The sequence below is a fragment of the Primulina huaijiensis genome, chromosome 3, assembly GCF_012295235.1.
Source record: "Primulina huaijiensis isolate GDHJ02 chromosome 3, ASM1229523v2, whole genome shotgun sequence".
Classification (NCBI taxonomy): domain Eukaryota; kingdom Viridiplantae; phylum Streptophyta; class Magnoliopsida; order Lamiales; family Gesneriaceae; genus Primulina; species Primulina huaijiensis.
Window position 1 is genome coordinate 20216398 of NC_133308.1, and position 60327 is coordinate 20276724.

The window sequence follows — 60327 nt, forward strand, 5'->3', positions numbered from 1 at the left end:
CCAACCACGATGATAATAATACCCAAAAAATTGCGGAATAAAATAACCAACAAGAACACAAAGATTTACGTGGTTCACCCAATATTGGCTACGTCCACGGAGCACTGCAACTTTTATAACTGGAAGAAATATTACAACAAGTGTATACACCAATACACTCAATATTTCTCACACTCCCAACCCGAGTATACCGAGAAAATAATTTCTCTAACTCACACAAGAGAATTCCCGCACTCAAGAAAAAAATACACTCTTTTTTCTATACACTCTCTATTTATCAAAGCTAAAAAACTTTTGATTTTGGGATACAATAACTGAAGGAATTGAGCTCTATTTATAACTAATTCCCTACAGCAATTTTGTAAATAAACCGATGTGGGATACCAATTTCTGAATATTTTATTTTGACGTGGGGCCCACTTTTACCTAACATATTCATCAATCTCGTTTTTAAGAAGTCGCACTTAAGCGTATTTAATGACGCTTACTATCACCAACTTGTGTTTGACAGCTTTTGGACAAATCAAAGCGTTTTAGGGAAGATTCAAGCTTAAGCGAGATTAGGCGAAGTTTATCAAGCTTTTTAGGACATTTTTTATTACTAGAAGAGATAATGGGCATTCATCAATGTCCTATGATGTTTTTATTTTGTACCTTTCACCTTAAATTTGGTACTATTGTTACAGTAAATTCCGGAATAAATCAACCTCAATCGGGAACTAAAATATGCTAATCAAGCAATAAAAAAAAAGTTCAATCAAAATAACAACACAAGACACAAACAGCCGGAACTTGATGAACATAGGTCGAAAATATCAAAACAACCGATACTTGAATCTTAAAATATTTGTCACAAAATCATAGACCGACAACGACTTTGATTCTATACATACACAAGAATTCTTGCAAGGAATTTTATAGATTTGCCAACTTCGACATAAACATCTTCATGAACTCAAATCAACTGCAAAAGTTTTATTCTCATCTACCACCTCAAACATCAATCCACATGACCTATGGACCTTTAAGCTATAGGATTGAGAATAAGAAACTGAAACATCCTTCTCTTTTATGGGGGTTAATTATTGCTCCATCACCAATGATGTTTCTCGTCTTTGGTGCATGCAGAATTGTCATAATTTGGATGCTTATATTGTCTACCTGAGTAATAATAGGTAAGTAAAGAGTATGTTTAACTCAACTATTTTAACTTTCAGCAATATTATTGTTAATTATACCCCATCGATTACCCACAAACGGAGTATTTTCCCAATTCTGTGGAGAAGAATCCACCAAAAACTGTTATGCAAGTGGCATCAAGTCAATTATACATTTATATGTTTAGAAAACGCATGGTTTGATGAGGCATACGGCGCTTTCTTGAAAACAGACGACCAGTGCTTCTTATTATGGATCGAGTGGGTATTTCTGCAATACCTTGAAGAGAAATGAGAAATATGAAAATCATAATCAACCAATAGGTGAGACATAAAGGTCTACAAATATATATCACTTAAACAAACTAACCTTCTGTACGAAATTATCTACTAGATGTCTTAGGCAATAAGCGTGAAGAATACTAAGAAATTATGATTGAATAGTCTTTATCAAATCAGGATTCATGTTAGAGAAAAAAGTATAGCTATGGAAGAACGTTATGTTTTTTGAAGATAGAACGTCTTTCAATCAGTAACAAAATCAATCCCAGTTAGAATCATTTTTTGCATCCACAACCGCATATGCAAATATAAAAAGATAATCATTAGCATCCTTCGAAACAACAAATAGAATACATCCTTTGTACTTATTCATAATATGAGTTCCATCCAAAAATATTAATGGTCGACAAACACTAACAAAACTAGCAGGGCACACATGAAAACATATGAAAAGACGTTTAATAGGATCAATCTCACATTCAACGTCATAGCTTACAGGATCAGTTTTTTTAACTACATGACAATACCATCGCAATTTATCGTATGACCTCTTCTCAATCCCGTAAATAAAATGCATTGCCATTTCTTTGCCCATCCAATCTTTCATGCATACATATATGAAGATTTATCTTATTTCTTATGTCGTCATTGTCGATTAAAATGACTTTCATTTTCTTATGAGGGGCAACATCGTCTTCATTTCAAGGTTAATGATCAGACATTTTTGTCATATATTCTACAACAACTCCATCAAAGTAGCACCATCGAAATCGAAATCAGATAAAGGTCGTTAAGGTACTGACAACTACCAACAAATGAAAAATTAGCAATTTCTCCTAAAACGGACCAAGATCCACTGGAGATTCACGACACGACTCGAATCCGGGACTAACAGCTCCCTTAAAAGCCTAGCTCTACATGAACCTCTATCAGCACCCTAGCTACCAGTCTCAGCATCGTTGGTAATGGCTGAACAATTCAGACATCCCAGAGAAAAAGATTGGAAAAAAGGGGGGAAATGAATAAATTTGGTTGTCTTGGCTCATTCATGCACCCATTTTCCGCGGAGAAGTGTTTGTTTTAGAGAGAGAGTCGTTGAGACGAGTGTTCGCTTTCTTTCTTAACACATTTCGTTTTCTATTTCTGGACTATTCAATATTTAGTGTTGTGCCAGCACCCCATTTTTCTTTTACTCTGCCACCTAAGAATAATATTTTCTTGACTTTTTTCCTGAACCCATCTCCATCAACAGTAGTGGAGTGAAAAAAAATTTAGGGGAGCGAGTGAATTGTAAGAGAGTTTTTTTTTCAAGTAGTTATCATTTATCAAGTGAAAATGTCTGCGGTTATGGTTGTACATCACTGGTCATTTGACCCGTGACAACATGAAAGCTCTACGTACTGGCACTATACTTTGTCTCTTTTACCGACTATATTGAAGGTTATCAGGTGGTGAAGTTGAGTGTAGTTTCGAAATACGTAGGAACCAATCCATTGTAGTCGAGGATTCACTGTTTGGCTACGAGTGAAGATATTCTATGTGATTTGATGAGTTAATAGTGCACGGAATCTCTGGTCAAAGTCAGATGCATGCTTCAGGGAAGGTGGTTCTCTATTTGTACATCCGATGTCATTATTATTACTAAAAAATATAGCACATCGTTATCGAATTCATTTGCAACTCTCGATATACCAATAGTTGCAGAATCGATCAGAATATATGAGTTGAATGGATCATATTGTACGTCAACCATAACTTAAGTTTCTTGTAGGCACTATCAGTGATACATAGTGAATCATGGGCGATGCTACTAGACGCTCTTACCATGATTCGATGGGTTCAATCAGACTTGAGTTTTTTATTCTTGATGAAGGGGTTGATGAAAAGAATGAGGCTAATTAGAGTAAGTCTGGATAAGAATATATGTTATTTTGAATCACAATGAAGTTGTGAACTCACGGCTAGTTGTATCCCTGGACCATTGAGGATCACACAAGTATCAGATTCTTTGTTCCCGTCGAGATAGTCAAATGGTGATTGTAGTATGATGAAGATAAAACATATAGCTTATAAAAGAGTTTATAAGTGGATTCTATTATTGGAAGTTGTGGAAGTTAGCTAGATTGGTAATTTTGTGAAGATAGTATAACTATTTTTTGGCGAAGGAGTTCACAAAATTGGCAGCTGCCAAAATGTAGCAGTGAAAATTTTGATATTTGAAATTACATAGACGTTGTCTGATCATCGATCAGAGTTACAATGAAGAGTTATAATGAGTTCACAAGTATTTATTTAGTAAATTTAGAATATACTAATTATATAATATTTTTAGTAGTGATGACTACTATATATTCATGGTTTTCATGGAATAATCTAGAGGGGCCTAGAATTAATTAATTAATTAACAATTAATTAATAAATCAAATAATGATTATTTAATTTTACATATATGTCTATACACATAAAAATGTATGTATAGATGTATTAATACACACACACAAACACATATACGGAGATATATATTATCATACATTATTAAGAGTTGACTTTGCATGATATATGTTGTCACGCCCCGAGACGGGGTTTGGTTGACACCGGCGTTGCTCTCAAATTTATATTCGAAAACAACAAGCCTCAGAAGTACAGAATTCAGAAACCAGTCTTTTATTCATAATACTGAATATTCAATGTCTGATACAACTCCATTAATAACGTTTTACAACGGAAATGTAAAACCAGAAATACAATGTCTGAACAGATGCAGCGGAATATAAAATATAAATCAGAACTTAGTACAACGATCTTCATCACCAGCCCCAAAATTGAATCTGCTCTTCTTCTTCTAACTTTTCTTCCTCGTTCTTATCTGAGATGGGTTTGATGGGTGAGTGATATGGTTGTCACTCAGTAAACAGGGGCGGGAATAACTCCCAGTTTTCGAAATCCCATTTTACAGAAACAGTAACACAATAACATATAGAAAACTCTTATTTCGAAACAGAAGTCAGAATTCCGAAATCACAGGTTTCAGAACAGAAATCAGAAATAGTAAGCACTGAGCACGTTAGTGAATTTCATGGCTAAACTGATATCAGTCCCATATATGTTCTCTCCTCTAAGGGGTGAGGCCAGAATCAGAATCAGAATTCAGAAATGTTCAGAATATATATTCCTACCATTAGTTCACTAGGGAGTTTCAGTGCTTCAAAATCATATATCAGAAATTAAACATATAGAAACTGTGCGTTAAAACAGAATTATCAAACTGATTTCAAGATACTTATATATAAGCCCACTTACTGTAATTTGCTAGAGTTTCGGTTGAAGTCTACTGAAAATCTGGTTGTTCTCGCTACTGGATTTTACAGCTCAAACAAGGCACTCTCTTAGCTCAAAAATTTAAGTAATACTCTCAAGATTTGTGTAACACCAAATCAGAGACTTGAGGGTGTTATTTATAGGCCAAAATCTGACTGTTAGCCTCCCTATTAATGACAATAATCTGCCATTAACAGCCTTTATTCCGTGTTAATGCTTCAGTTACAAGTCTAAGCTGAATCGGTAACTGTCTGCTGGAATTCGCTCTTCTGCTGCTGGATTCTGTCTGCTGGATTCTAATCTGCTGGAAAAATACCAGCTTCTGAAATAATAGCTTCTGCTGGAAAATATCATCTTCTGAATTATTGACTTATTCTGGAATTGTTAGCTTCTGCTGAAATTTTCCATTGCTATTGAATATTGCTAGTTGCTGCGAGAATGCTAGCTGCTGGAAATTCGGGTTCTCACATATGTTCTATGAGAATTTTAATTAATGAAAATAAAAGAATCCTAATGAGATTAAGATTTGATTCCTAGTAGAATTAAGTTAGTATATTTTATCAATATGTTATCAAAGGTTGATAACAATGAAACATAATCATATAAGAAAAATACATACAAATTCCTTTCCTCCCTCACAATGTAATTTTCAGCCGCCCCTTTAATTTCACAATAAAATTTCTGACATCCTTCCACCACTTTCGCGCCGCCCCCAATGTCGCCGCATCATCGACGAATTCGTAAAATTTTGGCGATCCAATTTCAACATTAAATCATTTAGACCTCTAGTGCGATCTAAACGAGGAACTCAATCTCCAATTGTGAACTTGATTAAGCAATCAAAAGATGGAGATCCGTTCACAGAGATTTACAAGAATACTATATCCGCTTAAAAACCAGAATAGTTGGAGCTAGGGGTGTTTAAACTTCGGATAAAACCGAAAAATCGAAAATCTAAACTGAAAAAACGGAACACTGAATCGAACCGAAAACCTAATTTTATAATTTGGATATAAATGTTAAAACCGAAATTTATTTGATTCGATTTCTGATTATATATGTAAAACCGAACTGACCAAAAAAATCGAAATTTCATTAAATTAATAATTTTATTTTTATTATATATTTTTTGAGATGATATCAATGAATAATGAATTGCTTTGAATAATATTTAGTTGATTGTTGTTTATGTAATTCAGTTAGACCTTATATTTAAATGTTTTACTAAGAAATCATGTAAAAAGATAACATATTATATTTTACAATATATTTATCTTATTAATTTAAATAATTGTACCAAAACCAAAATAACCGACCGAAATAACCGAACCAATTCGGTAGAAACTCGAATCGAACCGAAGAAAAATGGTTCGAATATCGGATTATATATTTATAAAATCGAAAACCGAAAAAACCGAAATAAAAAACCGAAAATCGAACCGAAACGACCGATGAACACCCCTAGTTGGAGCCAGTATTATATACGTAAAAGTAAATTAAATTAAATACTCTATGAGTGTTTATTTAAATCATACGGTGCCTAAAAATGTTTTGAACGTAAAAAAAAATTTTAACTTCCAAAGTGCGAGAAAACAATACTTCAATTGTGATATCATATCCAAGGTTTCTCAATCGTATATTTTGTATTGTTCAAATCATTTTGAACAAATTGTATGGGGATGGTCTCTTGTAGTCTAGACCCATGGGTTCGAAAAGCTTGGGCTCAGCTGTGATTTTATGATTTTTAAAATTATGAGTCAAAATTGATACTCTATGAAAATTAGATAATTTTGTCCTTGAAAATAATTTTAACAAAATCATAAGATTTTATTATAAAATAATTAAATTAGAAATATGATTTTATTATTTAGTTAAAAGGAGTTTTACGAAAAATTAATTATTAATAAATTAAATAATTAAATAAAGGTTTTATTTAATTTTAAATTATGGTGGTTAGTGACATATTTGTAAGATATGCGATTTGATAATCTTTGATATTATAGTTTTAATATAATGTTTGATATTATATGGAAAATTATGATAATGATTCGTGACCAATTTGCTATGTGTGTTATCATATTTTACATGTTGTGTTTTAAATTATTTGATAATTATTTAAAAATGGGCCTGTTTTATTGCTAGTTCTCACTCCTTAAATTTGTATCCCAACTTGGTATGAAAATTTAATATAAATATTAGATTTTTTTGGAGATCAAGATATAAAGATGGTGAGCTCAGATCCTCAAGAGTTTTGAATATTGAAGACATGTAAAATAATGGAAGCTTATGTAATAATACATTTGCATCCTGTATTTACCTAGATTCTGGACATGGGTTCATATATGACTCATATGGATCAATTAGCTCTCGGTTATCGATCATCTTTTATTATTTATGATGTATGTGATATATTATAAATAATCAGTATTTGTGTTATTGTTGATATAATAACAAGAGTTGCATGCATCCGAAAAACATGCAAATAAACACGACACGAGATTTTATAACTAATGATGAGAGAAATTTTCAAATTTAAAAATCTCTCATTTTGAATAAGATTCAAAATTTAAATCAAGCATATTAAAAAGAAAATTAAAAGAAAGTTTAACATTTCATTGTCTTTCATCAAGAGTAGTTGCATGATGAACGCTACCCGTGATCAGACTTTGGTCTAGATAATTGGGGAGATCTGGACGCCGGAAAGCTGTGACTTCCATTAACATTCTTGATGTGAATCACGTGAAACTCCCATGACTTTGACCTAGATAATTGGAGATCTCATGACGACCGTCCACTAAGATTCAACATTAAGGGTCGGGCTCGACACGTAAAGATAAACGACACCATATTAGTGGACCTTTATAAAAAGTGAGGCAATACTACGTAAGAGTTGCAAAGTGTGGCAATTGAGCTCTACTTTTGGGAAATAGTGATTTGCCCAAATAATTGGGATAATAATTTAGCTATTAGGCCTTGCATATTCACTAAGGAAATTAGATTTCTAGTTTCCATCAGAAGGTGGAGAAAATGTCAAAATATTGGGAGGTAATTCACAAAAATAAAAGTTCATATTTTATGTCTTATAAAATATTTAAAATAGTTAGTGATGTTTATTTTGTTTTCATTTTAGTACATTTACGATGTCGTCGCAAAATCTTCTATCTATTATACTTTATCAAAACAAGATAACCGGACCAAATTACCTAGAATGGCTGAGGAATTTAAAAATTGATTTAAATTCTGAGAAAATATCATATATTCTCAACAAGGCGCTTCCGAAAATGGCTGCTTCCAATACCTCTGCTGAGGAATTGGCTATGTTTGAGAAATGATGAGACCATGATTTGCAAGTTAAGACCTATATGTTGTCTTCTATGTCAAACGAGTTGCAAAGACAGTTTGAGAACACCTAAAATGCTGCTGACATTTACGGTCACCTGCAAGAGTTGTATGCTGAACGAACACGTCCACTAAGGCATACTACTGTCAAGGATCTCATAAAGTCATGCCTGCGACAAGTGACTGTGGTTCATGAGCATAGTCTGAGGATGATTGGGCTCATCGAGAAACTAGTGGGCCTGAACTTTTTTATTTCAAATAAATTGTCCACAGACATTCTACTACTGTCAGTACCATAGTCATTTGATAGATTTATGGTGAACTTCAATATGAACAATTTGGAGTCCAGCTTTGAAAAGTTGGTTAACATGCTTGCTAGCTATGAAGCCATTATCAAAAAGTAAAAACATGTTTTCCAAGTAGGCTCCTCATCTGGGATGTAGAAAGGCTCAAAAGGGAAGGGGAAAAAAATTCTGCTCCTTCCGAGAAAAACAAACCAACTAAGAAGCAAGCTCCAAACACTTCTAAAGGCCCACAAAGCCCGATAAGATAGAAGATTTTTACTTCTAGTGCAAGAAGCATGAACATTGGAAGCACAATTACAAGGAATATCTAACGCAGAAGAGTTCTAGCAAGGATATATATTGTTGTATGACTGCAAGGGTGGAGCATAGGTGCTCCTCAAGACATGCCAGCTTGCAGAAGACGTAGTTAATATTCCAAAGAGGACATTCGAGTCCTCAACAACTCGTTTACGTGATCAATTTTGTTAAAAAATGTGGCTTGTGCGAAATTTGATAATATGAGCTATTTTTTACGACGACCTAATCCAAGTGTCTGAAAATAATCTTTATTCAATCTTTAGAAAGCTGACTCGTATTGAAGTAGTACAAATAAGTCCACAAAATAAGAAGAAATGAGAGTGAATATTGTCCTATGAAGACTCGCTACGATTCCGGTGGGCTCCTTTAACCAAGTCACTGCCCATAGGCTGTGGGTTTCTTGCTTTGGACCTTCCACCAGCTTCATGGAGCGGCTTTCTGCAAAAAGATGAGGGGGAAACTCAATAAGAAGTCGGAGAAGTGAAATATACGATAAGACAAGTTTTGTTGACTTAGCTGTTAACGTTACGAAAGAGAGAAAAGTGCCCTGAGGGAATCAATCCTTTTTGAGGGCGGTATTCAATTCTTCTAGTAAACCGGCCTATCACTAGTTGATGTTATCCATCCTATATGACGAATCAATTGGAATGCTCTTTCTGCCGCTAACTGTCGATCGCCTCGTAAGTGAGTATGCAGTCACAACATGTGCTTTGACACTGAGCAAGATCTTTGAAACCTCGTAAAAAAGATTTTTTTTTAATTTTGTGGACTTAACCATTTATTTTTTTTGAATCGATGTATGATAAAGTGATATAATATGAGGCGACAATATATTTGAGTTTTTTAAAAATAAATGTTGTTTTGTTTTATATATGAGGTGACAATATATTTGATTGTTTTTAAAATAAATGCTCTTTTGGTTTTAGTGATTGTGATGTCTCTCATTCGACGATTGTCCTCACTGTACCAAGAAAAATATTTTCAGTGTGCATATGTCTCCACTCACACGCACCCTAAGAAACTTCTCAATGGATCATTCATCTCATAATTGCCTCAAGTCAAGGACGCTTAACTTTGAAGTTATTATGTGATTAGTTCCCCAAAAAAGATGCATATTCTTGATATGAGTAGTACATATCAAATCTTTTAAGTTCTCCTCAACTGCACAATCTCATATCTGGACAGTTTTGGAATCGATCATTCCGGTGTAAGATCGGTTCATTGATGTTCCCTTAGCTTAGAAGTCTGCCAGTAGTCGCTCATTATCCGTGCAACCTCATGGCACCGACAATCACCTCCCTCCCTTTTCGACCTCGGGCGTCACATTGATAAAAATTTTTGTTAGGCTTAAATTAGCTTACATGACTAAAATTTAAAATAGACCAACTTAGATGACGATTTTTGTAGCATAAAAACTCCTTTAACACCGTTTCACGAGTCAAGTTAGTGAAATAAATATTCAATATGACACGACCGATCCATAACCCTATGTTTGGAAGCTTGGATTTGATGGGATTTGGGAGGATTTGGATTTGTGAATCCAGTTTTTATTGTTTGGTTTCATGGAATTTTAAAAAAAAATTCCGATTTTGAAGAATTCCATGGGATTTGCTGGGATTTTATTGTGTTGGCTCAAATATCTTCATATTTGATAAGATTTGGTAGGATTTGGATTTCAAGAAAATAATTTTTATACCTTCTATTTCTCTTCATGTCATTTTTCTTCCATTCACCTTCCTTCATCATTTTTTTTCCATTAACCTTTCTTCTTCAGCAACCACAACATTCATCTTCCATCGTCAATTCGTTGAATTCTCTATTGCAATCGTCATTCAGGTTCATTTTACATTCTAGCTTTGCTCTTATTCTTTTTTAGATATTCATATTTAAAACTTTTATTTGTAGCTGTTTATTGAAACTCGACTTTCAATCAATTTTTAACGAGTAAATGTAAAGAAAGGCCTTTTAAGAATGTTCAATTAGTTGGATGATGACTTAATTAGTTTGTTCAGATAAAATACGATTTGTTTTATGTTTATCGACCAACAAAACTCAAAATAATATACACATAATAGTTTTTTTAAAAAAAACATATTATATTTTCAGGAAATTATTTAATTTTATAAAATCGAATTATATATATTACACATGATTTTTGCGATTTTATTGTAGAATCCAAGTAAAATTAATTTAAAATAATAATTACAATATCAATATATATGTTTTATTTTTCGAACATAGTATTTATAGATAATAAATTAAATTCACATTCTATATACAAAAATAATTTGGTCTACCTTTTAAAGTTTAAATTTTTACTCTAACTTCAACAAACTTTCATTCCTCCTTCATCTTCCACAAATGTTATATCTAAGGGTGGTAAGAAAAAAATATCAAAACCTGATGATCTGAATGAAAGACTTGATAATTTGAAAGCTACACTCTCGCAAATTGCTAAAGTAATGGATGTCACTGAACAGAGCAAATATCGTTGTCAAGAGGTATACATTGAATTGAAAAAACTGAATGGAGCTAATAAAAATTTCGTTTTTGCAGCAAATTATTTCCTGATGTCAAATCCAACTGCAGCTGATTTTTTCTTGAGACTTTCACATGATGACCGCCTTTGTTGGCTGTCATGGGAAATGGGCAATTCATCTTAAGATTTAATAATGACTTGATTTCGTAGAATAAAAATTAGGATGTAATTCTTAGTTAGATTCAATGTTGAATTTATTAATTATTTTATTTTACATATGTTATCCTTAAGGTCTACTCTAGTTGTCATGAAGATTGAACAATTCTTTATTCAATAATAATAATTTGTTTTCTATTTATAAAATTATGATGTAGATGAATTTTTAATTTTGAAATAATTTTTTTCGTTAAAAAATTTGAATATTTAGATTTTATGTTTGATTATTTTATTTTAATAATTTATTTTGTTTTCACTAACAATAATTAATTATTTATATAAAAATTTATGTAGTTTGTATAACACAAATATATAGCTGAAATTGTATATGAAAATATATGATAATATTAATTTTAAGTTTTTGATTTTTTAACAATGTTAATAATATAGTTTTAAAATGATTTATATAAAAGATCAAAGGTTACTTTAGTAAAATTTTAAATTTTCAAATTCAAATACTTTTTTCTTCAAACAAAAAATGGATTTTTAAATACCATTTTTAAATTTCAAACCAAACACGAAATGAAATTCTAAATCTATTTTTCAAAATCCAATTCTTTATCTAGATCAAAATCCCATTTTTTAAGCATACAAACATACTGTAAAAGTACTACAGATACAGATCGGGCCGACCATCGCAAGCTATACATCCGTATTCTTTTTGTAATATTCCCTACATGAACATGATAACATAAAATTTCCATTAATGTATCACAATTTATGGGAAAAAGTTAAGAACAACCTATTTCTAACGAGTAACAATGCATCAACATATTTTACATATACACAAACTTATGCTGTCATGTTTTGGTTCTCGTGGTGGGAAATTTTCTTCCCTCCAACATCTCGACTACGTCGGACATCGTGGGTCGTTCATGGGCTTCTCGCGTACATAGAATACCGACTTGGATGCAACGCAGTGCTTCGTCCACATCGAAGTGAATTGATTTATCTGCCAAATTTAATATTTTCCCGTCCTCCCACGGCCTCCATCCCTGTTAAAAAAAAAGTCAATAAACCCAACTTCTATGTTCTAAGCAGCCGAGTTCGACTATGATTTGATTTTTGGGGATGAATGCACGAACCGAAAAGCAAAACCTGACACTTACAAAGCCAAGCATAGGTGCGTGTTCTCCATCTTCACGACGAAGATCAACGTTTCGCTTGCCGCTCACAATCTCCAAGACAGCAATTCCAAAGGTGTACACGTCTGTTGTAGTTGATAATCCACCACCCATCATGTATTCTGGGGCGATGTAGCCACTGCACATTTATAACACACGTCACAAAAAAAGCCAAACCACACCATGGTTCATCGACAAGGCCGTCGTCGCAGAGGTTACTGTTTTAGTTCCATGGATATTTCACATGAAGGGCAGGGTGATTGCCGTGGATTTTCTTAAAAAATCAATACTTAAAAACTTACGGTGTCCCAGCTATTGCTGTTGTCAAAAAAGTTCGATCTTCTTCCAAGGATATAGCCAGGCCAAAGTCGGAAATTTTAGGATTCATCTGGCTGTCTAGCAAAATATTGGATGGTTTAGGATCTCTATGGATTATCCGTGCTCCTAAATCTTGATGAAGATACCGAAGTCCTCTAGCAATTCCCATGATGATCTTAAACCTGTAATTCCACTGAAGTTGGATTCTTCGTGCTTCATCTGTATACGTGTAGAAATCATTTCGAAACAGAGTGGATCAGTATTTCTTCAATACAAAAGAGAGTATTAAACGGGAAAAAGAACATGAGATCACCAACCAAAAATAAAAGCATCCAGCCCGCCATTTTCCATGAATTCATACACTAGAATCCTCTCTTCACCATCATGGCAATACCCAAGTAGTTTAATAATGTTAATGTGCTTGAGATTATTAAGTAAACGAATCTCATTTTTGAATTCACTGAGGCCCCTTGCAGAATGTGTTGAAAGCCTTTTAACTGCAACTGTCTGTCCTGAAGGTAGCACAGCCTACACATGGCAATAACTACGAAGTTCAGTGGAAATATCAGAAATTTTACTTGGCCGATCTATCTTGCAAAATGGAGCAAAAACAGTTCAGACGGCCTGTCTAGAAAAGTTCACCTTGTAAACTGGACCGAATCCACCTTGTCCAATCTTATATGATTGGGCGAACTGATTGGTTGCCGATGCGATGGTGTTCCAATCAAATATGTGCAATCCGGCTCCTGCTTTCATTAAGTAAATCTAATTAGTATGAGCACATTCACCGGCGACATTTATTATAGTTTGGGTATTCTAATGAGTCTGAGCTATGCTTCATTCACACTCAACCTTGAGTTCCTTTAAAGTGATTCTCAAATATTTTACACACTAAGAATAAACGCTTTCAATTATCAGAACGTTAGCAGAACAATAAAATAAATCATGAGCATTTTTTTATTCTTTTCTAAATTTACTGCTTGATATCAAATTATACCTGGTATTGCCAATTTCTTTATCTTTGGGGACTTAAATCTGTTCATAAATGCCTTCCACGATTGTCGAAACGATGGCCTATCTGCTGGGGTGTTTCTCTGGTTTCCTTCAGATGAAGGGTAACCATTATCCATGTCCCGGGTAGATTGTGCTCTTGGAAGAGGTCTGGATACTCTACCTGGGGAGGACAATGTTGATTGCCAACTGTGAAAAACATTTGCTGTGTCATTGTGGCCAGTTCGTACTATTCCATGAGAGGTCATAGTTCGCACACTAGTGGGGGACGACGTTGGTCGCCTACTGGCAAGTTCATTGGCTTCACCATTGCGGCTAGTTTTTTTTCTTGGACGAGGTGTAATAGTTTGCTCACTACAAAAGGTCGATGTTAGTGACCCACTGACTAATACATTGGCTCCATCATTGCGGCGAGTTTGTTCTCTGGGATGAGAGCTTATAATAGTTTGCCCATTAGAGGAGGACGATGTTCGTCGCCCATTAACTAATGTGTTGGCTTCATCGTGATGAGCAGCAACACTTGTTATCTCATTTGATGTCAAAGATCTTGGGGTCTCCTGCTGCTCAAGTGATATCTCTAGTTGCACCACAACTTGAGCCATTGTTGGCCGCTTCTTTGGCTCATCATCCAAGCATCGTCCAACAACCTGCACAAATGTTTTCAAGCTATCTGGTAAAATTTCCCCTCTCAGACTTGAAGCTACAATCAGATCAACTTCTCCTTTACTGATCTTGTCCCGAGCCCACTTTTTTAGATTATGCCCATCCATTAAAGTGCTTTGGTCTAATACCGGTCTCCCACACAATACTTCCAATAATACCACACCAAAGGCATATACATCACTTTTTCTTGTTAACTTACCCGTGCTAAGGTAACTCGGGTCAATATATCCAAATGTTCCCTTAACTTTTGTGCTAGCATGGCTCTTTGCATTGCTTTTGTCTTCATGTTTGACCAGACCCAAATCAGAAATCTTAGCCGTAAAGTTTCCATCTAGCAAAATGTTTGAAACCTTGACATCCCGGTGTATGACTCCATGTCCTGTGTGAAGATAATCTAGTCCTCGACAAGCTCCAATACATATGTCAAGACGTTGCTTCCAGGAGAGAGAAGAAGAGTTATTACCATTTCTTTCAAGCTTGTAGAGGTGGTCCGCCAAATTTCCATTGGGCATATAGCTGTAAACAAGAATCATTTCCCCGTGATCAGTGCAGTAGCCAATCAAAGAGACCAGATTAACATGTCGGAGCTCAGAAAGTGTTTCAACCTCTGCCAAAAACTCACTCGCCCCTTGCTTAGAGTTTGATTTTAATCGCTTTATGGCGACAGTGTCTCTCCCACCATCGATTAGGCATTTGTAAACTTTACCATATCCACCCTTTCCAATTACAAGTTCATCACTAAAATTGCTGGTACCCAACTGTATTTCGTTCAATGAAAATCGACGGCATGATCGTCCGGCCCTATCTGATAGCTTGCTTTCCTCCGTTGATAGCTTGCTTTCCTCCTTTGTGTTAGATTGCAAAACTCCTCTCAGCTTATGAGAAGTGATATTTACCAGAAAAACCATAGCTATTGCAACAGTTGGAATAATACTTCCACGAGCGATAATTGAGAGCAAAGATTGGATAGTCCAGGATGGTGAGACCCTTGTAAATGGCAGGGGATTTGGGCAATCAAGACAATTGTCAAGGTTGCTCAGTTTGAATATTTCAAATCCCGTAAAGAATCCACTCCCATTAATGGATTCATCATATGATTGGAGGGAGAGATCACGTTTACCTTCTTCTTTTCCTCCTCTCATTATAACTATAAAGTCCCTATGGTTATGCTCGAGGAAAACTATGTTATCCTTTTCTTGGAATATGTCAATATTCGAGCAAGCAACTATTTCATTGATGAGGACTCTGAAAATCAGTTTGCCATTCTCAATCATCTTGAGTCCTCCATTGGAGAATTGAAGCCTGACCAAATACCTGAATCCCACATGTACCGGTATTTTCCAGTTCAGAACTTTGGTCTTTTCTTTCGGAACCATTCCAAATATGTCGCTGAAATCGTCATCCGGTGAGGCAGAATCCCCGCTGAACTTTTCCCGGTGAACCATTTCTAGTGCAGTGCCATTATCAATGTAGAACAGCTGAGACTCATGCCCAATCACTTGTGCTCCAATATTTCCACCATGAAAGTAAGAATGCTCCGCAGTCTCTGGGATTATCTCAATCCCATTGATGAAAGCATTAGCATCTCGCAACCGACTCGTCACAGGGGAGAAACTAATGTTTAGTAGTTGATTTTCTTCAACATTGAAACAATATTCCTTAGTAAAGTAACTCAGACCAAGAGCATCACTGGTCAGCGAAGCACTAAAGTTACCAAGTAAGACGAAAGGTCCGGCTACAACATCGAACACGTCCGTCCGTGTTTCGAACCCTTTATACGCAGTAGGATTAAAGTGAAGGCGGATAAACTTCTGACCTGGGTTGAGAAGAAACGTGTAGGAGAAAGCTGAACCAGAGATTCTTGCGGTTTTATAAGGAGCCTGATCATCAGAAATCGAGACACTTGAGATGGTCGATGTGCCCTTTAACTGTAGCGAGTAATTCAACTTGGGGTGCTCATCTCCAATCCATCTCCTGCCATTTTTGACCGCGGAAACTCCATTCGAGCCACAGCTTATCGAAACATCACCCGTGATCATGTAAAGCGCGGGATCTTCGATACAGACCGTGGAACCGATGGAGAAGCATATAAACAGCAGCAGATAAATCGAACAACAGCAGTTTTTCACGTTTCGATTCATGATTTAGGATCCGCAAAACGAAAAGTTCGAATTTAACTCCCATTGTTCAATGAATTAACTGGTTATTCGTCTTATGCGGGTAACTTCGTCTCATTTTCCAGAAATCAAAAGTACTCATGGGAAATTCCAGCCACCTTCACAGTCACGCGTTTTCATTACAAAATACAAAGAGTCCACGCGATTTTCCAATTCTTTCACGTACTCGTTGCATCAACTGAATATTGAATAATATTAGTAGCCGGCGCAGCCAGAAATTTTATATCAATTAATTTATAATTGTTAGATTTTTTGAACTAAAATCTTAATTTTTATGAGCTTTTTTAAATAAATATTTGGGTTATTTAGATTAAATCTAATTTTTTTCTAAAAAAAACATTTAGTTACATTTTCTTGGTTTTACTGATACAACCCTATTAATTTAAGTTTTGAAAATTGTGTAACTATTTTTTTTATTAATTGAATAAGGATAAATTAAGAAGTTTGTATGGAAATTTATTTTACCAATGATTTTCTTAATATGTGAAACTAAACAAGCTATATATTTGAGACAGATAAATAACATTTAAGAATTTTAGCAACTACCTATTTTTTGTATATTACAATATTGTATGATTGACTAGAAAAAGGCAAAAATTGTGTGAGACGGTGTCACGGGTCGTATTTTGTGAGAAAGATCTCTTATTTGGGTCATCCATGAAAAAATATTACTTTTTATACTAAAGGTGTGTTTGGTTGATGTGATTAAATAAGGATAGATGAATAATCACATACTTATCTAATGTTTGGTTAAAATTTTAAGATATATTAATAATCATTTTGACCCCGTTTAAGACCTAATTTTATGATTAATTATTTGATTATTAATCTAACAAATTAATTGGGATAAGTTATCAACACACCACAAATCACATTTTTATCCTTTTATCTCTTATGAAAATAAATATTTATTAAATTCTAATTTATTGTATTTAATGATTACCGTAATATTTTCAAATATATTTCTAATAAATATATTTAAATTAATTTTAATAAACATAAATTATAATTGTAAATATTTAATTATCTATTTAATTATTTTAAGAATATTTATAATTATTTAAAAAAACAATAATATTATAATATCACTAAACTTTATTTAACATTAAAATTAATATTCAAAATATTACTACTATTTTAATTATTAATTATAAATATTTAATTATCTATCCATTTATTTTAAGAATATTTATAATTATTTTAAGAAAAACAATAATATTGTAATTATTATTAAAACTTTATTTAACTAATTATTATTGTTATTTTAATTATTAAAGTAAATGCATATTTTCAAATTTATTTCTAATAAATATATTTAAATTAATTTTAATAAATGTAAATTATTATTATAAATATTTTAATTATCTATCCAATTATTTTAAGAATATATATTTAATTAGCATTTGGAGCATTTTGGTCATTACAATAAAATTTACAAAATTAATCCATCATTTTAAAATCATACCAAACACCATGTTATTTATCACACCATACTATTAATCAATATGTCTAATTTTTTAATCACTCTAATTATTAATCATTTACTTATCCTATCACACGTACCAAACAGAGCCTAAGAGTATTACTTTTTATTGTGAATATCGGTAGGGTTGACACATCTCACAGATAAAGATTCGTGAGACCGTTTCATAAGAGACCTACTCCTAGAAAAATTAGTTTAGTGGGAGAAAATGATCTTTTTACAATGGTTAATTATTAAAAAATTATAAATAGAAGTATCGTCATTGAAATGTTACACGGAAAAAAATAATATTTCTTATATTTGCATGTATGTTAATCACAATCTTTGGTTGCGTTTGGATTAAATATTTAGATATGTGAGAAAAATTAGAAATAACTCTATATTAAGATGAATTTGAAAATTCACCACTTGCTCAAAAATAACTATTTGAAATTTAAAATATATTTCCAAGTAGATTTAAAGAGTATTTATGAGAGCTTCTAAGAAGCACTTCATAGATTCTAACTATACGAAAGTACTTTATGGTGTTTGTGAATACTCGTTTCTACTTAAACTTCTATAATTTTTTATCAAAAGCTAGAAGCAAAATTGTGATGTTTTTCTTCTATTTTTTAATTAATGATTTTAAATTATAATTTGACATTTATATCTTTGCTTATAATATTATACGTTTGTCCTCGATTATTTTTACCACATTTATTCACACCCCCTTCTGGTAAATCTTTTGAAGATTTTTAAAATTTTAAGTTTTGTTTATATATTAGTTTTTAAGATTTTTTAATGGAATTCATTCAATCATATTTTACTACAAGCATTTGTTTTTTAAAACAATATTTTGCATGTTTTTTACATTTCCAGAATTTTATTTTTTTTCACATATTTTGTGCATTTATACAAATTTTTATTCGTTTTCTTAAATTTTTTATTAATCTTATATAAATTTTCACACACTCAAATCATATCAAGAAAAAATTAGTTTTGATAAAAAATACTCAAAATATAATAGTTATATAAATACATTGTTGCTAGTGCGGATGATATTAATAGAGATAAGTGTTATATAGATTAAGGATATTGTTGTCATTTTACTAAAAATTAAGTTTGTAAGCAATTTTTCTTCAAACACTCAAACTTTAGATTATATTAACCTTATGCTTTTATTTTGAAACACTCTCTACTTTTGATTATCACATACTTTTTTTTTATGAGTAGGTCTCTTGTGAGACGGTCTCACAAATCTTTATCTGTGAGATGATTCAATCCTACCGATATTCACAATAAAAAATAATACTATTAGCATACAAAATAATATTTTTTCATGGATGACCCAAATAAGAGATCAATCTCACAAAATACGACCCATGAGAACGTCTCACACAAGTTTTTGCCTTTTTTTATAATCTCTAAAAGAAGCGCGTCAAAATAAGTAGAAGCTCTTGCAAATAATCTTTTACTCAAACAAACCAATGATTTGTTATTATAGATTTCGAATAATCCCTAACTTCAAATCCATCAATACAAATATAACCTTAAAATAATTGGTACGGTAAAAAATAAAAAAATGACCTAAAATTAGAACAACCGTAAAATATCAAAGTTCCCGATACTTCTTCCAGGGTTTTTTTTAAAAATAATATTATTTTAAAAATTATATATTAAAATATAACAAAATTTGGGGGTTTATAAAAATATTACAATCCGGAAATCAGAATCCCAGATTCAATTAATTTTTTAAAAAAAATTAACCCATAGTCACGGATTACACAGAGCCACGGATTCAGAATCCGTGGCAGTCTGCTGCGGATTCTAAGAATCCTTGAGCTCCCCTTCTTTAAATGAGGTGCGCACCTCCTCATTTTCAATCACCGAGCAGTTCTTCCTTTTCCTTATTTTTCTTTCGATCACTGAGCGGCGAGCACCGAACACGTCTCTTTCCACTACCGGTCTTCATAATTTTTCATTTATTCATTAGCGTAAGTCTTCGACATTTTTTCAGAATATTAACGATATCATTTTTGTTTATTATATTTATTATTGTTCGTTAATTATAGTAGTTTTAAGTAATAACAATAGTTATAATATTAATTGTATTATTGGAATTATAATGCTGTAATTTAGAATTTTTGCATTATCGAGCACTTTATGAACGCATCATAGTAGTTTTAAGTAATAATAATAACTATACTTAATTTAATTACAAAATTTATAATATTAATTGTATTATTGGAATTAGTTGTAATATAAATTGTATTATTGAAATAATTATAATATTAATTGTATAATAATAACTATATAATTATAATTTTGAAATAATTATAATATTAATTGTATAATTGTATAATAATGAATGCATCACATAATAATTATAATAGTAAGTGTATTATTGGAATAATTATAATATTAATTGTATAATAATAACTATACTTAATTTAATTACAATAAAAGTATACGTTTTATAACTATTACTAATGTATTTACTATAATAAATAACTATTACTAATGTATTTATTGTAATTACATGTTATACTTTTTATAATAATAACTATTACTAATGTATACATTTTATAACAAATAACTATTACTAATGTAAACGTTTTATAACTATTACTATACTTAATAATTACATGTTATAATACATAACTATTTTGTAACTATTATAATTACATGTTATAATAAATAACTATTATTAATGTATACGTTTTATAACTATTATTATACTTAATAATAACTATTATTAATGTATTTATTATAATTACATGTTACGTTTTATGAAGTATTATTGATTTTTAAAATAAATTATTTAATTTACAGTAAGTAGTTTTATTACCAATTTTTCGTCAACATATACGTTTTATTTTTTCGAGCTGGAAATTGCAAATAAATTTCGTTTACTATAAAATTTGTACTTAAATTTTGTTGATATAAAATATAATATTTGTTAACTAATGATTTTTTTGTTTGCAAGATGGTTGAAAATACGGATAATGTGTTGTATTTGCGGGGTAGACACATATCAAATAATATCAACGCTGAAAACATGGATGCAATAATTCCGCCACGCCGGTCTGACAAATGTCTTTGGAGATATTTTAATGCTGGGATTCACCTCTGTGTCCGCCTATGTCTTGCACGCATGGGCTTCTATGGTCTCATTCATTGTGGTCCTATTAAATATTATGATAATTATTTACTTACAGCCATTGTTGAGAGATGACGTCGTGAGACACACATATTTCACCTTACCGTGGGCGAGGCAACAATCACCCTATAGGACGTTGCCCTTATTTGGGGGTTGAATATTGATGGCATTCCCATCACTGGTGTAGATACCGCGTACAACAAACATACCTTACAATAGCGCTGCGCTACTTGGTTGGGTTTTACGCCTACATCTTTTCAGATTAAAGGTGCACATCTTTATCTGACCGCTTTGCTAGACCATTGCATAAATAATATGATTAATGATCAAAGCACTGAAGAGGACGTGGCACAATATTCCCATTGTGTTGCATTAATGATCATTGGTGGATGTATGTTTCCGGACTCGGAATGTGCTGCTGTGAAACTTATGTATTTGCAGTTTCTTGAGGACATAGAAATAGTGAATACGTTTAGCTGGGGTTCTGCTGTGTTGGCATATCTTTATAGAGAGTTGTGCGACACATGAATGAGATTAAAGGTCGATTTGTGTGGCCCTGTTCAGATATTGCAGGTATTTTTACACTTCTACGGTCATTATATTTGTTGTACTTAATTTTTCTTATGATTTGACTATTTCTGTTGTATGTTATTGCAGATTTGAGTGTGGTCTAGAATTACTCTTCTTTGCCCTGATAGAGCGCAACAGGTATCTATTTCAAAAGAGCAGGCTGCGGATGTGCTTCAGGGTCTTCCATTCCCACCATACGGCGCACGGTACTAATAAGAAATAATTAACATTTATTATTACTGAGCTCTGGCCTTACAAGATTGTAAAAGTTTGTTTGTGATGCACATGGAATATCAAATGAATCTGGAATTTGTTCGTCGTAGACTTCATTGAAAAATTGGGGAATTTCACGTAAATGTTGCTCCTGTGCAATAGGAATGTTCTCGATCATGGTTGGTCCAGACATTAACACACGCGACGATGTCCCTTCATTTGCATTGTCAACATCATTTTAATCTTCTCCGTCAATTGATGTAGTATACAAATCATCATCGATATTCATGACATGATGCGAACTGTCCCTAAATAAATCATTTTCCTCATCCATGTGTCCTGTAATTGAGGCGGGAATATTTGCAGCCCCAACAGAACTATCAAAATGTCTGACATTTGTGGTATTTTCTTCATCATCACATGAATTCAAATCCAATTGCCCTGTTCTACTAGAACCCCATGCGACATCAACTCCCGATGGAACCGTGATATGATTATCCCAACCCCCTGAAGTAAAATCTCATTCTCGTGTTCTGTTAGCATAGTTTTCTTCAGTGTGACCCGTGATATGGTGATCCCAAGGACCAGTGTCGATCCCAGAGTATGTCTGAGCTGACTGTTCATCGACGTGATACATAGTAGGTCCCGCTTCATTTAAACCAACTGTTCCCAAACCTTGCGTTATTACTGGCATGACTGCATCAAAATCGTAATCACTTACGTTCTGTAACACTTACGATGAATTAACATACAAGTACATGCAATCCAGTGTCGGCAACTCAAACATAAATTGTAGACTATCATCATCTGTGATATAGACATGTTCTTCAATGTAACGAGACAACGAGCTCTAACAATATTTTCGTTGACAATTTGATGCAGAATTTTGATTGGTCGATCTCCAACTTGCGATGCACATAATTCACCAATTGAGAAAATGTAGTATACCGAGGGATTTTAATGGGCCTGGTCTCGGAGATACTATATCCAACCCTACCATCTTCAATAATGACGTAGCCACCTACGTAAAGTAAGGCCCTCACAGTATCCATGTCTGCACCGAACAAATTTATAATTAATAGTATAATGCAACTGAACAAAATTACAAATACATTAATAAAATATAAATAATACAATTAAAATATAAGAAATTAGTGAAATTACCTTTTCAAATGTTGTTGTATGGAATTTGTAATTGAATCAGCGAACGATGTTTAATATCTGCAATAAATTACGAAAAAAAATCAGAAATATTATACAAAAAAAAAAAAAACAATTGGAGGTTTCAAATACACTTACTAAATAACAATAACATATAATATTAAAAATATTATTCAACTTATATGATAATACATTTATTATTCAACTTATATGAAAAATTCGTAGGTCAAATACCTTTACTTGAAAAAACTTATATGAAAATAATCTTAAAGAATATTATTCAACTTAATAAGTATTTTATAAAAAAATTTGAATTTTGATATTATTATTATATTAAAGTAATTTCAATAATATAAATTGTTGCAATAAGTAAATTCAGTCAATCAAATTTAGTTCAGTAAATAAACGAACAATAATAAATATAATGAACAAAAAAAAAGAACGTTACCTCTTAAGGTTTGCTCTTATGATATAAATGATTAATCAACGAACAATATAATGTCAATGTTAAACATTCTTACAAAAAAAACATAAAAAATTTTAATTCAACAATAATAAAATAAAATAATACTGCACAAGTCTTGATAACAAAAAAATTATGAGCATAACAAACCGACGAGAATTATTACCAATAAACAGAAATATCGATGTTGCGTAAATAAAAATACCGAAGACGGAAAAATATGTGACCGATGACCCAACAAATTGAAATGCCGAGGACAACCAACAAATTGCCGAATTAAATTACCGAATGGTACAGAAGAATTGAAAATAGGATATCGAATGGAAAAGGGAAATGGATACCAAATGGAAGGGACGTAAATAAAAAATGGGATACCAAATGGAAGGAATTGCGCAAATAAATAGAGGGGGAGGAGTCACGGGTGGGGGTCACGAACAATGAATCCGTGACCTCCTGCCTCGGATTCTGAATCCGTGGCAGGCTGTCACGGATTCATTGAATCCGTGACATTCTTTTTTTAATTTTTTTTTATTTTTTTAAAATTAATTATGAATCCGTGACAGTTATTTGCAGATTATACTAGTTTTATAAAAAAATTTTAATTTGCAATATTTTTATAATGATTTTATTAATATATAATATTTTTAAAAAAAAGCCACTTCTTCCATGGCAAATGAAGTAAGAAAATTACAACCATAAAACTACATTCACGAAAGGAAATACAACAAAATCAGTCTTATAAATTCACACAATTTTTATTTTGATTATCTAATTAGTCAAATTTGTCTAGTTTAATATTCTCACTTTTTTTTTTTGCAAATTTATTTTTTTTTCCTCGAGAATATTGATGTGACATATGAAACGTCAGTAATAGCTAGTGTCATGTCAGTACTCCGGCAAAAAAAACTAGAAGTACAAAAAAAAAAAAACAAAGTTAGCACACTGTTAGAGCACCGCTTCGGAGATTAGATCCACATGCAAGTTAGCATTGAAGAAGAGAAATCCAGAGAGAAATTAAGAACGACAAGGAAGAGAGAATTCAATTCAGAGGCCTACCCCTTTTCTTTTATTTCCTTCCTTTATATGTAAACAAGTCCCTTTTCATTTTGACTTACAACAGTCAAGTTATAAACGTGTTTTGCCTCCTAAACTTTATTTCACGCTTTATACACTACTCTCACAATTGATATACAATTACTCTCATATAAAGTCTACTAATCTCCTAGGTGCACTTCTCATGCGTTGCTGCCTCTGCTCTCCTTCATCAAGCATCCCTGGACTCGTAACACACACACCTAGATCACCAAAATCAAAATTCAACAAACTTGTAGGATTTGAAAAATAATTTCTCTTAGGTGAACAGTAATATTGATTCTTCTCTTACAACCCTTTTTGCCCTTCCTTCAAAAATCATAATTATCCAAAAATCTGGTACTATGAATTATAAGGCAGATAATTATTATTTTTGAAGATATATTTATATAAAATAATTTAAAAATACACAAAAAAATTTTACACTCCAATTTTTTATAATCATTTGCTTCGAAGAGAGACAATCAAGAAGATGGTATCAGAATTTAATTTATTATTATGATAAAATAAATTTTATTATTTAATTACCAATCTACTGAATTTGTTATTGGGCCAAAAAAATGGGCTAGTAAACCATCTCAAATAATATGTGGGCCAACTTCCTCAGATAAGTTGGGCCTAGAGATTTAAAAATATATAGCAATAAAATGGTACGGGATAAAAAGGAAAATATGCAAACTATTTATTTATAGCTTTATTTGATTTTTAAAAATTTCATAATCTTCTCATTTGCACAAATAACAAATTTCTTAGTCCCACACGTGGGGATATTATTAAAAATCGAATAGATTATATAAACGTGTAGTTCTGGATATAGCTAGATATTTAAAAATCGAGGAGCGCATTTATGAAATCGCCGATCGTATAAAAATTAAGTATCCAAATTTAGAGAATTTATTTGTGTTGTTGTAACATTAGATATTGGTATGAGCATAGTCAAGGATCTAGCAAAAGAGTGGAGATTATTAATGTAGTGTGAAAATTCACATGTAATATAAGACATTTGCACAAAATTCAGAATAAATATCTAATCTATTTCTTTTTTAAAAATAAACATAAGAACTTTTAAGTTCAAGAGTTGGAACTTGGATTTTAGCTCACTCACTTATCCACGTACTAGGGGGGGAAATGTACGACATTTTGGCTAGGTTTGCACGAAGTTTGTGTCAGAGAATTTTCTCAAAATCATGTTTCTACGTATATATAAACATGATATATAATATGCGGAAGCGGATCGAGTGTTACCTCCAGCCATTGAAAATTTTGATTTCTCTGATTTGCTTCTCGGTTGATGCCTTCTAAGCACTTCACCCTGTTAATAGATTGTGTAAATGTTTCTTATCAGGTGTGTGCTTAGGGACCTCACTCTCTCTATTTATAGACGTTTCTCATACCATCGATGAGTGTATCGGGAGCCGAGATTCAGAAAGAGAATCGTGTACGCATCTAAATTTTCTTGGTCGTCGCCAATATCAATTTGTACACGCTACTTCTTTTAATATGTGTCACGTTTTTCTAACATTCTCCCACTTGACACATATATCTCATTTACCATAGGAGAAAACAAAATACACGAATCATGGCGATAGGTCATCTTAAAACGAATATTATCTTCCATGTATTACAATGCATTATGTCTCTCAAATTTGTATAACTTAATGAATAAACACAATGTTTATTCGAGGTCCAACTTTATTGATATTTCTCAAATCAATGAATGTGTACACAACAAATATGAGAAAATATCACATCATAGTTTCGTTAAATTTGTTCTTACAACAAAATTACATAAAAGAACCAAGTCCCATTCTTTCTGTATGTTCCTTAAATTTCAATGGTGGCATGCCCTTAGTTAAAGGATCCGCAATCATCAATTCAGTGCTAATGTGCTCGATAAGTAACTTCTTATCTTTAACACGTTCTCGTATGGCTAAATATTTAATGTCGATGTGCTTGCTTCGACTACCACTTTTGTTATTTTTAGCCATAAATAACATCATGAAATTTCAAATACCATTGACGGGAAGCTTGATTTAATCCATATATAGATTTCTTAAGCTTACATACCAATTGCTCACCATTACTAGAGAAAAATCCTTCAGGTTGTTTCATATAAACCTCTTCCTCTAGTTCTCCATTGAGAAAAGCTGTTTTCATATCCATTTGTTGTAAATCGAAGTCAAAATGTGCAACCAATGCTAAGATGATACGGAGAGAATATTTCTTAGATACAGGACAAAAAGTCTCCTTATAATCGATTCCTTCCTGCTGAGTGAATCCTTTAGCAACGAGTCTTGCTTTATACCTTTCAATGTTGCATAACGAGTCTTTCTTTGTTTTGAAGACCCATTTACATCCAATGGCTTTTACACCATCAGGCAACTGAACAAGATCCCAGACTCCATTAACTGCCATAGAATTCATCTCTTCTTTCATAGCATTAAACCATAGTTTTTACTAATTACAACTCATGGCTTGTGAAAACGTTTCAGGATCATTTTCGGCTCCGATGTTAAAATCCGATTCTTGTAAATACACAACATAATCACTAGATATTGCTGATCTTCTTATTCTAGTAGATCTCCTAAGGTTGTTTGGTTGATCAACAATTTCTTGTTGTTCTTCATTAACAACTTGATCTACTGGATTTTCATCAGCGATTTGTGGAACTTCATTAACTGGTTGTCTAACACCCATTTGGTCTTGAGGGGTGTGAATAACGACCAATCTGTTATTTGAATAAGAGGGTTGTGCATTAATGTGATCATTCTCACAAACTATGTCATGATCACTCCCACTAATCAAGTCATTTTCAAAAAATTTTGCATTTCTTGATTCCACAATTCTAGTGTTGTGAGATGGACAATAGAATCTGTACCCTTTGGATTTTTCGGCATACCCAATGAAATATCCACTTATAGTTCTTGGGTCCAGTTTCTTTTCATGTGGGTTGTAAACCCTTATTTCAGAAGGACAACCCCAAACACGTATATGTTGAAAACTCGGTTTCCAACCTTTAAATAACTCAAATGGCGTCTTTGGGACAGACTTTGTTGGAACTCGGTTTAATATATACACATCTGTCTTAAGAGCTTCAGTCCACAAGGATTTAGGAAGTTTAGAGCTACTAAACATGCTCCTCACCATGTCCAATAATGTTCGGTTTCTCCTCTCAGTTACGCCATTTTGGTCCGGAGAACCAGACATAGTATATTGGACAACAATCCCATGTTCTTGGAGAAACTTCGCAAACGGACCAGGTGCTTGTCCGATCTCAGTGTATCTACCGTAATATTCTCCATCTCTATTAGTTCTCACGATCTTAATATGTTTTCACATTTCTTCTCTACTTCTGCCTTAAAAACCTTAAAGGCTTCAAGTGCTTCGTTTTTATTATGAAGCATGTAGATATACATGTATAGTGAATAATCATCAATGAAGAAGATGAAGTATTTCGAACTTTGCATGTCCATATCTGGACAACAAATATCTGAATGGGTGGTTTGTAATATTTCTGTACTCCTCTTGGCACCTTTTTTAGACTTATTGGTCTGCTTTCCCTTAATGCAATCCACACAAGTCTCAAGATCAGTAAAATCTAAAGTACTGAGTACTCCATCATTTACTAATCTTTTAATCCTCTCTATGGAGATATGTCCCAATCTCCTGTGCCACAATATAGAGGAATCTTCATTTATAACACATCTTTTAATACCTCCTTGAACATGTATAGTGGTGTTATTATTTTGTAAAGAAATAGAGAAAAGACCATTAACCATTGTACCATTTCCATTAAGATTTGATTTATAAAATAAATTTATTAATTTATCCAAAAACTGAAATGAATAACCAAGGGGTACAAGTTTTGAAACTGAAATTAAATTCCTAGAAAAACTAGGAACATAAAATGTCTTTTCCAATTTTAAAATAAAAACACTATCCAATATAAGGCAGCAAGTCCCAATAGCCTCCACATGCGAAGAGATCTTGTTTCCTGAATAGATGCTCCGCTCATTTCTATTGGCTTCCTTAGGTTTTGCATACCCTGCAAGGTATTTGTGACATGGATTGTAGAACCAGAATCAATCCACCATGCGTTATAAATCATATTAATCATATTAGATTCATAACAGACAAATGAAGTAGGAATACCTTTCTTTTCAAGCCAATCCTTAAATTTATTGCAATCCTTCTTCATGTGTCCCGTCTTTTTACAGAAGAAACACTTGTATTCTTTTTTGATGTCAGGTTGAGGTGGAATTATTCCTTTCCCTTTTCCCTTGACTTTGGCTTGCTTCTTATACTTTCCTTGTGTAGTCATAAATACATTATCATTCGTTTCCATTAACAACATTCCTTCCTCTTGAACACACATGGTCATTAATTCATTGATTGACCATTTATCCATCCACCCTAATTGAAAAAGAATTCTTTCTTTCCATATTTTATAGTTATCGCCCTTTAGTTCGGGAATATCACATTTCATATCAGAAAAACTCACAGGTTGCATAACTGCACAAAATATCATATGCTTAAAATTTTGAGACAATATCATGTTTTACCAATGTAATTCATGTTATAAAAATCTAGTGACATAAAATTTGCATGTGGGCTAAAATTTTAATTCAATAAGATTTTTCTGTAACTTTATAATAAAACTATCAAAATGTATTTTCCTTAACTCCTGTGGGTAAATTAAGAAAAATATAATTTGATAATTTAACCTAATTAGTTATATAAATGTAATAAAAATCCATGTGAGGTAAAATTTAGGGGAAATTGGTGAAAAATCTCCAATCAAAACATTTCTTTGGGTTCACTCCCTACCCACAAAATTGTGGTACTATGTCATACAAATTGTGGTACACTTCATGTAGAAATGTGGTATACTTCATGTGGAAATGTGGTACTAAAAAAGTATCCAGAGACTGAACACAAAAAAAAACGACGGCCGGGGACTGAAGGCCAATTTCCCGTAAAATTTATTATGTTTATATAATTTATTACAATTGAGGTCCATTATGTGATCCAAATCCACTTAATGCATAATTTTCCATAATTAAGGATGATGTGGCTATTCTTCAATTATTTAAAATTATACGGTTCACAGGACAAAATTTTGGCTTTACTTTAATACTTTATATAATAAATATTTAGTAACATAATCAACATTTTCCAAGAGTGCTCCCAGGAAATATAGGTAGTGCTAAGGCCCTTTAAATACCTAACTTCTAGTCAGAGCAACATTCCTCAGGGAGACCAGTGGCTAGTCAAGGCAATTTAAACTGATCTATGAAGAACTCCCCCAAATCATGTTTTCTCATGTCACCTTATAATTATTATTCACTTTAATTATCCACATTTGTGTGAATCTTTATAAGCCAAAATTTTTTCATTAAATAACTTTATATTCATATTTTTACTTAATATGAACAAATACGTTCCCCATCAGTTTTTCTCTTCAATCAGTGTAGTGATAAAGTGATGATCACATTTACACAAAAATGTGGGCTCCTCATCAATTTTTCTCTTTTATCAGAGTAGCGATAAAGTGATGATTATTTGTTCATTTGTGAACATCTGAAATATGTTATTTTAAATATTATATTCACATCTTACTTGATATGTTCATTTTAAATTATAAACAACTTAATATAATTTAATATGAACACAATATGAATATTAATGTACCAATTATTTTTCAATATTATTTGCATTTTAAATTTCAAGAATAAATGCAAACATAATATTAAATTTACATGTACAAATCAAACACTTATCCATAATATTTGACATTATATCTAACTTGAAAAAATAATTTCTAAACATGTATTAAAAATTACGTCGAACTTAGAAATTATTTTAATGTGTACAAATTATTTAACCAGATGCTATATGTACTATACATATAACTTAATTACACATTAATTAATTAATTATTATTATTAAAAATAATAAAATAAATAATTAATTAATTTTTTTTAAAATTAATTAACGACAATTGCACGTCAATTTGTGTGGACAAGCAATTGTCAATTTTTTGTGGGCTCCATATTTTTTTTAAAAAAAATAAATAAAAAATAAATTGATTGTCGACATTATCTTCAGTGGTATTAATAAGGTTGGTTTCTTCTCTTAATAATTCACAAGACATGTTCGGCAATTGAATTGAAGCTCTTCTTCATCTTCCCCGAAAGATTTTCAAAAACCTTCGTATAAAAATTTTCGAAATTCAGAAAACTGTATATTTTTATCTTCAAGACTTCAAGGTACAATCGAGAACAAATTCTCAGGTAAGTTTCTTAATATTGTATGTCCGATCTTCCATTTTTTTACGTAAATTTTCAGAAAGAAAATTTTCAAATTTCTTACGTAAAATTTCTAAAATTTCTTAAAGTTCTTGATATGAAAACAAATATTTTCAAGGCAAAGGTATCACTGCTCTGATACCAAAAGTCAGAGAATTTTCTCAAAATAATGTTTCTACGTATATATAAACATGATATATAATATGCGGAAGCGGATCGAGTGTTACCTCCAGCCATTGAAAATTTTGATTTCTCTGATTTTCTTCTCGGTTGATGCCTTCTAAGCACTTCACCCTCTCAATAGATGGTGTAAATGTTTGTTATGAGGAGACGTTTCTCATACCATCGATTAGTGTATCGGGAGCCGAGATTCAGAAGGAGAATCGTGTACGCATCTAAATTTTCTTGGCCGTCGTCAATATCAATTTGTACACGTTACTTCTTTTAATATGTGTCACGTTTTTCTTACAGTTTGGACAAAAATTTATCAAACATTTGATAATTTTCGAGTGGTCTTTTTTGCACTTTTAAGTCCTTTTTGACAGAATTTCTTGTACAACATGAACATTATTGATATGATATCGAGAATTTGACATAATCTCTAATATTATATATATCTTTGGTGCTACGTCAACATTCAGACAAAAAAATCATTAAAAGTGAAAAAATAGACGATTGCGTATGAGTTTTGAAAAATCAAAGAACTATTGGTACAACTTCAAACATTCATAAGACCACATTGGATCTTTATTTTAAAATTTTAAGTTGAATGACATTGTAAAATGTGATAAAACTCTAAACCAGTGATTGGGAAGATGATTCCCTTTGCATGGCTTGGAGAACTCTTACCTTCATTGACTTATCATTTCTTCTCATTTTGTCCCATTTGTTCACATTAATTAATTCGAATCATCCGACGAAGGGAAAATACTTTCTTTGGTTTAATATCTTTATATTTTGGTTTCTGGTATATTAATTTGTCAATTTTTTATTTCGGTACATTATCTTTTTGTATTCTGTTATTTTTGTTTATTCTCACCCCGAGTTACCAATTGTCGCCAGAAAAGGCAAAACAAGACGATGGATGAAGCTGACGTAGCTAACAAAATAGGGATTTTTTTAAAAAAATTTTGTCCAGTAACTTGTTCTTTTTCGGTTTAGGTATACTAACATTTCAATTTTTTTTTATTGGTACCATAATTTCTAAATTTTGTCTCTTTTGGTCTATCTAACACTAGAATATTTATTTTTTTGTCGGAAAACGTTGATTAGACCGTGGTTAAAACTAAAGTTACCAAAAATTTGTGGAATTCTTGATTTTGAAGTGAAAACAATTTATTTGGAAGCAACTTAATATATATATAAAAAAATTTAAACAAATCAAACAAACTTTATAAGCTCCACTACTACAAAATTGATTTTCGCAGCCCAACATCAACATCAATCATTAAAAGCATACTGCAAATGCTACATTCTACGAACATGCGTTCACTATTAGTATTGTTGCACCTGACAAAAACAACGGCGTGCATTAAAAGCACGCTAAAAATATCGTTTTTTACGGCATGCATATATGTGTGCGCTTTTAATAACCTTATATAAACGATAGCGTGTATTTTATGCGCGCCGCGAATATTGTTTTTTACAACCTTCACAATTATATAATTGACGATGGGTATTGCGCGCTGTCGTGCTATTTTCCTTGGCGTTCACTGCGCGTTGTCGATGTTTTTTTCCGTGGAATGCTGTCGATAACCTCTTACTTTCAACAGCTTTTAATTGTACAGCATGTAATGCGCACTACAGAAAGTCGATTTGTACTCTGGGAAAAGTCATTTTTTGTTGTAGTGTTATGTGTGTTCTACCATAACCATTCAATTATTGTGACATCAAAATGTGAGTTAACAATCATCTAATCAGTGCTTTTTTGGTAAAAATTTAAATTGTTAATAGACCAAAATAAACGAAATTCAGAAGTTATCGTACTAAGACCAAAAAATTAGTGGATCAAAAAAATATGACAAATTATTGGATAAAAAACAATATTTTCATAATTAAGTGGCGTCCTAATTGACAAAAAATCAAGAAATTATCGATTATTAGCCACATCAGCTTCAGTCTCGTCATCTTTTTCAGTGAAAATTTGCAAATCCGGGAGATAATGAACCAAAATAGCTGAATATGAAAAAGATAAGATACCGAAATCATATATTGACAAATTAGTGGAAAAAAAATGGTAAAGACACTGTACCAAAAATTTTTTCCCCCTCCGATCAATTTGTTCTTTTAAATGGTCCAAAATGGGAAAGGACCAATTAATTTTGCGGGTCGGATTTTAAAAGGTCCAAATCTCGAGTTATTTCCCAATAACAAGTGATTCAAAAAATCTTTGGGCTTCATTCTTGAAAACGTGAACTTAATGATCCAATTATCTTTTTTGCTTTGGCGATGAATTTCGATCATTTAATCAAAAGAATAATTAGATGATTTTCGTTTGGACCACAACTACTCTTAAATCGTAAATAAACTTAATGTCATGTTCCGTGTTCGATTTCTGTAAAACGTAAGTTGATTTAATCATATATCGAAAAAGAAGTAGTTGGAAGCTATAATTGTCGTCGTTGGAAAAACATGTAAGACGTAATGCTTAGTTTGTTGTAAGATTTGAAATATATATATATTTTTTTAACATCAGTTAACTATAACAATTAGTAAAAGAATAAACGTTCGATTTTATATTTGATTTGTAGTGTTTATAAACAAAAACAAACATGCATATTATAATGAATTAGACGAATTTATAGAAGGGGGATTTGGAGTGCACGGTTGTCGATCGATCCTAAGTCATATAAATTTTTAGAATCTCATTTGGATTTGTACAAAAATCATAAACATATAAGAAATACAAAACTATATAAAATGGTAATTATTCATATTTTGTATGATAAAAAATATCCCCTTCCATTTTGGTATCACTCATTTACACATTTTTCCACCCAGAATCGAACTTGATCATTTTTCCAAATTTTCCATTGTGGCCACTACGACATTCCAAAACTCCAAAAAATCCGAGGCTAAATTTCATTCGTAATCCTCGGGAAAAAAAAATGTCAGAAAGTAATAAATCATTTTTGAAAAATAAATTATTTATTAGAAACTTATGTTTTTAATCACAACCATAAATCTCCTAAAAGTAAAATATATATATGTTAGTATCGAGTTAGAATTTAGAGGGGATGAATAAACTCTTTTAAAATTTTATTTAAAAGTTTGAGCTACATTAATAGCTTAGTTCTTGAAATATTGAATATCGAAAAATTAAATTGAGTTTGGAATTTCTACCAAAATGGAACTGAAAATAATCTTTCTAAAAATCGATTAAATATTTTGTAAAACATTTAAAAGATATGCGAGTTGATGTGTAAAATCGATCTGATAGAAGCATTTTATCAAAACATTTTGTATGCAATATTTTAGTATTTAAAATACACATAAAATGTTTCAACTATGCATTTCAAAAACAAAAGCAAAAATAAGTAAATATAACGGCACGAATTTTTTATGGATATCAAAACCAGTAGCAAAAATAAGTAAATACAATACATATCAGCAGATATACAAGACAGTACCAGTGAATTTAACAATGTAAATCTAATCAAGAATGGCCATTCTGGTGATCTATTCCAAGGACTACTCGAAGGTAGGATGCCCGTGAGAGTAGATCTGCATTCATCGGTCAAGAATACCTTTCAGATCTCGACCTTTTTAAGTAAAGTTTGTCATTCTAGATTGGTCCCTCTTTTAATTAGGACATTGCTTGGAGAAAGAAAATCAGAAGTTCATTGTTCATAAACACATGCCTTATGCAGACTTGTCAAGCTCTTTGTTTATGGAAAACAAATTCAGATGAAGAGAGTTTACAACCACTTGTTCATAGGTACCAGTTCTTCCCCTTCACCAAACTTGAATTTTTACTATGCTAGATTTTTGAATTGGAATACAATAACATATTAGTGGGAAAGAGTTAAAGATGGTAAATCTAACAATATCAATTATGATCAACTAGTAAATTTATTACAAACGAGCACAGATCTTTCACTGGAAAATTTTGATAACTCGTGATAACGCAACTCAAGAAATGCATTGATCAGTTGATCATCTTCATTTATGTACACTCCTAATAAAAAAAATTATTTCGTTTCCCTTTCATTTCATGTTTTTAAATTATGGCATTTATTTTCTTGTATCGTTGAAGGGACATTCAAGCCAACAACATACTTCCTGATGATAAATATGAAGTAAGGTTGGGGAGTTTGGGTGGATTTTGTGCTCAAGAAGCTGAAACTCATCAGAATAGAATCTCAAGATTGTTGTGGTTGCCTCAGTGATTTTTTCCTCATTTCACTTCAGAATTTTCATTTTCTTAGGGTAGTCAACACTCGCGAACATGGGACTATGATCAAGCTGGTTTCAACTCCAGTCGAAATAAATCCGTAGTTGTATTACGACCAGGTACTCCTAAGCACCATGTGCATACAATGTATACTGCTTTGGAAAGGAGCTCGTAACAGGGAATCTCGGCATTAGTTCATCTACCGATGCCACTACAAAGGGATGGTTAGACAAGGCCTTAGATATATACAACAAAGAACTCGTCACAAACATAGTTGATCAATCATTAATCATAGACGAGGATTTGATAGAGGAAGTATGGACCATGGCGATTGTCACCACATCTTGTCTTAATCATAAGCCTAATAAATGTCACTTGAGGCCAGACATTCTTAAAGCTCTCGAAAACCCTTTGAAGGTTGTAAGGGAAGAAAACACTCGCTTAGAACCACCTCCTCTAGAGGATCGTGGAACGCTGCTTTGTTTGGCAGTTGGCCGCATAGACGCATAGTTCTTCAGAAGTTGCTGCCATGCCAGCAATTGCTCCCAAAAAAGTTGAAGGAGCTAGCAGTTTTAAGAATCCGGGTACGACCGGTTCCCAAGGGAGTGGTCAAAATGGGGATGGGAATGGCGGTTCTTCTTCAACCAAACGAAACTCTACGTAAATCGTTCCAAATGAGGATTAGACGACAGAGTGATTCTTTGCAATTTATTTTTGGCTGATTGAAAGGGGGTTGTAGATCAGGAAATAAATTATGATGTGTGTGTATAAGAAGTTAGTGTTATGCTCTGGTGTTGTCAACACGAGCCCACAACATGCAGCAAAAATTAATTTTTAACACACACGTAAACTTTAATCGATAAACACCATATTTAAATTATGCACAAGTATTTGTACTTGTGCAACGCCTCATGGCAAAAATTCACTAGAAAAATATGTAAATCGTTTACACAAAACAATACTAGTGAGAATAATAAAACCAAATTCCTTCAACGTCTAAGGAATTAAAATGCATAAAAAAACTCAAAGTAAATATTAGATGCATGAAACAACAAATCGTATTGCATAAAACCAAACGAAACAACTTTCCACCCAACACTTCACGTAGTGTTGTTCTTGAGTGTCGTCAACACCAATCAACAACACGGTATATGTGAATCAATCATACAAATTCTTCAACATAAAAATCTTCAACTCTGAACTACGTGTAGGTTTAGAGAAAAACTCCAGCAGCTCTCCTACGCTGCAAGGTGATCACACCTGTAATGCCCCAGACTTTTATTTGACTCATTGCGATTATCGATTTATAATTTGACGTAATTATAGACGAAAAGGATCGGACTGGGAAAGATGAGGAAAGATGTAACGTATGTGCGAGGACAGTACCCCTCGCGCATATGCGCGACCAGGAGGCGCGCATATGCGCGAGTTGGGCAGAGAACCTCGCGCATATGCGCGAAGGAGGTGCGCGCATATGCGCGAGATGTGCATGCCGGGTCCAGAGAACCTCGCGCATATGCGCGGAGATGAGACGCGCATATGCGCGAGCTGCCGTGCTTGGAAGGCGCCGAGACATATTGTCTCGCGCATATGCGCCGATGAAGGTCGCGCATATGCGCGAGACGTGTTTTGCAAAGAAGTGAGCCACTTGGCTTGTGCATGCACGTGTATGTATGTATATATATAAAGCTTTCATTCCTCAATCAGAAAGAAGGAAGATCGAGAAAGGTCAGGGGAAAAACGAGAAAAATCCTTACGCCTTTTAATTGAGACATTTGTAGTTTACGAAAGATTCGTCCGTCCGAATTTCAATCCGACTTCGGTACTGTGTTCCTATCGACGTAGGCTACAACTGGACGTAAGTTTTGCTACGTTCTGATATGTTTTGAAATTATGATATTGTCCTAATCTGATATGATTCCTTTATGATGTTCTTGACATGTTAGACATCGTATAATCAAAACTGGATTGAGGAACAGATACCATATGAAATTGTTATGAATTTTGGAATCGATTTGATATCAGAATTGAATTGTTATCGCTTATGAGGTGTTGAGATTGAGATCTGATTGATATGGTATTGCTGGGTATATTGAGATTTTGACGTTGTGCTGTTGAAACAGAATTTGATTGAATTCTGATTATATCCAGTATTGATTGAGCGGTGTATTGATATTGTACCCTCGATATTGTTATTGCCAGATTGATATTGACAGGCTTTGAATCAGAGACTTCGACATAGTCAGAGTAACAGAGTGAAAGGTATAAATTAATGTTGAGTTGGGATTACACAACTCGAGTGAAGTTTGACTCGAGTTTCCCTAAATCACATACTTTAGTTTATTGCATTGATATTTGCAATTTATGAGAATTGATGTGTGTGATCTATTGATTTATAGACAATGTATGTATTGAGTCATAGGCTGATTCGCCTAGTCTTCGGCTGATTCGCCTATTCTTCGGCTGATTCGCTTAGTCCTTGGCTGATTCGCTTATTCTGTTGGCTGATTCGCCCAGATACTGGATATATGCATTATATCGATGCCGTTTAGGGTTGATTCATTCCTATCGACTGAGATTCGATATATTTGTCAGTATCCAGACCCCGGGATCCCTAGATTAAGAATGAGTCGAGTCTGAGATGACGCGTCGATTGAGTCGAGTCTGAGATGACTAGTTGATTTACAGTTTTATATCATTCATGTTTGTTGATTTGCTACATGTTAATGATAGCTGTTATATGCTTTTATATATATTTTTATATGATTGCATGTTTACATTGTTTATACTGGGATGTATTTCTCACCGGAGTTATCCGGCTGTTGTCTTGTTTTGTATGTGTGCATGACAACAGGTAGGGCTGGATCAGGGTCAAGAAGAAGATGAGAGAAGACAGTTAGCGTAGAGATCCGGACTTAGGAGTATATCTAGTACATCACTTGAGATGTAGTGAAGAGACGGTAGTTATTATGATTTACTATTGTACAGGACTTGTACTTAGATCTGGATAGTGATCTTGTAAATAAGATAAGACTTATTTCATATGCTGCGTACTCTCGTAATTTAAAAAAAAAATTTAGACCCTTTTTTATTATAATTGATTAATTATTCCCAGAAAGTGATTAAGAATTGAATTAAGTTCGGGTCCCCACAACACCATCATACAAAAGCTTCTCAACAAAAAACGCTCGCCTCTCGTATTTTTCTTCTGTGCAAGAACTCCTCAGCCGATCCTCTCAAAAGCTCACACCAAAAGACTCACCAAAAAGCTCCTATAAAAGTGATCACCCGATCATATAAAACTTCAGCAGCTGCACAATAAAGTGATCACCGGATTACATAAAAACTGCAGAGCAAATATATTTTCGACTCTTGTGATTTTCTCTCTGCGAAAAGCTCTCCCGTCCAATTATCTAAAAAGCCCCCTCGACGACTGTTAGGCACTCCATATTTATATCTCTTGCTTGACCTAAAAATCTTCCCATAAAAGAGTTCTACAAAATATGGAAACAAATTTTCTTTAGATATAAAATTTTTTAAACAATGATAAACTATCTTAGAGATAAAAATAATATTAAAAACAAATCCTATAATATCTAGAGATAAATCAACCAAGATATTATAACCTAGAAATAAATCAAGCAAGATCTTATAATCTAGAAAGGCAAAATCTTAAATTGATAATATCAATTTAGCAAAAAATAATAAAAGAATAAAATATCTCTTTCACTGATAAAGGTATTCCCCTGTATATTTTTCTCACATTGTAGTTTGTGAGCAAGTTTATTCACTCTTTGGGGCATTTAACTGGTGAAGAGTCGACCGTGCACCCAAGGCGTGTGAAGTCTTGTTTTGGTGCAAGTCGTTTTTTTTTTTTGTCGATAACTTGCATTTTATTTCATTGATATGTTGGTGGATTGTAAATCTTCATATTGGTTGTATTGTTTAGAGTTGGAGGGTAGAAAGGAACATTAGATACACTGTTTCTAATTGAGATTTGTTTATATCTTACAATTTTTTTAAAACTTTCACATTGAGATTCGTTTATATCTTGCTTTTTTTTGTGTAATTTTTAAGCAGTGTGGAACCCGAATGCCTGTTTTCGAACTACAATTCAAATACTTGACAATAGAGATGCTTAACATCCCGTTAAGCTAGGAACCATGTCCGGTAAGAATGAACCGTAACCAAGAACCGTCTCCGATCCATTTCCCAATTGATTAAACTGGATCAGTAAATTTGAATCGGTTTCAGAACAAGATCTGGTTCGTTACCGGATTCGGTCCGGAAAAAAATTTCAACGGCTGCAAAAAAATAAATAAATAAATAAATAATGGCCTTGAGCAACGGTTTCATTTAAAAAAAGAAAAAGTTGTTGGGCCAGATGTATTATTTGTATTCAGTGGTAATTAATTGCCAGCGGCTACTGAATACATTAAATTAATTTCAATTTAGCCCTCAATTTGGAGCCAAATTACAATCACATATTTTTTCTACCCCAAAAAGCAACTAGGAGATCATTTTTAAACATTTACACACAATAAATTTATTTCAATTCGATATTTCTTTACAATCAATTCTCTCTTTGCTATGATTTGTCAACATATTCAATAAATTTTGTTATAATATTATCTACATTCATTATTTTATTTATTATTATTTACTTACTATTTCAGAATTTACTCATATAAATAATTAGAATTTCCATGACGTCATCTTCAAACCATGGTGGTCGTAACATCTCCGACTTTGGTGAAGTCGAGCATGGCCACGAGGAGAAAGAAGCCATGGAATTTCCTCTCTTTTTCTCTTTTGTTTTCCCTCCATTTTCCTTCATTTTTTTCCCTCTTCCACAAACATTATTCACATAGTTTTATATGAAATAATATAAATATTTTAATTCTTTTATGTTAAATTAATAATTTTGCAATTAAAAATTACTATATTAAATTTTTACATGTGAAAAACCATATTATTTTTTTCGAATTTGATGAGTATTATTAATTTTCTTTTTCAATGAACAAAATTTTTAACAATATAAAACTATTAACATGTTAATAGTTAAATTAAAATTTAGAACATTTCTATCATGCAATATCAAAAACTAAAATTCAACACCACATTNATATTATTTTTTTCGAATTTGATGAGTATTATTAATTTTCTTTTTCAATGAACAAAATTTTTAACAATATAAAACTATTAACATGTTAATAGTTAAATTAAAATTTAGAACATTTCTATCATGCAATATCAAAAACTAAAATTCAACACCACATTTCTTTCAAAAATAAATAATTCATACGTTTTGAGACTTCATTTCAACTAACAATGTTAATCGGCTATTTTTTAAATAAAAAACTAACTCAAGAGCATTATTGGATATATCTCCATTGAAATCCAAGGCTTCAAGAGAATGATGAGGATGATCAAATTGTGCCAACATTAAATAAGGATAAATATTATAAAATCAATTTTACCATATAAGAATTAATATTTTTTTGGCTTAAGATTTTATCCACTAAAAAATTTCTAGATATCATTGAAGTTCATACCATCAATAATTCAGTGAAATTGAATTGACTTCCAGTTGTTTGAAGACATGCATGAGGTACTGGAGGTGCTAAACAAGATATGGGTAATTCATCGTGTGTTCCGATGTCCTACAATGATTGTAAAAATAAGAAATCTAGATAATTTTTATTTAAAAAAGTATTAACAGTAGTTAATTTACATCGACTCTCAAATTTGTTTTTCTTCGTTTTGCTTGAAGTTCTATCCAACTCTTCAACCTTCTTGAATTTTTCACACCATTTCTTTTCTTGAGTCCTTTTGCTTGTCTCATAGAAGGTCCTATCGATGATGTCCTGACACCACCATTGTTGTCTTGGCTCACTTCAGTCAAAAGTATTTCCATGACTTGCTTGGTTAGATCACATACCGAATTATGCACCAAAGAGAAAGTTGATGGGTGGACGGAGGCTTCGATTGCCAGTCTTACGAGCATCATACAAAGTTTTCTATACCGTTCTGTACTTTCTCGTTTAGGATCTTCTTCGACTTAATTGCCCATACAATAGTGTACCACTCCACTCCTAGCTTTTCTCGTCCATCTATTCAAGATATAATGCAACGGTAGTTTTTTTACGTCCTGCACATCATATACTTTCACAGCATGACAACACAATTGAAACGTCTGCCCTTTTATTGCTTAAAAAGTACTAAAAATTTTTTTTTTTTTAAAACACTCAATTTTCGGCCATGTACATTTACCACGTGAAAATATTTTTATAAAATATTTTACTCTTTAAAGTAAACACCAACAATCTAGCATTTTAGAAAAATCAAGTGCAATAGTCATAAAATGAAATCGCCAACTGTTTTACCAAACCTAAAAAGCAATAAGTTTGAAAAGTATAGCACATACTAAACCTCTCAAAAATCTCTCAAAAGCATAAATAAATAGTCTTAAAATCCCTAGCATATATCATAAATCGTAAATGCGGAAAAGTAGAAGCGCTGGTCCTCGGGTTGTGTGCGCCTTCAGTCCAGTCAAATCATCCGTCAAGCCCTCCCTCAACCTCACCTGCATCCGTCACACCTAGTGAGTCTAAAGACTCAACACACCATAATCTTTATAACAAATAATACGTATAAAACCACATGCAACAGTGAAAATACTTTAACGTAAAAATTATATTTCATGACATGCAAACATAAACTTTAACTTTCCTTTTTTCCGCAATGTAACATAATATAAAACATTTTTCATGATCATAAACATTTTTCCTTTTCCTTTTTCTTTTCCGTTGTTGAATTCAGATCGTTAATTGTGACTTTCCTCAAATCTCAAAATTCGATTGATCCATCTACATGTAACCACAGTACTGGGCGGCGGGGACATCAGCGACACTCTCACCAGTCAACTAAGCCTTGGCCTATCCTTTTTCGAATAGAAATACGATCGTCGGGGTTCCCTCTAGGGTCTTTTCCCATAAATGGGCTCCCTCTGGGGCCTTTTTCCCTCACGATATCCCCATTCTTACCGTTACCTCATACCGTTACCACATATTCGTAATAATGGAAATACGATCGTTGGGCTCCCACTGGGTCCGTCACCCTCACGATACCTCCAACATTATCGAATTAGTCACAATTACTTCACTTCCTTCAATGTTTTACATTCACATCACTTTATAAAATCATGCATAACATATAATTAAAATTTGAAACCAAGCATGCAACATGTCTTTTAAATGTTTTCCTTAATTCATAAAAATTCCATAGACATTTAAAAATCATAATTTAATCATGACATTTTATATACATTTAAAAATAATCATAATATCATAAAAGTAGCATTCAGAGCACTGCCATGACGTTTACTAATTTTTAGTGTAAAAAGACCGTTTTACCCCTGGACTTAACATTTTACGTTTTTTACTTTTTTCTTGGTTTCTTGACTCTAACATGTCTCAAATAATTATTTAAGCCTAAATTAATTTTTCCATAATTTTATTTAGCTTAAATGTTAGACCTTTTCATTTATCTTGAATTAATTGTTTTGACGGTTTTTTAATTCCGAAAAATCCCAAACTTTAGAATAAAATTTCTAAATTAAAAAAATTAGACTTTTTATATTATTTTAGCCCTCGTGAACCACGGCTCAACCCCCCGTGAGCCATGTTTCAATTATTTTAGCTTTGAAAACTCTACTATGCCTTATAGAAGTCCCACCCGAGCCATGTCTCGATTTTGTCGAGCCACCCTCGAGCCATACCAAACCAAACCCTGACCAACCCCCTTAGGCACCCTCCAGGACCCATAGAACCCTTAGGAACAAACCCTAGGCTCGGTCAGAAGTCACACCAAGCGATGCAAGCTGCCGCCGAGAGTTCTATACTTGCATGGACTCTACGTTTTGTGCACTTAGAAACCTAGACGACGCCCCAGCCCCTGAACCAACCACTCACGCACCTACCTAGGACCCTAAGGACTCGCCTTAGCCCAGCCCCTGAGCCCTGGACCGAGCTCCTTCCCAAACACAAGCTGCGCAACTCCTGTGCAAATCTGCCCAAGGCTCTCGGGTAGGAGTCCTTGTTTGCAAGGACTCCTCCCAGCCTTCTAACCCGAGTCCTAGCTTGGCTAGGACTCTACCCTTGACTCAACCAAGCCCCTGGCCAGCTCTGATCCCATGCCAAGGCCAAACCAGTCCCTTAAACAAGAAAGCCGAACCCAATAACCCCATGACAGAAAAATATCGGTACCAGTTTTTTTGCTTGCTTGTTTCTTATGTGATTGCCGTGAGTTTGGTGTATTCTTAGGACTCTTAAACTCATGTAAAAACATCATTTGCTCATACCCTAACATCATGGCAGCCCTTGACGCGTGAAGAACAAGTTCTTTACATCAAAATTCATGACTTTAACACATGTATGTAAAAAAAAATCCGAAAATAATCACACTATTTCATGCTTTTCATGCACACGATATTTAAACGATAGTACGATGCGATAGATGAGAAAAAGATATGTATGACATGTCTTTGTACTTTGTAATCGTTGTCGACGAAGAACGGGACGAGGAGACGAAGGCTTTGAAGTTTTCCTTTGGAGTTTTCTCAATTATTTCCTTGCCTTCTACGTGGGATGTGGGTGCCGTGTGGTTTTAGGGGAGAGTTTTTTCTGAATTTAAGAGTGTGGCCGTGAGTTTTAGTTGCTAGGTATAGGTTTTTGTTGGAAACTTAATTTCGGTTGTTTGACAAACCATTTATCTATTGGATGGCCTGATCAAGTATTCGTATTATACAACTTGCCTAACTGAATTATCACGTGAGTTATCAAAGGCAACTGAATCTAACTGAACTGAACCTTCGAAGTTAACTGACTGATCAGTTGATTCACTCAGCACAAGCTTATCAGCTACTTTTATCAGCTGATCGCTCAGCCATACACGTCATCAAATGAAAGAGATGTTCAACCGACATCAATACAAGCAGACTGCAACTCGTAGTGAAACGCCGCATTTCAGAGTCTACAGTGTACGATTGTCAGGAGAATATCGATGTGGCAATCAACGGATATAAAATTCAAATATTATATCAAGTTACCGTTGAAAGAGAAGCCTATAAATAGGCGAAGAGAGCAGCTGAAGAAAAATATACAAGAACAACTATTTTACTCAAGATGTTACTCTGCTGAAATCAAAAGCTCACTCTTACTAAGTTCTATCTGTAGCATTCAAGGCTACCTTCTTTGAGCTTGTTAGCACACTGTAATCTTTGTTATATTGTTAAGTTGTGCTAAGATCAGTCACGAACTGAAATAGCATGTTGTAACTAAGAGTTTCAGTTTTGGCACTGATAAGACCAAACTGAAGTGGGTCAGTACAAACATTGTATTCAATCAAAGTCTTTTAGTAGAAATCCTATCTTCGTGATAGAAGGGGTGACGTAGGAGTTATTCCATTCTCCGAACATCCAGAAACAAATCGCGTGCTTTTCACTTCAGTTACTTTTTATTTTAGTTATTTTATCTTTCATTCAGTTTACTTCCGCAACTGTTTTCTCAGTTAAACTGATTGTCATCGACTAACGAGATACTAAGTATCAGTTTGTTATTAAACTGAACTCAACTTACGAAAAACGAACATAATCTGTGAGTGTTTATTCAACCCCCCTTCTAAACACGTTTCACTTCTTAACCGATCCTTTCAGTTTTTAACCTCTTTTTTTTAATTACTAATTAACTATTAACTTGGCTTAGGCCTATTAAGCCAATAAATTAAGCCCATCAGTCTTAATTAGGATTTAATAAAATATCAACAAGGTTTTTTTTAAATAAATTTGTGAATTTATTAGCTAGGTTGCCAAAAAGCTCGCATTTTTATTGAAAAACCCACACCTATAAAATTTACGTCCCGATTTTATGCATGATGATAATAAAAATCATAATTAACATATAAGCATGTATGTCACATAATCAATTAGCAATTAGAATCAGTTAATTACTCATTTTCCATTATTCCCTAGATTTGCATGCAGTTGGATTACGTCGTCTTAATTTTGGACCTTACAACAATAATCCAGTCATCTCAAATTTTTGGCAACTACATGAAATCATCTGTGTGCTAGGATTAAATGTCACCCTCCATTCTCCTTCTTTATCAATTCGCCCGGCAACATATTCAAATAATGGTTGAGTTTCATTTTTATATTTTATGTAAGCAGCTGCGAACAAAACAAACTCCACTTGAAATAGATGAAAGATAGTGAGAGTATAAATTTCAGAAAGTTGACGTAACATAGGAGAACTCTCTAGCTCTAATCTCGGTAATTTTTGGCGTTTCTCAAATTCACATCTTAGCTCATTATACCGCTTTTCCTCCAAGACCCGTTCGAAGTTTTTAAAAAATTGCATTATATCTAAGTCGGGTTTCATACAACTCTTGATATCAGAATTGACACTTTCATTGAGTTGTGTGCTCCTCATACCAAGTGTGAAAGCCTTGTTCATGTAACAAGCTGCCCATTTCTCCTTTATATTGTAAGTGGATTGCAGCCATGTGTTTTCTTGAATATTATATTGTACTAGTAGAACACTCCAAGTCTCCTCGAATTCGGGTCTCATCATCAATGCCATACATGCATCTCTTAAAATCAGTTAAGAAATGAGAACCATCTTTCATCAAGTTTCCCAAGTGTTTGACGCCATTTTGCATCAAATGCCCCATGTGCACAATCCATGAAATACCTCAGGCATCACCTCCTGTAAGGCCTTTGTCGTAGCTTGATCCTGATCAGTAAAGATAGTGAGAGGCTTTTTTTGCTTGTGTGCCTCTAAAAAAGTTTCAAACAACCATTTAAATGATGATGCAGTCTCATCATACAAAAGTGTTGCACCAAAAATCACCGCTCCTCTATGATGATTGAAACCTGAGAAGATAGCAAGTGTTCGGTATGCACGGTTCGTACAATACGTAGTATCTAGTGACACAACATCACCAAAATACTCATAGTCGATTAGCATTCTCGCATCAGTCCAAAAAACATTAGTTATTTGTTCTTCCACATCCATCTGACTAGCATGGTAAAATGATGGATTTTTAGATAATTTTTGTTGAAAATATCGCATCAGACAACCAACTTCCCCATATACCATACTTCTTTGTCTTTTGGATCGAATATAATTTTTAGCATCCAACATTGTATAACCAAGACCATCTATTCCCCCTGCATGCTTACTCATCAACTGAAAATTTGATTTTTTTTTAAGCCCAACATCCTCTACCAAATCAATCTCATAAGCTTGAACTTCTGTAATTTTACGTTGGAAAGACAACATATGAACTGTTTTTTGAAGATGAAGTGGGTGATTATACTCTTCGATAAACTCATTAACTTTATATTAACTATCCACAAATGTGACGCCCATTCTTACTTTACAATTTGTTCGAGTCTCAAGCCGAGGATTGAGTGTCGATGAATCTCTTTTGTCTTTTTTACGAACACCCTCCTTGCAACAAACATATTTATACGAAGTTATAAATCCGGTGTTCTTGTTCTTGTTAAAATAATGCTTCCTAACTTCAAATCCAGTTTTCCCACCATATTCAACCCAAAACTTCCAAGACTCGTCTAGACTATCAAATTCCATATAAATCTTAGGCTTGAATTCGATATTCGAACTAGAATCCATCAAGAATCTGAAAGTATCAATAAAATTTTTGGCTTGTTTCAGTCTCAGTTTTCAATGACGGTGACAAAAAATGCAATAAGTTTCTCTGTTACATATTAAATGCAACAAATTAATAATAAAACAATATTTTTCTCAACTAATATCCAAGAGCAATAAGCCAAAATGCAATAAGTCAAGTACGTCAATTTTAACCAGTGTCAATCAAAATTCTAAAGCAGGCGAGTTGTGTCATGTACAAGAGAACGATAAAATAGCCTAATTGTCTTGTTGATCTGCATGAAGTATTTTGTATTGCTCCATATTCACTCTACTAGATGCAAAATTCTGTAAAATTCATACAAAATTCATATTCAAATGATATGCTTATTAGTGATAAATATAAAATATAAGATCCTTACTAAAAAAAATTTAATTTTAGATTAGTTTATAACAGTAATTTTTTTCTAATATTTTACTAACTATTAAAAATACATCACGACCAANAAAACAAAGTCACAAGCAAGAAAGCCAAAAAAAATTTATCATCCTTACCAAGAATTGTTGAATATCATGAGCTAAAACATAATCTTACATGGTTATACATGCATACATATATACACACACATATATATACAAATTATATATATCACACACAAATCTCCTACAACGATGATATTTAAAGGTAGCATCGGTAACCGCAAGCAATACACACAATTAATAAGAGTTTCATATCAATAGCACCATAAAAATACAAACAAACAAAATCAAATAAAAAATTCGATAGCCAAACAATTAGACATTTAAAGGAACAAGAAAATCGTACCTTGTATGATATAGTATTTCCTGTAAAAATAATAATAATAATAAAATTGAGTGAGAGAAAAAAAAACGAGAAAAAGAATAAAATGGACAAAAGAAGATGAGATGAAATAGCCGAGAAAAAAAACTTTTGTTTATATTATTTCATATAAAACTGTGTGAATAATGTTTGTGGAAGAGGGAAAAAAATGGAGGAAAATGGTGGGAAAGCAAAAGAGAAAAAGAGAGGGAAAAAAGTGGAAAAAAAAAAGAGAAGAATTAAAAAAAATTAAAAAAATACCATTGTATGCACAACATCATATGATGTGCTTATATCACTGTAGGTGATCTGGGTCCGTTTAACTGGTGAAGAGTCGACCTTGCACCCAAGCCGTGTGAAGTCTTGTTTTGGAGCAAGTCGTGTTTTTTTTTTTGTTTGTCGATAACTTGCATTTTATTTCATTGGTATGTTGGTGGATTGTAAATCTTCATATTGGTTGTATTGTTTACGGTTGGAGGGTAGAAAGGAACATAAGCTACACTGTTTCTAATTGAGATTTGTTTATATCTTACAATTTTTTAAAAACTTTCACATTGAGATTTGTTTATATATTACTTTTTTGTGTAAAATTTTAAGCAGTGTGGAACCCGAATGCCTGTTTTCGAACAATAATTCAAATACTTGACAATAGAGATGCTTAACATCCCGTTAAGCTAGGAACCATGTCCGGTAAGAATGAACCGCACCCAAGAACCGTCTCCGATCCATTTCCCAATTGATTGAACTGGTTCAATAAATTTGAACCGGTTTCAGAACAAGATCTGGTTCGTTACCGGATTCGGTCCGGAACAAAAATTTCAACGGCTGCAAAAAAAAATAAAAAATAAATGAATAAATAAAAAATGGCCTTGAGCAACGGTTTCATTTAAAAAAAGAAAAAGTTGTTGGGCCAGATGTATTATTTGTATTCAGTGGTAATTAATTGCCAGCGGCTACTGAATACATTAAATTAATTTCAATTTAGCCCTCAATTTGGAGCCAAATTACAATCACATATTTTTTCTACCCCAAAAAGCAACTATAAATACGAGATCATTTTTAAACATTTACACACAATATTTTTATTTCAATTCTATATTTTTTTACAATCAATTCTCTCTTTGCTATGATTTGTCAACATATATTCAATAAATTTTGTTATAATATTATCTACATTCATTATTCTATTTATTAATTTTTACTTACTATTTCAGAATTTACTCATATAAATAATTAGAATTTCAATGACGTCATCTTCAAACCATGATGGTCGTAACATCTCCGACTTTGGTGAAATCGAGCATGGCCACGAGGAGAAAGAAGCCATGGAACTGCCCAACAAAGATGTAAGGATATCATTGTCCGCCCGAGCAAGCAACACGATGCAACCATTCTGCAAAGAACCGACCCAACCATAAAACGGGTAGTGGTTCCGGTGTTACCGGCACTTTTAAAAAACATTTAGTCAATGTACATAAACTTGACCGTGATACTTTTACAATCATTTGGTGGGGAACCAACCCAACAATAAATTAATCTTTCAAATGGTAGAACTTTCACAATTATAAAAGAAATTTCTTTAAAATTCATCATTAAACGAAATGTTGTCAACCTTTTATAATAGTTGAACAAGAAGGCTTTGTTGAATTAACTAGTACAATTCAACTTGATTTTCACAATATTTTTAGTCACACATTTAATAAATATTATTTTGATATATATAAGGAATATAAAGAAACACTAAAATCACATCTTTCAAATATTTCTTATAGAATTAGTTTGACAATTGATATTTGGATTAATTTGAAATATAAATCTTATCTTGTTGTTACGTGTCATTGGATTTATGAAACTTTGACTATACAAAAAAAAAATTTAATCCTAGATTATTTAGAATCGTCGCACAACACATACACTATAACTAAATATGTTTTAAATATTACAAAGATTTATGACATACAAAATAAAATAATGTCGATCACATTAGATAATACGATTGTCAATACTCTTGGGATTATATATCTTAAATATTCATTAAAATCGATTTTAAATGGTAATTTGCTTCATGTTAGATGTACACGTCATATTATCAACTTATGTGTTAAATGTGCATGTGATGAACATATGTCTATGTAATCGAAAAATTCAAAGTATGTGGGAAATTAATACATAAAAGAAAACATGGACGTGATTGGAAAACACTAGTAGAATCAACGAGATTAAATTTAAAAAATTTCCTCCTCCTATTGAAACTAGATGAAATTCTTTATATCACTTCATATTTTGTTACGATTTCAAGACTTAGTTACTTCATATTACAATAATATTGTGGTAGCATATTTAATGTTGACTGACGATGATTGAAAAATTGTTAATAACTATGTTCCTTTGTTAGAAAAATTTAAAGAAACAATCGAAAAATTTTCTGGCATTAATTACTCTATTTCAACCATGTTTCTACCTTTGCTTTTCAAAATGTTTTATAAATTTATTGAATATCGTGATGATGTTATACATGATCTTGTTTCAATATGGAAAATAAAATTTTAAAATATTGGGAGAATATCCCAATTACATATGGCTTAGCAACATTACTTAATACTATTCAAAGTCAAGGTGAATTAGACATGTTTTTTTGAATATTATACTAAATTTATTCGGGAGATTTTTGACGATCAAAAGAAGTCAATTATGCATTTTCTTCAAGAATTTTTTGATTTGTATGCTAGTGAATAATGTGAATCGAGTGCGCAGCCGGAGGAGAGACCGACAAAGAAAAACAAAAGTAGAGCATTCAAGTTCTTTCAAAGTTTGAAACTACGAAAGTTCAAAGAAAAATCAATAACACAACAAATTACAATGAGATCCAAATTTATCCAAGCCAATATATTGTTACTATAGAGAATTTCGATGTTCTTGATTAGTGGAAAGTAAATCATTTACGTTATCCAGTGTTAGCGGTAATTTCAAGAGATGTCTTAGCCGTTCAAGGTTCAAGTGTTGCTTCTGAATCAACATTTCTAATATGTGGAAGAATCATTTGTGAAAAAACAACTAATTTAAAACGACAAACACTTAGCATACTAACATGCCTAAAAAATTGGTTTGCAGCTAAAAAAAACTACAATATGTTGGAGCGATCGACTAATTTCAAAGATCATCTTCATACAAAGATCCGTAGTATTCAAAATATATTTTAATAAATCGTGATGAATTTTAGCTGTTCAATTGTAAAAATCAATGTTTAAGTTCGAAACTCGAACCGGTTCTGTAACCGATCGACTCGGAACCGGAATGGGAACTTGGGAGCCGTTAAGCATGCCTACATGACGAGTGTCATGGCTTTGTAAGCTTTCTTCTCATAATATTTCTTTTTTATGATATAGACCATGCTTGGTTTTTGGATCTTTAACACATATATCGGGCTCACACGAAAAATAAGGGAAATTCATATAATTCAATAATGCTGGGTACATTTTGAGACAATTAATTCCATGTAATATATAATATCTCCGTATTTTGATAAATATGGATATTAAAATGATGAATCTAATAATAAGCGTCATTGTGCCACATATAAAACCGATCTTTTTTTTGTGCTAAAAATAAATAAATTCCTGCTTTTTTTAGTAAAAAATTATCTATGTTCACAATATCTTTAAGAACATCTTTATCTGTCTACTATATACTAAACCACCACTTCTGGTTTTAACACACAAAATATCTTATTTGAAAAACAGATATCTAAAAAATCTATAATCTATTAGTGATAAATCTTAGAACTCAGAAAATAGCAAAATTAAGATTATTTAGTTAATATTATTTTGCCACTGTTTCAAATTTATTTTATAACGACCAAATACATCATTTATTGGCCTGCGGGATCTACGTATAATGTGTGTGAGAGCGAATAATTGTAGTAAAAAAAACTCACACTTCCCAATAAATTTTTTTGAAGAGTATTTAAGTTGCATTTGAAGAAACCTACATGAAGATTTTAAACAACTCTAAATAACTTTAGCTATGAGCTTCTCGAAACAACACTTTTCAAGAGTGAGTTTTAAAAGAGAAGGAGAACGAACATATGTAGTAAATATAAGTGGAAGGCTCCCAAACCGAGCAAGACCAATGTGACGGCCAATACTCTCAATCTGCTATGCTACTTTTTTTTTAAAATTAAAAGTTAGAAAGACTTAAAATCCCTACAAATGAGTCAAATACACCAGATTTTTATCAAAAGATTGTAAAATATTAAATTTTTTTTTAATTTAACACAGATTTACGTTTTTTTAGGATTTCATGCTTTTTCAATATTTCATAAGAATGATGTATGTTTATTTGTATGATCTCGAAGATCTGGAGCTTGTCCCTCTTTTCTTTTATGATTTTGTGCTTTTTTTCTTGTTTAACAAAAACTCTCAATAAGCCAGTTGTTGAATAACCCAAACATATAATATCCATAATATCAACATGAAATATTTTAATGAACCAACAATATTTAAGTAACTTTTCTCTGGACAATTCTCCCCAAATTCCAACAGGAAAATACTTCTCAAAAAATAAACTGTATTATGAGGTATCCACAGATGTGAGTTCTTCCCTTACATAAAACATCGGGAAAATAAAAAAATAAAAAAGGATGATTTTACTAGCGTTTTATGTCAAAGGGAGATGAGTAAGATAAGAACTAAACCAAAAGAAATATTCACAAATAAAATTTTTCACCTTTCAAGAAGCAGGCATAGACGTCGAGAGAACGAGATAAGCCAAGTATTGCAGACCATCCTGCATTTTCCCCACAGCCGTGCTATGATCAGCACGGAGATGTTCGGTATATGCACTGGCCTTCTGCTGAATAGAGTTCTTGGGAACAACTTCTTGTGAATCAGCAGTGGTGCTTTTAATAGCTGCTAAATATGCTTCTGCTACATCTGATATGCCTGAGTAAAGAAGTTCATATGAAGATTAGAGTGTTTTCTGGTTACGAGAGCTGCGGACAAATGATTTTTTGTAATGCTATAGCACGACAAGAAGAATTGTCAGGACATTACATGGATGGATGCTGTACTACACAATGAAACATGAAATCTAGGATAAAATTTACCCGTAACAAAACTGTTAGAAACTGCTTCCATATTTCCTGTCATGGATTCTGTCCTCGTTCGGATTATCTTGGCTCTTTCAACAGAATCTTCAGGCCAATCAATCTTCACCATTTCCTCACTAATCTCTTGATCTTGCACTTTGTTTGCATTAGATATAATAGACTTCCCAAGCATCAGCAATCGAGTTACAGCAAAACAGCACATCTCAGAAAGTCTCTGAGACGAAAAGTAAAAGGTTTTGCATCAATCACACTTGACATGTTTAAAAAATCAAAGAACTTGCTGACTAATTCAACTCCTCTACATACATGAACACCCTCTGAATGAAGAGAATCAAGTCTCCCAGAAGTTCTTTGAATTGTGTCATTTGGAGCCAGTCCAGCCAAAGCACTTGCAAAACTGCAATAGATTATAAAATACAGAAGCAGTTTCAATAACATAGATTGTGATCCTGTTCACAAGATTCTGAAACAAGGTATGCAGGATGAATATAAGAGCCAGGGAAAAGGACAGACAGAAGTAAAGGAAAGATGTCAATTTTACACTATAATATGCCAAACTTTTATTTACAGTCGTTGGAATAAACCCAGTTCAGTAACACTATGAGAACTTGCATCGTGAAAAAAGATTGCAAGAAAACCCAGAGGCAAAGGGATAATATAGATGAAAATGAAATCTTTGTGGTTTGACTAAATTAAAGTCATCACATACAAATCATAGTGGCTCACAAGATTTTATTCTCCACAACAAAACAACCAAATTTATTAGGTTATTGTAGAGGACTTAGCACCTGCCACAAATAAAATATTAGGAGAATAATAGAAACTAAAAAGAAAAATCAAGGAAAATTTACCCTGCAGCTAATTCAGCAGCCTTGCACACACTGGATTCGTGTAAATTCTTCAGTTCGTCAATACTGTCATTATTTCCATCCTCTATTTTCTTCCCTTTTTCAAATTCATTATGGTTTCCATCAAGTCCAACACCCAGGTCAAATATGTGCTGGATGTCTTTAAGCTTTCCATCATAATTAGATTTTTGTTCCGACGACAGCTTACTCTTTCTTCGGTTATATAATAGTGCATAATGATTGGATAATGCTTCTAACTCCTGCAAAGCAACAAGCTTAAAAGTTACAAACAAGCAATTAGAGCATGAATTGATTTAACAGTTCCAAATTATGTACCTCCAATTGCTCTGGACCTCCATAAATATAAAAGCATCTGTCAAAGGTAACTTCTTCAAACAGTTGATCTTCGTCTATCCTTCCCTCAGACAGTTTGGTATTTTTATCCAGTTCAATCCCAGTTTCTGAAATGATAAGATCCATGGCTTCTTTTCCAACTAGCTCAAGCACTTGCATTCCCTTTTCAGTCAAAACTTTTCCAGTCTAAATGAAATAAAAAAGACAGGAAATTGGTTAGAATTCTGGAAAAATAAAAAAGAACAGAGAATCTGGTGCAAACCTCCAACAGAGAAGGCGCCACACTGCCAGTTGGCCCAGCAACTCCACCATGTTGAATTGACTCAGAAAAGTTGGAAGCCGAATTTTCGATCCTAGAAAAGTAGACAATGAAATTTATTGATTATCTGTGAGTACAACCTAAGTGATGCCATTTTACCCAATAACTCTACTTTTACAAAATCATAAACTGGCTTGTGAGATTACTTTTTAAAGTTTTAGTATAATGATAACAGCAGCTATAAATTAGAGCAAAATGAACTAATAAAACAGTAACTTTCGTGATTGAAAAGAATTATAAAGCATTCAAAAGGATCAGTGAAACCACAAAGTTGGAATGCATGCATGCATGATAACTAAAACAGCTACCTAAAGTGGGGAAAAACCTTTGTCAACAAAAGAACAACCTTATCAAAAAATAACAATCATAAAAGTTATTGTTTTGGCTGTTTGTCGCATAAAACATGATATGTGTCTCACTACACCTGCAAGCTTCATCACGTAAGACCAATTACAGTTTTCAATTTGCATCATATGCATATCCATCAAATATTAAAAAAGCACTGCAACCATACAGAGATCACAGTCATTTCTACACGGGATTTCACTCCGGAACTAAGACTATTGATAATATTATTTACATATATTGCTTGTGTGTTTTGAAACAACATAACCGGCCAAAACAAATGTGCATAGAGAGAAGTGAAACATGATACATCCTTCAGCTTGAAATCTGAATGCAGTAACTTTTAAACCACCAAGCTTCTCAAGATTACATGACCCTCTAGCTCGCAAACTCAGTTGATCATTATAAAACACTACAGTTTATTTGTTTTTCAAGTTTTGTATAGTAACTATTAAATGTGTATTTATATTCCAAATTTGGAAACTGTTCTGACATACTTTTGAACTAAATTGGCTCCTCCTTTCCATGCTGTTCCTAGAGCTTGCCAAGCTCCTGATGTAAGAGATTCCACTGAAGTATCAAGTGCCTTCAAGCCCTGCATTGGCATTATCATATTTATGTATGAATTGGAAAATGAAATGAGATAAGGACATGGAACCTGAGAATATATAATTGATAGTGTATCTGTCACGTGGGTTTGATATGGATTGTGTAATGCGTTAGTTTGTATAAGGATCATTAATTTCCAGCATGTAAATTTTCTTTTTTGATTTTCTTCCAAGACGACTATTATAAATATCGAAGTGACAATCGAAAAGAGAGAATACCGCGATCTCTTCAAACTTTTTTTAAAGAATTCTGATAGATAGATTTTTGCATACCATAATCATCCTAAATATATACTGTATTATTAAATTTGAGACCCGTATACTAACAAAATTTGGTGCCAGTCATTCATTTTATTCAATGCCAAATTTACTCTTATTTGATTTAACATTCATTATTCAAGAAAAAAATCTATAATCGTAAATTTATCAGCACATTATTATTACAAAACACCAAAATCATATAAAAATAATTCAGGAAAAATTCTATCACCGTAAATTTATCAATAGACTATTATCATAAAAAACCTAAATCATATAAAAATAATCTACATAATTTTTTCTTTTAATTAATTTTAAAACTTTTTACAAAATATTTTTTTGCGTATGCGTGCCAGGGATAATAGTATACAAATAGTTTTCATAACCAACTACTGATGAAATAACTTTCTAATCCTATCCATATAAACTGTCTAAACTTAATCCATGTCTATATCAGATATTTCTTCGAATACTAATTGCAATACACAAGGAAATAAATTAATTATAATCCAAGGTCCTAATTCTTGTGCTTGAAACGGTAAAAAGTTTTTAGACATGCTCCTTTGGATGTTGGATCTGGGCTAAGCACGTACTCTTGTTCATCACAATTTCATGAAGCAAAAGTAATTTAGAATCACGGATAAATGTCAAAAGAAAGAGGCGGAAGCGAGATGGAAAGAGACAAGTAGGTGTTGAAGTGAAGATAATTTAATAAAATTTCTCACATTTATTTCACATGACATACCTGGCTAAGGAAAGTTTCTTCACTGGCTTTCTCTAGTTTATCCAAGGCAATTTTGCCCCGCTGGTCCACCTCCTCATCATTTTCATCTACAACCAAGGATGATTCTGTACCATACTCGTTTGACGGTTTAGATTCTTCAGCCATAGTATCAGTAATGCTCTGTGCTGCTGTCCTAGCGGCCTCGACAGCCTGTATTAGAGTTACCGTACCAACTAAAACATGTAGCAAAATTATCCACCACATAAATTCACAGATTTGATCCAGGTAATAGAAAACCCAGCATGTTCTACAAATTATGTCTCTGAATTCATAACTGAGAGAAATAGCCCAAGAAAATAATCAGACAATGTGATGCCATTTCAGTGATCCAAATAAGCATTACTAATGATCACGGTCAGGAAATTCATTAATTATGAATTTACTAAATCAAGCCGACATTTTCATAAAAGTTGAACAAACTAACACTCAAGGCAGTATGTTTCTTCCATTTTCTCTTCACTCTCGCGAATGGATAAAGAAGCCATCATAATGCCAGCAAAAAAATTAAACGAAAATCATAAAAGAAAAACTAAACTGGTTGCAGTAATCACTAGGCATCTTGCCACATTTATTGCTGCGAATTGAAGCTAAAAAAAGAATAACCCAGAAACAATATATTTAGAAAAAACCATCACCACCAAATACATTACCAAACCACCTAAAGCTTCGGCTACAGATTAAACTCCTTCACTTCAAACTTCTAATTTTACAAACCAAAGCAACCTAATTACTCAGTTAATAATGCAAATAAAGATGTGTAAGACCGAATAACCGCGGTACATTTCATGCACATGATTCGTTAACAAGAAAGGAGACGTACATTTCGAGAGATCTCTCCGGCGACAACAGTAGCGGCTTTCTGAAGATCCGAGATATAAGAAAACGTAGAAAACCCCCAACCGCCCCATCCTCCGCCGCCGCCAGCAGGTTTGGACTGTAAGTCGGCGGCAGTGTCTTCAACTTCGGGCTTTATTTCCGCCTCGGAAGGCTTCGCCGAATTGTCCGCCATCGTTGGTAACTCGATTTTCTGGAAAATGATTCGAGTTTTACGCAATAAGATCCGATCTGATCCTGACTACTAGGGTTTCCAATTTCTTAGATATTATAAATGCCTTCCAGTCGTATAAGCTGTTCATGACGTGTTCTTGAAGTCAAATAGTCAATGAAGCGCACTGAACGGCGCCGTTTTGTTCAACCAGTTACACGACGTCGTCTTGTTTGCAAATGAGATCGAACAACATCTAATATCACTAAACAATTCATTTTCCAACTTGTGCTTTTCATACTTCCATTTATTATACTTAAAACACACTTGTTTTGAGATATAGATGATCATGTACACATAGTTAATGTCAGACTTACTGCATGATATTTGATGCAATATAACAATTTTTATTGGCATGTTGGGATAATCCCAAAACCAAATAAGATAATTCGTCAATTTTGAAACATTTCTTGGTCATTGGAAATAATTTTTTTTTGGTGAAAACGGCCAACAAGTAAAAGAAATGCACAAGACGAAGTGGGCTAATCTTTGTAAACCCGAATGTGACAGTGAATTAGGATTTAGAAACATACATGTTTTTAACAAAGCATTCTTGGCTAAGTAGGTATAGCGCTCTGTTCAATCGTCAAATTCTTTAATGATCAGACTCCTTAAAGGCAAATATTTCAAACACAAAGATATCACGGATGCTAAGATAGGATCATAGGATACAAACCCGTCTGAAGTTTGGTGTTCGCTAATTTGGGAAATATATATCTTATTAGGAAAGGGTTGTGTTGGAGAGTTGGCAATGGGCACAAGATTATGGCTCATAGGGAAGCATGGATTCCGAGTATTCCTACGTTCAAAAGCAGTTTCTGCATGATACCAGACAACAACATGTGTGTGGCCAGATACATTTTGAGTACAAGGGCTTGGGATGAGCAAGCAGTGCGGCAGTCTTACTCTTACATTCCTTGGGAAGTCGAAGCCATCTTGGAAATTCCTTTGAATCGACAAGGTAGTGAGGCTAAAAGATATCGGCAGGGAAATATTGATGGCAATTACTCAGTTAAAGCTGAATACATTCCGAAGATGAACAACGAAGCTCCCCCACCATTTGGGTCGACGCAGTCCTTGTACTCTTGATGGAAATTAATTTGGAACCTCCGGATTCCGCCAAAGTTCACATTTTCTTGTGGCACGTTTCTTGATATTTTATTCATTCTTGAATGAATTTAATGTCATATCATGTTCCAACAAATGACATTTGTGCGATGTTCAAGATCTATTATGTCTATAAATACTCAAATAGGATGTAGCTTTGATCGATAAAAAAAATGATGGAATTTTAAAATATTATTTCAAGTTTCTATCTATTTCAAATTTCCAATGTTATGTGAAGCAACGTGTTAATCTTTATTATTTTTACAGTTCTTTATAATATCATCATTTATTATAAACACTAGTTTTTTACGCATGTGTTGCGTTCTTATATATTATATTTTCTAATTAATTTTGATTTATATCAAAATATGGGTAGTATCGTAATTATAAAATTAATGAGGAGTCATACTGAAATTTTTTTTATAAATTTTTGTTAATATATAGTCAGTCACAAAAGTGCAAAAGACGTATATCAATTTTAGAAAGACAACATTTCCATAAATAAATATTTATCAAAGGGAAGAGATGAAAAAAATGGAAAGAAGTGGTGACATCAATGTACCAACGAAGGCACACGACCTCTACACTACAAATGTGGGTGTTCATTCCGAGCGAACCTAATTGAAAACCCGGTTAACCGAACAGAAATTCACAAAAAATCATAACTTAAAACTGAATCGAATAGTGCTCTTCGATTCGGTTAAAAAAACAAAATATTTCGTTTTCCGGTTTGGTTTAACTGAATTTCTATTTATTTTAATTATTTAATTAATTTATATTTATTTATTAATAAAAATAAATAACAAAAATGATTTTAAAACTAAAAAAAATGATTTTAAGAAATAAAAAAAATCGATTTTCAGTTTGGTTTAACAAACCGAGCTAAAAACCAAACCGAAAATTGGAAAAACTGAAAATTAATTAATAGTTCAGTTTTCAGTTCAAACAAAATTTCGGTTTTGGTTTTGGTTTTGGTTCTGGTTCGGACGGGTAAACAAACCGTGAACATTCCTAAATATGAGTGGTCACACCAACGTAACAACAAATACACAAAACCTTAATATAGTAGTAGTTCTAAAACTTAATGACATGTGATATTGCAATTTTGAAAATTAAAATTTTCATAAATAAATAGTCACCAAAAGACAAGAGATAAATATCAATTTTATAATTTTTTGTAAATAAATAGTTGTCGAAGTGACTTTCATATTGAAAAAATAGTGACATATGATATTTATATATATATTTTTAAAATAAAGTGGTAATATTTTCTATTTTCATATACCATTTGTTTATTGTTGAAAAATAATATTTAAAATGTGTGTATTGAATATTTGAATGTTGAAAATTAGGTAAAATTAGGTGTTGAATATTGAAATTTGTGTGTGATGATGAAGGTAATGATGTAATTTAATTTTGGATTATTTGTAAAAATTTTCTATAAATAGATCTCTCATTTGTGAAGAAAATCACAATTGAGTTGAGAGAAAAATATTATAAAGTGTGTAGTGTGATAATTTTGAGAGTTTGA

General features: G+C 32.7%; 2 protein-coding genes across 3 annotated transcripts; both read right to left on the reverse strand.

Annotated features, from left to right (window-relative positions):
* Positions 1-12036: 12036 nt before the first annotated feature.
* On the reverse strand, positions 12037-16841 carry LOC140973624 (putative receptor-like protein kinase At5g39000). 2 transcript variants are annotated; one of them, XM_073436581.1, is made up of 7 exons: positions 13833-16841; positions 13478-13581; positions 13153-13363; positions 12820-13054; positions 12503-12656; positions 12146-12388; positions 12037-12115 (listed from the first exon to the last, which is right to left on the reverse strand). In XM_073436581.1, the coding sequence occupies exons 1-6, from the start codon at positions 16648-16650 to the stop codon at positions 12194-12196; spliced, it is 3717 nt and encodes a 1238-aa protein (XP_073292682.1). In that variant the 5' UTR covers positions 16651-16841; the 3' UTR covers positions 12037-12115; positions 12146-12193. The 2 variants fall into 2 exon arrangements, with proteins under 2 accessions (XP_073292682.1, XP_073292681.1); XM_073436580.1 differs by having other exon boundaries at positions 12037-12388.
* Positions 16842-52551: 35710 nt separating this feature from the next.
* Positions 52552-57767, reverse strand: LOC140973625 (uncharacterized). Its single transcript, XM_073436582.1, has 9 exons — positions 57465-57767; positions 56606-56794; positions 55492-55589; positions 54593-54683; positions 54313-54516; positions 53980-54236; positions 53435-53525; positions 53126-53342; positions 52552-52961 (listed from the first exon to the last, which is right to left on the reverse strand). The coding sequence occupies exons 1-9, from the start codon at positions 57651-57653 to the stop codon at positions 52750-52752; spliced, it is 1548 nt and encodes a 515-aa protein (XP_073292683.1). The 5' UTR covers positions 57654-57767; the 3' UTR covers positions 52552-52749.
* Between the last annotated feature and the right edge of the window lie 2560 nt (positions 57768-60327).

Excerpts from the sequence above, each read along its gene's own strand:
- LOC140973624 (XM_073436581.1), bottom strand. The coding sequence starts at position 16,650 with ATGAATCGAAACGTGAAAAACTGCTGTTGTTCGATTTATCTGCTGCTG. Across the intron at positions 13,364-13,477 it reads GATTCGGTCCAGTTTACAAG|GCTGTGCTACCTTCAGGACA; the intron begins GTGAACTTTTCT and ends TGCCATGTGTAG. Across the intron at positions 13,055-13,152 it reads GCTGGATGCTTTTATTTTTG|ATGAAGCACGAAGAATCCAA; the intron begins GTTGGTGATCTC and ends ACACGTATACAG.
- LOC140973625 (XM_073436582.1), bottom strand. The coding sequence starts at position 57,653 with ATGGCGGACAATTCGGCGAAGCCTTCCGAGGCGGAAATAAAGCCCGAA. Across the intron at positions 53,526-53,979 it reads GCTGCTGAATTAGCTGCAGG|TTTTGCAAGTGCTTTGGCTG; the intron begins GTAAATTTTCCT and ends AATCTATTGCAG. Across the intron at positions 53,343-53,434 it reads TTCATTCAGAGGGTGTTCAT|AGACTTTCTGAGATGTGCTG; the intron begins GTATGTAGAGGA and ends TTTTCGTCTCAG.